This window comes from Puma concolor, chromosome D3 (genome assembly GCF_028749965.1).
Source record: "Puma concolor isolate L17-30 chromosome D3, mPumCon1.1.hap2, whole genome shotgun sequence".
In the NCBI taxonomy this organism is placed as follows: domain Eukaryota; kingdom Metazoa; phylum Chordata; class Mammalia; order Carnivora; family Felidae; genus Puma; species Puma concolor.
Window position 1 is genome coordinate 20812504 of NC_141678.1, and position 60948 is coordinate 20873451.

A 60948-nucleotide genomic window follows, 5' to 3' on the forward strand; every position below is an offset into this window, starting at 1 on the left:
GCATAGTTGACGGAGAGATGGCATTTTATTTTACAAGCAGCACATTCACCCAATGCATTTTCTAAGCTCCTGGATGCTTGTGGTTCTGGGCGGGAACAAACGCTGATCTCCCATGAAATCTCTGTTATGGAGGAAGGATCCTCATTAGGTTCGGCGGTTTCCTTGACTTTCTCATTTGGAGGCAAAAGCAACCCCCGGGGGCTGGGATAAGCTGCAGGTTACAGTCTGTCTTGAAATTATACGTATGGAATCTTTCCAAAGACATATTATGATATTGGGTGCTGTTACCTGGGTGAACTTCACTGTCCATTCTACACATCTTTCACTAGTGGGAACTTACTAGTAACATTAGTGTTTCTTAGTACTGATATAGATTTTTGTTTGTTTGTTTGTTTGTTTGAACTTTTTAGAGTCTCCATGCGTATCATGTGTAAGAAAAGGAAACAGTTATAGTGGGACGCCATTTTGAACCAGAATCCCCAGGGCTTACGTTCTGGTGATATTATCAAAGGCAACAGCAGGTTTAAGTGTCTCACTTCCCCCAGGCCTGGAGCTCTGTGTGAGCATTGAGACTTTTGTCCCGCACTGACCAGTAATAATCAGCCTCGTCTTCAGCCTGGAGTCCAGCGATGCTCAGAGAGGCCATGTTCCCTGACCTGGAGCCCAAGAATCTGGCTGGGACCCCCAAGGGTCTAGCAGTGCTGTTAGAGATGACAAGTTTGGGGGCGCCTCTGCCCGGGAACTTCTGGTGCCAAGATACACCTCCAGCCCCAACATTGCTGCTGCTTCCAGTGCAGGGGGTGGTGACAGTCTGACCCACAGGCTCGGACACTGCAGATGACTGAGTCAGCACACACTGGGCCCAGGACCCTGGATGTCAGGAGAGAGACATGGGGTGAGAGAGAGGGGTCAATGGACAGGGCCCATAGATGGTTCCATAGTCCTCTCATCTCCAGCCCTGATCCCAGCCTCCAGCTGCCTGTACAGTGAGCCAGCAGTGTGAGCAGGAGAGGAGCCCAGGCCATGGAGGAGACCCCTGCTCAGCAGAGTGTTGTGAATGTCCCATAGTTGGGTCTGGGCTCCCTGTGTCTCTCTTATTGTCTCCAGGAGCCCAAGAGGCAGGGTGGGGTGGGAGACACTACATACAAACCAGCCGCCTCCCCCTGACTGACCAGCCCCAGCCTGAACCCTGAATCCGACCCCTGCCTAGAAAGTTCATCGTGGGAGCTGGTGGAGATAGAGCATTGGGGCCTGGCCTGGGGCTCCCCAGGAGCCTGTTGGCACCCGGATGCTAAGCCCCGGTGAGAACCAGAGCCAGGTGGCTCCCAGATGGGACAGAGCACACAGCGCTCAGAGTAAACCACAGCGCCCCCTGCTGCCCGAGGCCCAGAGTTGCCCATATGTTTGGTCTTGTCCACTGAATACTTAAAAACAGCAATAGAAGTTATGTTTTATAGAAGTTTGAAAGTCACAGAAAAACCTAGTGTAAATTACAGAGTTCCCACACGCACCAACCCCCTCATCCACCTCTGTCTTTCCCATTGTCCCCCTCCAGCACCAAGTGCGGTCACTTGTTTTGACCCATGAGCCAACATCAGCAAGTCACTGTGACCCAAAGTCTATACCTTATGACAGCAAGGCTCACTTTTGGTGTGTACATTCGAGAAGTTTAAGACACGTCCAGTGATATATGTTCATTTTGGTCTCACACAGAGAACTCCCACTGCCCTAAAACTCTTCTGTGCTCCAGCTGTGCATCCCTTCCTACCTCCAACCCCTGGCACCACTTATACTTTTATTTTCAAATAGATCTGCCTTTTCTGACAATGTTATATTCCGGGAGTCGTACAGCGTGCGGCCATTTCAGGTTGGCTTCTTTCACGTAGCAACGTGCATCTAAATGTCCTCTCTGTCTTCTCATGGCTTCATGGCGCAGATCCTTCTAGTGTTGATCGATATTCCATTGTTTGCATGCACCACAGTTTAATTATTCATCACCTAGTGAAAGGCATCCCAGCTGGCTGCTTCCAGATTTGGGCAGTTAAGAGCAAAGCCACGGTAAACGTCCTTGTGTTTTTTTAAAAATTTTGTTCATACTGTTTTCAACTCCTTTTGGTAAATACCAAGGGCCATGTTGCCGGATGTTAATGTAAGGAGATACATACTTTTAAAAGAAAACTGCCAAACTCTTTTTTGAAAGTGACTGTACTATCCTGTGTTCCCTCCAGCACTGAAAGGGAGTTCCAGCTCCACATCCTGGCCAGCATGTGATGCCCTCTGTGTTGTTGAACTTGGCCATTCTAATACGTGTGCTATGCTATTTCATTGCTGTGTTATTTTACACTTTTCTAATGATATGTGATGTTGAACACCTCTTCTCAAGCTTATTTGCCATCTGTGTATTATCTTTATTCATATCCTTCACATTTTTAATTAGATTTTTTGTTTCTTTATTACTGAGAAAACTTCTCTTTTAAACACTTAGAGGGGTGCCTGGGTGGCTCAGTAGATTAAGTGTCTGACTTTGGCCCAGGTCATGATCTCGCAGTTTGTGAGTTCAAGCCCCTCATTGGGCTCTGGGATGACAGCTCAGAGCCTGGAGACTGCTTCAGATTCTTTGTCTCCCTCTCTGTCTGCCCAACCCCGCTTGCACTCTGTTTCTCTCAAAAATGAAATAAACATTTAAACAATTTTTAATAAAATAATTAATTAATTAATTAAAAAACTGGATATTTCCTCAAATCACCTTAAATTTGCAGTAGAAACAAATATGCGTAAAGAAGTCTGCCTCGGGGCTCCTGGACCCCTGGCTCAGTCAGTTATGCGTCAGACTCTTGATCCTGGCCCAGGTCATGATCTCAAGGTTCATGGATCAGCCGTGAGTTCTCCAGCTCTGAGCTGACAAGTGCTGAGCCTGCTTGGGATTCTCTCCCTCCTTCTTCCTCTGCCCCTACCCCGTTTGGGTGCACGTGTTCTCTCTCTCTCTCTCTCTCTCTCTCTCTCTCTCAATAAATAAACTTAAAAAAATAAAGAAGTCTCTGCCTCAATTTTCCTCATTATTTCAATCCTTTATTAGATGCTGATATGTGTCACAGGTATTTTGTGACTTCTCTGAAATAAAGCGAGACTTCTTCAAGCCAAGTGCTTACTCCACACATCCACACAGGTGGTGAGTATCGCTCTCCCTGCCCCTAAGGTCTCTCTCAACAACCCAGCCAGAACTTCACTGTTCATGGGATAGTCATTCTTCAGCCTACATCCCTGTATCAGATTTTCCTCATTCTTATAATTTTCCTGAGCTGCAGTCACTGAAATGGAGATTTTGTCCGCAGAGATGATGGGGCACCCTCTCAGGGTCACCAGCTGTTCAGGAGTGAGGAATGAATGGGTAATGGAACTGAGGAAGGACTTGCGCCGTGATACTGTTGCAACAAGCTCAGTCACTCCCGTGGTGAGTCTGGCGCTGCCATGCCCTTTGCGTCCCGGTGGGAGATCAGAGGGCAAACTCAGGGAGCCACGCATCAGTTAGTCATTGCAGGTAGGCTGCCTTTGGAAGAGTTAGTGAACTTGAGTGATCCCTTACCCAAGGACATAGGAGACTTGTTGGTTATTGACACAGCTACTGGGTGGGCACCATTGTATGACGACGGTGCACGCCTCCCACTGCTCAGGTCGTCCAGCTTCATAGAGTGAGTCCTGGGAACAGCTCCTCCTGGATGCTCTTTGACCACTTTCAGTGCCGGAAGCTTCCAAGACACCGTTCAGCGGTGTGAACGACAGGCCCAGCTGCTGAAGTGTATCTCTAGGACACAAACAATGCACATAATCCTGCTCCGCTACCCATTCTAGATTTGCTATGGATTCAGTGAACCCCCAGACTTCCTCAATCCCCATACCTGAAAAGCCTGAGCCCATTCACCTTGTCTTCTTGGAGCTGTTTTGTTGGATCCCATGGAGGTCAACCACATTGTATTGACACCGCAAAGACTGACCTAGGTAACAGCACCAGGCTTCCTGATGTAATTAGCACAAGTGACATGGAAGCTGAACATGAGCAGGTGTGGGTCATAGACAGGGAAAGCAGGAGATGGATCTGGTAAGGGGAATAGAGGACAGATTATTCTATCATGTCTTAATGAAGACACTTGGACTTTGAGCTGGTGATTTTCTAGTTGTGGCAAAATATGCATAAATGTAAGCTTCTAAACTTTAATCACTTTAGCTGTACAATTCAGTGGCTCTATGCACACTCACGATACTGTGCACCACCACCACTGTCCATTTCCAGTCCTTTCATAATTCCAAACAGGAACTGTGTACCCATGGAACACACCCCCTTTTCTCCTTATCCAGGAGTGAATAGATTCTACAAACTGGGAGTTACAGAAGAATCCAGGGTTCCAGGAGCTCATGAGGATGCAGGAAGCAGCAGAAAGAAGAGAGTAACTCCCCTTGTGGCCCTTGGAAATGTGGCCAGACCCAGGTAAGAGTTCCATTTGGTCTGTGCTTTTTATTCAGAATTACCATGTTGTTTGCTGCCCACCCTGGGCTAGAATGGCATTGTGTCTCTTGTCAGTGTGCCCAGTATCCCCATCTTTGTCTCCCAAAGTGTCTCAGGAACCGACAGTGAGAGCCCGAGAATCTTACTAGGGCGTTGGACATATGACCCATTGTTTCTTCTTGTCTGCAGCCCCTCCTCAATCCCTGTACTCTCCCCTCCAGAGACCCTGCAAGGGCCCTGCTTTCAGCCTAATTCCTCCCTGGAGGTCAAAGGGAATTGTACCAATTGATGATGGATTCTTTTTGTCCATATGCTCAGGACTCTGCGTCTATGTTAAAACATTGGAATATCCGAGAATTTTCATATCTCATATTGCTCATGTTGGATCGTGCACCATGGATTTTTTAGGATTAGAAATGAATTTGGGTCATGTGCTTTCTATTTAAAAGTTTTTGGAAGTTTTCTTGCATGTTTGTTAGCAGTCTCTCATGATGTTTTCTGCCTTGCTCTTATTTTGAGTAAAGATATTTTTTAAATTTAATTAATTAATTTAGAGTGAGCATACGAACATACAAGTAGGGGAGGGGCAGAGAGATACAGAGAGAGAGAGAGAGAGAGAGAGAGAGCAGGCTCCACACTGATAGACAGATGTCTTTCTCATGAACCATGAGATCATGACCTGAGCCAAAATCAAGAGTTGGACGCTTAACAGACTGAGCCACCCAGGTGTCCTGAATGAAAATATTTTATTACTGATTCAAAACTGTACGTTATATCTGATATATACATATTATATAGACACATCAATGTATTAACATAAAATATAATAAATATTATATATGCTCATCCATGCATATATACATACACACATATAGTTACATTTTTATTTTCACAACCAGATACAAAATGACTGACCATTTATGCTGAATGCCAGAAGGAAAAGTGGTAAAAATGTGTCCCACACATCCTTTCATTTGCTCCGAAAAACCTCCTTGGCCAGTGATTGATGAAGAGGGTGAAGGGCAGAAGGATCCAGGCCAGGGGGAGATTTCTCCAGAATTCAGCTGCTGAGACCTCACTTTTAGCCTCGAGATCCCTCTTCCCCAGTTTTTTACTATCCTCTTCCCTGAGGGTCTTCCTGCTCAGGATTCTTCATACAAACGTGTTTGTTCTGTGCAATGGTACATCTCTTCCTGTAATGTTTATCATATCAGATTTGGGTTGAGTCACTTCTTAAAAATATAGCTCAGAAACCCCATCTAACTGGTCAGGTTGTTGTCAAAACAAGTCTTATCTATGGGCACTTGTGCTAAATGAATGTGGAAATTGTAGGTAAGTGAGGTAATTCTCACACCAAGAATCAGAACATTCAAACAAACTTTTAATATCTTGTTTTTATTCTTGAGTTCCTAACAGGATCTCCTGGAGCTAACATTGGCCCGTATTCCCTGCTCACAGTCTAATTAATTTTACTTATGTGTAAATCTCATTCTGTAGAATGGAGTAGCCAGTGTTTTTAAAAAAGCAAAAAACACATAACAAATAAATGAAATGAAATGAAATGAAATAATAAAATATTATAAACTGTGAGCTGCACTTCAGCATCACTCAAACAAAATCAGAGGAAAACCAAAGAGAGAAAAGGAATATGACACCTGCCAGTACATCTCACTGCTCTTGCCTTCAGCTGATTATATCTGCATCAACCCTATTTCCATGCAAGGTCACATCCTGAAACATTTTATCATAGAAATAGGTGGAGACACAGTTTAAACCATAATAATTAATGTCCACAGTTTATTCACATTTTCTTGGTTTTTACCTAATGTCCATTTTCTGTTCTCAGATCCAGTTCAAAATTCCTTGCTACGTTTAGATGTGATGTCTCCATAAGCTTCTCTTTCTGTGACGCTTTCTCTGAATCTCCTTGTTTTGAAGTCTTTGTCCACACGTACTGAGAGGGGATTATTCCTATCATTCTTCAGGGCCAAGAATTTGTTCCTTGAACTATCTGCATGGGAATGTGTCTCTTCTCCCTCCATTCATTCATTTGTATAACCAGTTAACAATATGAATCATGGACAGATATTTTAGACTTTGAGTTTTAACCCGATGCCATTACACATAATTGGTTGCTCAAGTCTTTCCAGTTTCACCCAACGGGAGCCCTTTAAATTGCCTCATGAGCTCCTAGACAAACGTTGTCATTGTGTGTATGTGTGTGCACACATGGGTGTGTGTGGTGGGTTTGCGTTATATGCTTGTGTTTGTTTGGAAGGAGTCTTCAGTTTCTGACCCTACGAGGTGTTATGTGCTCACCCTGTGTAATTCCTGATTTGGGAATTAAGCATTTCTCCAAAGAAGCCTACATCTTTTCCCTGGAGAACAGTATTCGAAAGCAGTATGTGGGAAAATGCATCTCCTTTAGTTTTTGTTTGTCTGGGAAACTTTTTATCTCTCCTTCTACTTTGAATGACAGCCTTGCTGGATAAAAAATTCTTGGCTGCATATTTTTCTGATTCAGCACATTGAATATATCCTGACACTCCCATCTGGCCTGCCAAGTTTCTGTGGATAGGTCTGCTGCAAACCTGATCTGTCTTCCCTTGTAGGTTAAGGACATTTTTCCCTTGCTGCTTTCATAATTCTTTTCTTGTCTGTGTATTTTGTGAATTTGACTATGATATGTCTTATTGATGGTTGGTTTTTGTTGAATCCAATGGGAGTTCTCTGTGTTCCTGGATTTTGATGTCTGTGTCTTTCCTCAGGTTAGGAAAGTTTTCTGCTATGATTTGCCCACATAAACCTTCTACCCCCTTTTCTTTTTCTTCATCTTCTGGGGCCCCTATGATTTGGATGTTATTCCTTTTTAATGAGTCACTGAGTTTTCTAATTCTTATATCATGCTCTTTTTTTTAGTTTCCTTCTTTTTTTCCTGCTTCATTATTTTCCATAAGTTTGTCCTCTAAATCACTGATTCACTGCTCTGATTCATCCATCTTTGCCTCTGCAGCATCCATTCGAGATTGCATCTCAGTTATAGCATTTTTAATTTTGTCCTGACTAGCTTTTACTTATTTTATGTCCACAGAAAGGAATTCTATGCTTTTTTCAACCCCAGCTAGTATTCTTATTATTGTGATTCTAAATTTTGGTTCAGACATCTTGCTTGTAAATGTGCTGATTAAGTCCTTGGCTGTCATTTCTTTGTGTTCTTTCTTGGGGTGAATTCCTTTATTTTGTTATTCTGGAGACAGAAAAAGAACTAATAAAATAAATAATAAAAATTAAAAACAACACAAAAAATCAAATAACGAATGCTAGATCCTAGGTGTGTTTTGGTCTGGTTGTTGAAAGAAGCTTGATAGAATAGAGGAAGAAGGGAAAGAAAAGAAAAGAAAAATGCTGGAAGCCGAGCTATCCCAGCCTGAGTGGCAAGGCCTGGACTGTGGACGGATTGGTGACTGCAAAGCAGCCCACAGACAGGGAAGCTTGTTGTACTCCTGCTTTTAGGTAATTTGGCCTTAAGTACTTGGGGTATTGTCTGTGGGGAATTGCCCTCAGCAGACCCCCTGGGAAAAGAACCATTAGGGTAGAAAACAAGGTTCTGCAACATATTGTGTGACCTTACGTTTAGCCCTTCCCATCCCCTATGGAGACTCCTCTACTTACAGGAAGGATAGCCTCATGCATTTGCCAGCAGAGGCAGCCAACAAAGGAGAGACATATGGATTTGAAAGCCCCACTCCGGCAACTAAGGAGTATATCTCTGGGCACAGGTGACTTGAACCCCTAGGCCCACCTGGCCCCCCGGAGGCATTCCAGATGATGACTGAACCTAGTCAGTTTTGGTACAGAATGGTTCACTAATTCCTAGGTGCATTGTCTCTGTGAGAATGTGTGAGGCATGGGTTTCTAAGGCCCTATCGGCCCTTTCCTGGCACCTCAGACCAAGGCAAACACATTGTTCTTCTGGCCTCATGTGGGTAGGAGGTCATGTCCCTATAACTGTTCCACTTGAGGTGTTGAGAAATGGATGGCCTTTCATGAGAACAGCAAAGCAAATGCTTTATCGACTGTTGATAATTACAGATAAATGCAGATGCATAATGGATTAATGTAAGAAATTAATCAATAATCAAAGGGTATGTGGGAACATTACGAGAAAATCGCCATGTTATTTCTTAAAGGTTGATTACACATAGGGACATTTTCAAAATTAGGTAATGTTAGAAAAACATACATGACGTATGTTACAAGGAAACCACTAGCATATATAATGCCACGTTTGCTACAATAAATTGGCCAGTTCAACACACTGCTGTTGTCTGTGTCCATTTTTATTTTTTATTTTTATTTTAGTTTTTTATTTTTAATTTTTTATTTTAGTTTTGTTTTATTTTCACTGACGCCGTCCATCCATCGGGAACCCTGGATCTGCTGGAGCTGGACTCCAGCAGAAAAAAGTTGGAAAAAAGGGAAAATGTTCAAAAACTTTAAAAAAATGAATACCATAAAATAGAATGAAATGAAATGAAATGATGAAAGTAAAATAGAATTTAAAAATTTTACAGAACAGTAAAAAAAAAATACTAGAAAAGCTTAAAGAACAATCTTTTTTATTAAAATGGAAAATAAAAGCAAATTTTTTTCTCTTTCGGTATTCCATAATAAGAGAAAAGGAAATTAAATAGATGGCCCAGTGAACAGAATGAAATATGATTGACATTATATCCATTTTCCCCTAGAAGTGAAATATGAAGCACTTTATATTCCCTACACTATGCAGGCAGAGAGACTTGTTTTGATCCTCTAGAGCATGGTTAGTACAGTTGGATGGCGCTTGGTGTAACGATTCCATTCTCCACTAGATGGTGCTGCTTAGTTTACTGGGGTGGATCTTTGTGGCCCATGTGTGCATGTATGTGCATAGGTGAGAGAGGTGAAAATGGCGTCACCCAGCTACCCAGTCTCTGGTACCAGAACTCTGTGCTCTTGCCGACTGGCAATCAAGCCCCCTCCTTTGCCTCCAGCCTCTTTCCACTGCCCACTTCTACCCTGTCTGTGACCAAATTGTCAGCCTGCCAGGTGGCACCTCCCTCCTGAGTTTTATCCCAGATGGGGCTGTGTTTCCAAACCCCTCACTTCTGAGTGCCCTACGGCTGACCCACTCAGACCCTTTGGGGGACGGTCTCGCCAAGCAATGGCCGGGTGCCAGCCTGTCCCTGAAAAAGTTCATGCTATGGTGTAGCAGCAGTGTTTCAGGGATTATGGTGAATCACAACACTCATCTGGAGCCAGGCTTCGCTGCCTCTTAACATCCTTGTTCCAACACCGCCAAAGGTGGCTGTTCTTCGGGGTCTGCTGGGACCTTTGCCTGTGGGGAGGCCACACAGCCTCTACTAAATGTCTTCTCAGCAGGGAAACCACCTTCTGCCCACGTGGCCTAAAGACCACTTGGACTTTGCTGTCTGTTCCTGGGGATTCGTCTTTCCCACCAGAGCTCTGCCAGGTATAGAGCTATGAAGCTTCAGACTCTACATTTCCTGTTCGTATAGTATTAATGGTATCCGAACCCTTTCCTTTGTCCTTTCTCCCTTTTGTCTTAATTCCTTTATGGGTGTTTCCACTCTTTCCCTTTCTCTTCAGCTGCTTTTGGGGGGAATGCTTTTCCTGTACTCCCCCCCCCCCCTTCTCTGTCCTCTCTCCAGCAAGCAAAAACAGCTCCCTACCCTCGCGGCTTCTCTCTCCCCCAGTCCACCTCTCCATGCCACGTACCTGAGGAGTTCTGTGGTTCAAGTTGTGCAGATGTTGCGTTAATCCTCAGATCAATTTTCTAGGTGTGCAAGATGGCTTGGTGTCGATCTAGCTGCATTTCAGGGACGAGAAACACAAAAAACTTTCATGCTTCTCTGCCATCTTGGCCCCTCCTCACGATTTTTTTTTAAATACATACAGATTGCACATGTCTCAAAATGTATACTCAGAACCTTTACCTTCTTGGTAATACCATTGGGATCACTTTCATTATTTTTAACTTATGAAAAAGCATATTTCTTCTTTAAATTATTATGAAAATAATAAATAGGGGCGCCTGGGTGGCGCAGTCGGTTAAGCGTCCGACTTCAGCCAGGTCACGATCTCGCGGTCCGGGAGTTCGAGCCCCGCGTCGGGCTCTGGGCTGATGGCTCAGAGCCTGGAGCCTGTTTCCGATTCTGTGTCTCCCTCTCTCTCTGCCCCGCCCCCATTCATGCTCTGTCTCTCTCTGTCCCAAAAATAAATAAACGTTGAAAAAAAAAAAAGAAAATAATAAATAAAACTTTTATGTATTTCTAATGATTCTACTGAATCAGCAAAATATTTTTAAACATTTTTTTTTCAACGTTTATTTATTTTTGGGACAGAGAGAGACAGAGCATGAATGGGGGCGGGGCAGAGAGAGAGGGAGACACAGAATCGGAAACAGGCTCCAGGCTCTGAGCCATCAGCCCAGAGCCCGACGCGGGGCTCGAACTCCCGGACCGCGAGATCGTGACCTGGCTGAAGTCGGACGCTTAACCGACTGCGCCACCCAGGCGCCCCAGCAAAATATTTTTAAACTAAATACCCTGAGCTCACTATGTAATATATATTTCTTCTCTCAAATAAAAAAAATTGGGGGCCTGGGTGGCTCAGTAGTTTAAGTGGCTCACTCTAGATTTTGGCTTAGGTGATAATCTCATGGTTCGTGGGATTGAGCCCCGGGTTGGGCTCTGTGCTGACAGCTCAGAGAGTTCTTGGTATTCTCTCCCTTTCTTTTCTCTTTGACCCTCCATTGCTTTCTCTCTCTCTCTCACACACACACAAAATAAATAAATAAACTTAAAAAAGTAAAACCTATATCCTTCTGATTACACTTTACTTCTCCCTTTAGTTACATTCATTTTGTATTGATAAGAAGTTGAAGAGGAATATTACGTAGTATTGGTCACCAACATTCTTTGATAATTTTTACTTTTTATGTCAATGTTAGATACAAGGTAAAAAAATGAAATAAAACAATTTATTTTTTTAAACCTGCATCTAAGTTTTCAAGAAGTGACTTTTAGTATGTTTTTTTTTTGATATTTACAATTATGGAAAATTCTGGTGCTAAGGTAATACCCAGCAATGAAATTAGAAATACCCATCACAGCTCATAATTATGTGTTTACATAAACAATTAACAACAAAGAAGAAACTGCAAAATTCACACCTTCAGTAAAGCATGATGCAGATCATGTACCAAATTCATACAACCTAGAAGTGAAAACCTATTAATAAATCATTATAAATGGATGAATAACTCCATTATAAAAATGGATTACAGAATCCTGACAGACTGGTTCTCATGTTCACACCGTAAGTGATGAGGTTTAGTGGAACAAAGAGTCAGGACAAAAAAGTCTGTGGGAGACAGAAGGGGAAAACTAGCAGTGGCCTGAACCACCATCACAGGAGAAAGTCCCCTGAGGTGTGAAAATACAGGACAGCGCATAGGGACACCTGAGCCCTGCCAATTGGATGGGAATCCAGGGAGAGCAGGAGGGAGACAGGATGTTTCAGATGCAGTGCTGTGGGCAGATGGGGTGAGAAAGTTAAGAAGGGAGCCTGGAAACAATTCAGTGATGGGAAAAGAGGGGAAAGGATACATTTAGCATCTTCCAGACACAAAGGAATAGGAAAAAGGGAAAGAAGACATAGCCCATTTCTCACCATAAGCAAAAGTATATGAGATGAAAACAGGAAAAACGGACTAATTAATACATAATATTACTTTTCATAAGAGTAAAACAGTACTGGCTAAATTATTGAACCAAAATGGAGGATGCAGAAATATAAAAAATTAAAACTGACAATGGTGGTAATAGACATTGGAAAATACAAATTGAAAAAAAGGAAATTGTAATTACTTTATACACCACTATAGAAAAATAGTTCTATTTCAATAGGCTCTGTATTAAAGTTGGAGACATCTAGATAGTTTAGCATGGACTCTGTACAAGATGGACATGTCTATACATGAAGCATTCCCTATATTTACAGAGGTGGTGGTGATGTCCCCACACATTGCCCACACTCCTAATGCCAGTGAACGGAGAACTTGGAATGGCACCTGCTGTGTGATTCAGTACCTATGAAACGTGCACAATAGGAAGATCACTGCAGACAGGAAGGATTGGTGGCTGCAAAGGGTTGACTGCAGGGGTGGGGGGGCGAAGGGGGGGGGCAATGGCCTGAATGCTGGTGGATTATTTCTGCAGGTGATGGAAATGTTCTCAATTTGATCATGATGGTGGTGGCCAAACTCAGTAAATATACTACAGACTGCTGAATTATACAATTTAAATGATTGAACTTTATGGCATGTAAATTATCGTAATAAACTTGTTTTGTTTAGAAAATACAACATGAGAAGAAGCTTCTATCACTAACTCCTTAAAATTCCTCTGGGCTCAGAGTCAGACCCTTCAGGGTCTCCACGGTGTCCCTGTTTGTTTGTCACAGGAAGTCATGGGGGTGACCATGGGGAACAGGGGCAGGTTTTTGTCTCAGGTCCCCATGGGCCTGCAGCTCTGTGTCAGCTTTGATGCTTTTGTCCCACGTTGAGCAGTAATAATCAGCCTCGTCCTCAGGCTGCAGGCCTGAGATAATCAAAGAGGCTGTGTTCCCAGAGTCAGAGCCAGAGAACCGAGCTGGGATCCCTGAGGGTCTAGTACTTCCGAGCATCACAGCTTTGGGGACACCGTGAGAAATCTGTTGGTACCAGCCCACATAATATGACCCAACATTGTTGCTGTTTCCAGTGCAGGTGAGGGTGACCTTCTGTCCCACAGACCCTGACATGGAGGCTTCCTGTGTCAGCGTAGGCTGTGCCCAGGATCCTGCAACAGAGCATGGACACACACACAGGTGAATCTCATGGTATTGCCCACAGCGTGTTCTCAAAAAAAGGGGGCAAGAAGAAGACCAGTGATAGCCCATAATCACTCCCCCTGCTTTCCACAGCCAGTCACCTGAGCAGAGAGCAAGGACAGTGAGGAGGAAAGGGGTCCAGGCCATGGTGGAGATGCCCCAGGCTGTGGTTCTGAGCCCACAAGTGACAGACCTGCACAAAGCCTCTCTTATCCTCTCCCCTCTTGGGAAAGCAGCGAAGAAGCCTTCATGCAAATCACTCTTTCCGCTGGGGTCTCTAGGGCTGAATTTGGTGACAGCTGAGTGTCGGGTGGGACTAGGTAGCCTCCCCAGGGCCCCAGTGAGCACAGAGCACAGGGCACATGGCAGGGTTCCAGGCCTGGGTGCTCAGTTGAGATCCTTCCCCCACATAGACCCTCAAGGGCAGGCCCACAGTGCCCCCTGCTGTCTCAGTCTCCAGACTCACCTATGACTGGGAGGGACATCTGGGAGCTGAGCAGAGAAGGAATCTCTGGACTTCAGACAGCCTGTCACTCTGTCCACCCACCTCTACACAAGTTATAAAATATGATATGGTTACATAAATGTATATATACTGCAACAACTCTCAACACAGAACTGGATTTCCTATTCCTACAAATGATTAATGCTTCCCTTTGAACTTCACATAACACATCTGATCATTGTCTTTCATAGTGAGTCAGATAAAAATCCAACATGTGTCCATCACCTTCACAATTTTTTTGCTCCTTGCAGCACTATCTGGAGCTTGCTGATAATACTTAGTTGGTGCTCAGCAAACAATTTTGAATTAAAAAATACATCAGCAAAGAAAACAAGAAAAAAATACAAATATCTCCGTTTTTACTTTATGGCTAAAACATGTATCTCTTCTTTCCTTTGGGCCATCATCATCATCCATCTAAATTCTTAACCACAGACACAGGTGTCATCTTAGACACATCCTTATACCTCACACACAACCTCCAGGTAATTCCTAAATCCAGTGTTTTCCACAACAAAAATAACCTTAATATGTCCATGCTACCCAAAACAATCTATAGATTCAAGGTAATTCCTATGAAAATTCCTATGACATTTTTCACAGAAATAGCAAAACAAACAAACAAACAAACAAAAAAAAAAAACCAACCCCAAAACCCTGAATTTTATAGAGCTAGAAAAGACCTCAAACTGCCGAAGCAATCTTGAGAAAGAAGAACTAAGGTGGAGGCAACATACCTCTTCCTTTAAATATACAACAAAGCTATAATAATGCAAGCAGTATGGTAGTGACCTAGAAAGGCACACATAGAGAGATGCCACAGAATAAAAAGACCAGAAAGTAATGCAAGTTCCCCTTGATTACCAGGGAGCAAGTGAGCTGAAAACAGGGCCTTTGTGACGTCTCCGGAAGACAGCTGACATGGAGTTTGGTGGGGATTCAGATAAGAATATGCATGACTCATACAGAAGATGACCCAAATTCTCAGGTTCTCACTGAAGTGTCTTGACACACTTTGGGAGAAAAAGCTGGAAGTGCTGGACCCCCTGTAATGGGACACATTGATACCCATGCTATGGAGGGCAGCATGCATCCACATGGTTAATCTGGGGTAAGAAGCACAGCCCAAAGAATGCTTTGACATGAGTCAGGCACACCTGCCAAGAGCCCCCAAGGGAGGTGCCTTCTTCTCTCTGCTGCTTCTTGCATTGGCATGGGCTTCTGGAGCCCTGGCTCCTCTGTCATATCCAGGTTACCCATTCCCCTGCTGAGTGCTGGGAATAATGAAAAAGTTCTGGAAACGGAAAGTCGTGATGGTTACAAAACACTCACTGTGCAGATGCTTAGTGCCTCTGAACTGTACTTTAAAGTGTGACTAAAATAGTAAATTTTGTTGTTTATTTCATAATGATAAATTATGAGTTGAAAATAAAATATATTTAAGAAGCTGTCCTCATGCAAATATCCTCCCCACGCTTATATGTTACCCTATTCTAACTCATCATCATCAGTAAAATTTTACAGTAATTTTTAAAACTATTTTCTCCTGTAGATTCTACATATAAATGAGATCATGCAGCATTTGCCTTTTTTGTAGGACTTATTTCTCTTAGGGTAACATCTTCCTTTGTGCACAGATGGGGGAGATCTTTCTCACGATGCCCCACAGCCTTTCTACTGCATGGATCACCGATGAGAACCGATGCAGCAGGAAAGGAGCTCACAATCAGGGTCTGTGAGCTCAGGAAACCAGCCACAAGGTGCCCCCAGGGCGTGATGGTGGCAGCTGGGTGAAACTCACATCTGTGGGATCCACTTCACCCACCTTCCCGAGAACAGGCTCAGCATTTTGTAGCAGTGGTTGAGCCTCCTCCTTACCCTCACAAGCCCCACTGGGAGGTTTGCTAACCTGACACCCAAAGCTCCTCCCAGGGCTAAGCACCATCGCCTGATATCACAACTGAAGGGCAGGTAGCTAGCCTCGGTGCCAGGCCAGCCCTGTGCCTGGGATTCCTCCTCTTCTTAGTCCTTACTCAGCACCAATCTTAGTACTTTGTGCTTGGCACACAGAGCTACTCAGCCAGCCCTGAGCACAGGAGCCTAGAGGGAAGGGAGGGTCTCTGCTCTGACTCCTGGAGGAACAGAATCCATTCTGTGGAGGACTGTCCAAAGGTCCGCAGACTCTGACCGAGAAAACTAAGGAAAGTTGACTTGCCTTTGTAAAGAGAAAAAAAGCCAGTTCAACAGGTTCTGATTTTTACACTTGGATCACCAAAGTCTTTGCATCATCATGGTTTTTTTGTTGTTGTTGCTTGTATTTTGTTGTTGTTGTTGTTGTTGTTTTCCTGAGACTACAAAGAGGTTGAATAGGAAAGTGGGAAGAAGGACATTGTGATCTAGAAGCTATTTCCAAGTACAGTCAGTGTGCCTTCCAGTTATTTTTTTAAGTTTATTTATTTATCTGGAGAGAGAGAGCAGGAGCATGAGTGGGGGAGGGGCAGAGAGAGGGAGAGAGAGAATCCCAAACAGGCTAAATGCTGTCAGTGCAGAGCTTGACTTGGGACTCAATCTCACTAACCAGGAGTCATGATGTGAGCTGAGATCAAGAGTCAGACACTAAATCGGCTGAGCCACCCAGGCGCCCCTCCAGTTATTTTAAACGGGAAGAGAGTCAGAGACCAGGGGTCTGAGCAGGCTGAGGTATTTGTCCCACTTTCCCATGTGTCTGTGTCACTGTGACCAGCACCACTGTGCCAGTTTGCACGGTAATAGTCAGCCTCGTCCTCAGGCTGCAGCCCAGAGGTGAGCAGAAGCCCTGTGCTGGCCAAGGCATCATCAGATCCAGAGAAGCGGCTGGCGATCCTGGAGCCCTGGTGTTTATCTGAGTCTGAGTAGAACCTTCAGCAGATACCGGGGAGGGCTTCCTGGCTTCTGCTGGTACCAGTATATGCTATAACCACCAACACTGATGTCACTGCTCAGGTGCATTTGATTCTGGCTGTTCTAGGAGATGCATTGAGGGGGAGTGGCTGGGTCAGCATAGGGAGGGACCGGGAACCTGTAAACAGAAACACTCATAAGTGATGGGACTAAAACTGGAAAAAGTGGGAAAAAAATTTCTTAAAATGCTGAGCATGGGAAGAGTCATTTGGGGCTACCTTGTGTCCCTGAGGCCAGTCCCTACCTGTGCAGTGAGACAGGAGCATGAAGAGGAGAGGAGTCCAGGCCATGGTGACAACAGCCTCTGGTCCCCACAGTGGGGTGAGCTGCCCCTGGCCTCCGTTTCTCCTCCACCCTCTGCAACGGGAGGGCTGTCCATGCAAATGTGGTCCATCCAGTGACTGCCCAGCCCCTCGCTGAGCCCTGGTGCTGGAGCTCAGCTCACATCACACACGGGGGAGGATGAGGGTTGGCTTCACCCCTGGGGATAACACTAGGAGGAAGCACCTGCTGAGACAACCCACATGTCCCTGCTCAGGGGATTCTGTCAGGCCTGAGAGGACACAGCAGCTGAGTCCCTATCAGGGGCACAGGGCTCAGTCCCCAGGCCCAGGCTCCTTTGAGTTCAAGATCATCACTGAGCCTCTGTGTAGAGATCACAGGGCAGTCCCACAATGCCCCCTGCTAGCTGAAGAGCACACACCTCACCGTGTCCCACAGCCCTGAGAGCCCAGCTGGTTTCCTAAGCTCACCAGGTCTCTGTCTATTCACACATCAGTGATCTGAATCATGGATAATGTGATCTCATAGCACGTCTATGGTTACTGCAGTGATTTTCACTCTCAGAATGAATCCTTCTAACGTGAGATGCAAACATTTACCACAATTAAGTGGTAAATTGTTGGCATCTGGCAGAAAATACTGTAGACATCATACCACTGTATTGGTATACAATTTAGAATATGCCCATCTTGTGAATGTTTTACAACTTCTGTGGATTATATCAATGAATTCCGACTACTGTCCAATAAATTGAGTTTTATTTTAATCTATTTTGTAGCTAATTTTATTGGCTTACTAATTTACAAAGTGAAGGAAAAACAATGAATTTATCTTTGGTGAAGGCCAACAGATCAGTTTTTTATTATGATTTTTGCTGATCTTGGGATCTTGTCTAAACCTTAGGATCCTGAAGATTTTCTCCATTTTTTAATGTTTATAGCTTTATATTTTGCTGTTATGTCTATAATCCATTTATTGAATTTTATTTTTTTATTTTTTCTTTTTTATTTTCAAGTTTCTTTATTTACTTTGAGAGAGAGAGAGAGTGCGCGCGCTCCAGAGGGGGAGGGGGAGAGAGAGAGGGACAGAGGGAATCCCAAGCAGGCTCTGTGCTGTCAGTGCGGGGTCTGAGGTGGGGCTCCATCCCACAAACCATAAGGACATGACCTGAACTGAAAGAAGAATTGGAAGTTTAACCGACTGAGCCACCCAGGGGTCCCTAGTGATTTTGTTTTATACAGAGAGAGTTTTAGGTAAGATTAATTCCCTTCTATGGATATCCAATTGTTCTGTGGCCATTTATCCAAAATGCCATCCTTTCTCCTCTGGAAGTCTTCTGCAATTTTGTCAAAAATACTTATCCATACTTTTCTGAGTTTGTTTCTGGGTTTTCTGTTCTGTTCCATTGGCCAATGTATCTACCCTCCATCCATAGCAATCTGTATTGTTGTGATAGGAATTGACTTACACTTTTATAGAATTTGGGAAGAATTTTCATCTTTAGTAGGTTTCATCTTCTAATCCTTGAACACAACATATCTCTCCACTGTTTTAGATCCACTTTGAGTACACTTCCCAGGATTGTCCAGATTTCAGCACCAATGGCCTGTACATATTTTTTTAAATATGCACCCAAATGCATCATCATTGAGTGGTTTTAAGTGTTCTTTTAAATTACTTGTCACGTTCTTATTGCTAGTGTATGCACATCTAAATGATCTTTCTATGTGGCTCTTGTATTCTTCAACATTCCCAAAATTCTTTATTACTCTTTAAATGTATATATTTATGATCATATTTGTAGCTTCCTAGGCATTTTTCCTTAGGTCATTCTCTCACCTGATAATGGGACAATTGTCTCTGGTCCTTCTTAGTCTGCATGTCTCTCACTATTTTTCTTGTCTTATGGTTCTTTCAGGCACATCCAGTCCTATGTCGAGCAGCAGTGTTGAGATTGGACATGATGGCCTTGGTCCCTACCCTGGGGAAAGCTTTTAGTGCTTCACGTCCATGTGTGTTAGCTGCAGGTGTGTTACAGCTTTCTTTATCATGAAACTGTACTCCCCTATTTTTCATTCTCTGAGAACTTTTATCATTTGCATTCATTTATTCATTTATTCTTGTCCATTATAATGAATTGTGCAAAATGTTTTTCTGTAATGGTTGGTAAGATCAGGGTTTCTCTCCTTTAGCCTGTTAATATAGGAGATATATATATATATGTGTGTGTGTATATATATATATGTATATATATGTATATATATGTATATATATATATATATGTAGATATATATGTAGATATATATATGATTGAATACTGTTTCTAGTTTTTTCTTTGGAATTTTTGTGTCTCTATTTGTGAAAGATACTCCCTTTTTTGTTTGTTTTCTGCCTGGGAGCTATTGACACCAACTACTGACAGAAAATTTTGGGAAGAATCCTTACCTTAGCCAAATTCAGCATATTAATCCACAAGCAAGGAATATCTATTCATTTATTCAACTTTTCTCTAATTTCTCTGAAATGTTTTGTAATTTTCCATATACAAGATTTCCATTTTTTCTAAAATATATCCTTAAGAATTTCATAATTATGTCATTATAAATGGCATAGATTTTACTTACTAATTTTTTTCTTTGAGAGAGAGAGAGGGCACAAGTGAGTGAGAGGCGAGGCTGCAGCTCAGGGACCTTGAGATCACGACCTGAGCTGAAGTCTCATGCTTAACCAACTGAGCCACCCAGGTGCCCCAGATTTTATTTTTATATGTTGATAGTTTACTGCCTCTATATAGACCACCATTTGTTTCCACATGCTGTTTTCGTAACCCGAAGCCCAGATTTGAAGCAATCAGACCAAAAACTATCTATGATCCACCCCTAGATCCAGAGTTGGAGTCAACAACTTTTGTCCTGTAACATCTCCACAGAGTAATTTTTACCTTTCAGCAATGTAGTTTGCCTTTGAAAACATGAACAAGGTAAGAATAGGTTATCAATCTAAAAAATTAACTGAAGGAAGGGATATGACACTGTTAAATCATCTCATTTCAGGACAACAAAGAGTCTGTTGAAAATCTGATAACAGAAATCACTCCTGAACCACCCAAGGGGTGATGTCACCAGGCCCCGAGAATGGAGGGAGATTCTGTCTCACTTTCCTATGGATCTAAAGCACTGCGTAAGCATTAGCACTATCTTGGCATATATGACCATAATAGTCACCTTGGTTTTACTTTGTCCTCATTCTAGAGTCCAGGCATATTGGAATAACTTAATTGATCAAAGCATCTTTGGATTCAGAAAATGACAGGGGACCCAGGATCCCTGATGTACATAGGATCCTGAGTGGAATCTCAGGAGAAACTAGGGAGGGATCTCTGGCTTCTGCTTGTGCCAGTATGTTTTTTTTTTTTTTTTTTTTTTTTTTTTAATTCTTTTATTTTTCGCCAACAATGGTGTCACTTCTCAGGGTCAGATGAGTCCGGCAGATTCTTCCAGGGACACCCAGAAGAGGGTGGCTGAGTCAGCACAGGCTGTGGTGGGAATCTGCAAACACAGACCTTCATGGTAATGGGGTAGGGATGGAGGTAAAGCTGCCTGATGGGTGTGATCCAAAGCGGTTGACCTAGCCTCGGAGTTGCCCCAGACGTCTGAGTTTAGTTCTTACATATGCAGCAAGAGGGGAGCACAAGAAGGAGAAGAGTCCACACCATGATGGACACAGCCTTGCAAAGACTCCGAGGCTGGAGCTGGGCTGACCCAGGCATCTGTGATGCCTTTCATTGGTCTCTGAGAGGAGGAGCTGTTCCTCCAAGATTGTTTCCCTTGCTGGTGAACTCTGCTTCACTCTGAGAACCAGCTCAGGTATGGACTCAGGTTTTAAACAAAGGGGACTGATGGGTGAGTCTCACAGTGTGTCCCCTGAGAGTGACTAAGGAGGAAGCAGCTGCTGGGACCTTCCACAAACCTGTGAGCAGAAGACTCTGCCAAGCCTAGAGGAGGGACAGCCGTTGAGTCCCCGTCACCAGACACAGGCACAGATAACACAGCCATGGGGTATTTGGGTGATTTGGGAGAATTACACAGAAGTCACCACCAGTGCAGGCATGAGGGAAAGACCGACAGTGTCCCGTGCTGCCCACTGGCCAAATATCACTCTCTCAGTGGATGTAATGTGTTGAGGACACTGGACTGACAACATGATCACTGTCTGTTCTCAGATACCCACGGGCAACCGCACCTGATCTGTCCCCAGGTAACTGATATTAATAAACACCCTTTTCCATTATGGGAACTCCTAGAATTCCAGGAGGAAGATATGTGGAAATATAACCCTGTGCAGGGTGAGTGGGAACACAGGGAGGTGGGAAGGGGTAAGCCTGGGGGCAAATGCTTGAGCCTCTTCTTCAGCACAGCCACATGAGGGACCTCTCGTGACTTGGTCTGATGCAGGCTGCATGTCCTGCTGCAGGGCAAAGAAAGAGACAAATTCCTGGAAGGAGAGCAGGGTTCTTAGCAGCAGTAACAGAAGGTACAGATACATTAGCCACAGACACTGATGACAGGAAGACAAATGCTATGGGGCGACCACTGCATGGAGATGTCTGGACTGTGAGGGTGTTCACGGACACATAGTAAGAAAGACATTTTCATTTTGAAGAGATTTGAAACTGTTTACAACGGTTTTATTGAACTACAAGTGACTTAGAATCAACTACACATACTTAAACTTTTCAACTTGATACATTTTAAGAGGAGTATGAAGCCATCACCACAGTCAAGTTGACGATGTGGGGCCAAGGGCAGGCTGTCCCAAGATGGGCATCTTTGGCATGAAAATTATTTTCAGTTAAAAGCGTTCACAATCCAATCAATCCAAAGTAAAAGCTCTTTATTCCTCCCTCTACTGCCTGCTTGAATCAAGAACAGAGCTGTTAACAGAGATTTCTCTGTACCTAAGAAACATATCTGCATAACAGTGCAATCTTTCTTTTCCATACTTCTCTTCACACCTTCCTGCTGACGGTCTCATTCCCATTTGTGTCCCCAGACCCCTATCCCTGTCCTTTCCTCAGGATGTCCGAGAAGCTTTCTGTTGTATGACTGTCTTTGAAATTTCAAGTGTATGTGGATTCCCCATCAGTATGAAACTAAATTTGATTAATGCCCTATTAATCTTTCCCATGTTGATTTGATTTTTAGTCCCTAGGAACTTCTTCCTCCATGACGGATGTCAGAGAGGGCAGGACATGTGAACTTGATTAAATCTGATGCAGCAGCTGACATCCTGGGACATGTGACATACAGTCAGCAAAGGTGATTTCTTACCATGTGAGCCCCACACAATCTGTGTCTGTGGAGTCCAATGGAGCAAGAGTAGTAGGAGGACATTTTTCTCTCTACATTTCAATTAGCGGAAGAAAATATTGTGGCGTTAGTTCCTTGGGCTCAGCAAATCTTAGTAAAAATACAACAAAGCAAATTTTAGTTATTGATCCATTTCTTCCCAGAGATGATCTTTGTTTTCCTTTGTGTCTTTAGTGTCCTATGCCCTAAAAAGAAATTACTATGGGACAGACAGCAAACATAGGCCCTAGAAGATTTCTGCTGGAGTCAGTCCCACAGATTGGTGAGTCCACGGTTCTCCTCAGACTGGGGTCAGTTTGGATAAAATCTGATGTGGGTTACAGACTGTTGCTAAGGGACATCTTGGAAGCCAAAGTGCAAAATTAGTGGCGCAGGTCAAGCACTTAAAAGCTGTTAAAATGTTCACTTCCAAAAACTCAGTTCATGGGCTGAGTTGTTCAGGGAACACGTTAGACTGATACTAGGTCATTCACCAACCTCAAGAAGACTTCCATGCAATGAAGTAACCATGAAGCCCCACAGAGTCCCCAGCCCCATGGTCTATCTCTCCTAGATATTAGTGTGGCTACAAGAGGCTTAGCCAGAAAAAAAAATGGATAAGCATTTTCTTTCTTATCATTCTACATTTTAATAGCTTGGATTTTGACCAGTGAGACCATTCTCTCTGGTCTCTACCCTCTGGAATGTACTTACCAGGGTGGAAGTTGGTGGCCATAGAAACAGAGTAGGAACCCAAGTCTGTCTGTCTGTCTGTCTCTCTCTCTCTGTCTGCCTGCCTGCCAGTAACTGATGGACAAATCCTATGTAGTTCCACTCATATGAATATTCTAAGTAGGGAAACTCTTACTAAAAGCATAGAACAGTGGTTGCCCGGGACTGAGAGAGCAGAAATGGAAAACTGCTGCTCAGTGAGTAGAAAGTTTCAGTTATGCAGGATAAATAGGCTCCAGAGATGTGTGATACAACATAGGATCTCTAGTTAACAATATGGTATTCTGTACTTTAGAATGTGTTAAGGAAATAGATCAGGTCATGTGTTCTTGCAACAACAAAAAGACATATATACATATTTTGAGGGGATGGATAAGTGTAGTATGTAGATTGTGTTGATAGTATCACAGGTGACCCATATGTCCAAACTCATCAAGATGTATATATTCAGTGGCGCCTGGTGGCTCAGTTGGTTAAGCAACCAACCTCAGCTCAGATCATGATCTTGCAGTTCTTGAGTTCAAGCCCTATATTGGGCCCTGAACTGTCAGTGGAAAGACTGCTTGGTATTCTCTCTCTCTCTGTCTCTCTCTCTCTCTCTCTCAAAATAAATAAATAAACTTAAAAGAAAAGATGTAAAGGGGCACGTGGGTGACAGTCAATTGAACAAAGACTCTTGGTTTTCGTTCAGGTCATGATCTCATGGTTCGTGGGATCAAGGCCGATGTCTAGCTTTGTGCTTGGTTGGCATTCTCTCTCTCTCTCTCTCTCTCACTCTCTCTGTCCCTCTCAACATAAACATAAACATAAGCAAAGAAACATTAAAAAATATGTATGTATTCAATACGCAGTATTTTTGTATACACTATTCTACAACAAAGCTAAAAGTAAAACGACTAAGAGAAAAACCATTAACTTTCTATGTTTCTGCTTTTCTCCAACACTTTAAATTCATGCTGCTACTTATACGTTCCCCGACTATTGTCCTCAATGTTCTTGCAATCTTTTTTTCTGAAAACTTCTATTTGGACTCGTTTTTGAATTCTCTACAAAAGTGTACTTCTCTTTGCATAAAATCTTTTCATGTTTAAATTGATGTCTTCAAATCTTATATGATTTATGATATTAATTAGTCAGTGACTCCCAATATGCAGATTTTGAACTCCAGTGGTAAAGTCATTTAAACCAACCTGGGCCTCAGGTTGCAGTTACTGAGCACTCTGTAACAAAACAAAACAAAACAAACATATTTTTGACCTAAGTACTCAGAATGGTACATACAAAACAAACATAATATGACAAAACAGCACATCCAAACACTATATTGGTGCATATGCAGATTTTAAAGTTTTTTTCTTGCTAATTCCATTCAGCTACCTTTACAGCTATCTCAAGTAAACAGTTTCATATGGGTATCTTTTCAGACTTTCCCCTCATTCTTAAATAAATATATATTTGATCAAATGCATGCCATCTCTACACAAGTGTGCTTAAGTGATATTATGTATATATGTATATATATATATATATATATATACACACACACACATATATATGTATGCATACACATATATACATATATATGTGTATATGTGTATATATATTTTCTGTCTTCTTCTACATTTACCAAGTATACAATGAGGACATCTTTCAAAGTCCACAATACACCTACCTCACTCATTTGAATAGATTCTCAGTGTCGCAATGGACTTCAATGGATAGAAATACATGGTGAGTCTTTTTTTTTCTTTTACAACTTTGCTAAGTGACAATCCTCTATGTGTTTATTTCCAACACGCAGAAGTTTCTGTGGATGAGGTTCCTAGAAGTGGGGATCTGAGGTGTGGTTTGGAAAGAATCTAGATGGGGGAGTGTCCTGGGTGAGGGAAGATATAGTGGGTGATGATGCCCAAGGTCACAAGACAGCAGAGCCTGTGGGAGGAATATACAAGTCTGTGATATCTGACCATGGAGAAGGAAGGAAGAAAGTTGGTTGGAGAGCATGCAGGCTTGAGGGAGAACAGAGACCATGAGAGTTTTGGAGGAAATGTTACATGGGGAAATCAGGAGGAGGGAATGAATCAAAATATAATCATTAGTGAGATCATCCAGGAGAGGTAACCAGCAAGGCCTCTGGGGATGAGGGATGGAGAAGTAATGATGACATATGGAGTCTTTATTGGATGATGATGTGAATGCAGTCATTTGGTTTCATAACTTCTATAGAATTGATTCAATTTCCTCTTTTTCACAAACTTGGAGTATATAAGGAATTATGTGTAGATAAAAATGGTTCAGGTCAATATTTGGCAATAGAAGGTGGGGGCCATCCATGAATGCTTGTAGCGAATCAACAAATGGGGTGGGTGGGGATATCAGGAGGGGAGTGGACTCACTGGTGGAGGACATGTGGAATTAGAAGAACCGGGGAAACCACATTCAATAAGGAGGAAGTGGAAGAAAATCAAACCTACCTGAGAACGTGAGGGAGCCCGCTATCATCTGACATTTTAATACTTTGGCTGTTATCACAACTGATTTATTTCTACTTCTACTTGAAATCAAGGTGACAAGGCAGGAGTCAGGATGAGGGGATAATCATGACGTGGAAGAAATGGCATTTTCTCTCCCCTTTACCCTGCTGGTTCCTTCACTTCCTTATTTATACTCCCTGTTCCTCCTCACTTACAGACATAAAATCATGGGTCAGCATTATCATCATCACAGTCCATTCCATACACCCCTCTAGGGTTAGTCCCACTCACTTCACTAATCACCCGCCTCCGTGGAATCCACCATGCTCCTTCTTCCCCAGTTGAATCCCCCAGCTGACTGTGGCTGCAGGTGCACGTGGCCATGCTGCCTGCTCCCGCTGTGAATTTAGGAGACTTACTCTAGGGCGTCCCTACTTCAGACACTGTGTGATAATTCATCTCTCACGTCTCTCTCTATAATCCATTCTTACGTTTTTCTCTGTCTGCAATGTATGGTCAGACGTTCCTCAGTTCCCTTGAAGTTAGAAAGTATCTTCCATCCCGACTCCCAACTGGAAAATAGAAGCTAGAAGATAAGTTGCATGGGATCACCTACTAACTGTTAACAATGCTTATCTTTTGTTTTCTTGTTGATGACACAAATAAGATGTTCACAACTTTTTTCAAGTATGCTTTCACATTCTTCAGGGAATTTTACATTGTCCTTTAATATGCAGATTGCACACAATCTCAGGATATTTGCTCCTAGTGTAACAGCACTCCCACCGGTCTTAAGGATGAACTTGCTTCAAATTTATACACTCCTTGTTTGCTGACCTAAGTCCCTCGGTCTTTAGCAGAATTAACCTAATTTCCTTGAAATTTGCATACCACTGGCCTTGAGTAATGAAGGAACGAACTTTTCCAGAGGAGAAGACCTGACCACATTTGAAACAGCTGCAAATGATGCCAGCAAGTCTGTTCAGGGTCATGTCCGTATAGGATTAGCCGATGGCACACTTGTTTCTCCTACACGGAGCCCACACCATTTCCTGCACCTTCCTCTATAAAACTATAGGGCTTCTCCTGGATGGGGAAGAAGGTCTCTGAGACATTTGTTCGCCATCTTCCCAGGTTGCTGGCTTCCTGAGTAAAGCACACATTCCTTTCCAACCATCCCTTGTCTCTCAAGTATTGACTTTCCAGCGGCACTAGCAGAATCTGAGTTAGGAACCAGTTCTCTGTCTGATAATATTAGCATTTTTACTTTGTTGGTAGTATTTAAGAACAATTTTCATTATGTTTAGCATATTAAAAGGTATCATTGTTATTTAAATTATTGTTGAAATAATAGAAACTTCATTTTACCTATTTCTCATGACTTTAATGAGTGCAATATTTTTAAACTAAATACCCTGAGGCATCTGCAAGCAGAAAATTAGGGGTCCCCAGGGAAGAAACAATATAAAGAGGAGACAGCTTTCCTGACCCAAGAGCACTCATTTGAGGCCCCAGCTATTTTCTGTGGTCTGTGCCCTGCAGGTTCTACTTGCCCAGCACCCATACCGAGCACTTTCCTGGGAGGAAAAGAAAACAGAAATGCAACAAGGTCAGGAGTTCAGGGTTTGAGGAGAACAAAGGGGATGCCAACCTACCAGTCTCCACCAGGCCAGGAAATAGCCTGAGTGCTTCAGAGACAATGACCCAGAGGAAAAGTCCCAGCACAGGAACAAAAGTAAACTTTGACCTAAAGCACATGCTTGAGTTGTTTTTGCAGGATTGAAACCTTGCCCCACAGGTTAATGAGGCTAAAACAGTCACCAGCGGGACCCCCACTGACACCCCTTCTTTCTCACAGGAATGTTCGCGTATTTCAGAGGCAAACAGCAGGAAGAGCCTGGGAGCCTAGACCAGTTTTATCTCCTGCAACAGCTCCACCAGTGCAGATGGACCAGGGAGTGTCCTCCAGGGACCTCTGCCTCTTTATAACGTTAAGTCTCTGCCCTAGGAGGAGGACAAGCTTCACTAACGTACCACAGGGTGCAAACACAAGTTTATGTTCGCAGTACCTCTGCACAACCTTATGCACACCCTTACATGGGATGACAAAAGTCACCTTACTGAGCATTCATTCTAACCCTAAATGAAAGAAAGGAACCCACTCACCCCAACTCAGGGAGTCACAGCTTTGGAAGTTATCCCCCCTGATTTCCTTATTTGCCACAGATCAAATTTACTTTGTGTGACAGCATCTGGTGGAGCCTCTCCCTGTGACTCATCAAGGAAGGAACTCGCAATAGTTCCCAGACACCTCTACATGATATATTTCATTCTTAAGTACAAAAGCTGACTCTTTCTCCCTATTGTTTACCTGTGGTTTTAGCTATATTTATTGAATGTATTAATAAGAAACGGTGGAGAAATATTAAGTAAAAATTGTGATAGCAATTATCTTTCATCACTTCTGCCTTTTATAGCAATGTTAGATCCAAGTAAAAAATAAAACACAGCAGGGGTACCTGGGTGGCTCAGTCGGTTGAGCAGCCGACTTTGGCTCGGGTCATGATCTCATGGTCTGTGAGTTCGAGCCCCGCGTCAGGCTCTGTGCTGGCAGCTCAGAGCCTGGAGCCTGCTTCTGTTTCTGTGTCTCCCTCTCTCTCTGCCCTTCCCCCATTCACGCTCTGTCTCTCTCTGCCTTTCAAAAATGAATAAATGTTAAAAAAATTTTTTTAAAAATTAAACACAGTAATTACTTTAGAAAGTATCTATTTTTAAAGGAAATCATGATTTATTATGATTTTTTTTACATAAATGAGTTTTTCAAAAAGAATTCTGGGTAGCTGAAGTGATATCCACCCAAAAAAACCAAAATACCCATTAAAGCTCTTAAAAACACCAACACAATTAAGACGACAGGAAACTACACAAGACTTACATCCTGTTAACATAAGACAGGTTATGTACCAACTTCTCACAACCTGTTAGTGAAAATAAATGAATGAATAAATGCGGCACTAATGACTGAATCCTGGCAGCCTCACTCCCATGCTCACACCACAAGACATGAGCTTAGTGGAAAGAGAAGTCAGTTCCAGAAAAGGCTGTGGGAGACGGAAGGGGAGAGCTAGCAGCAGGCATGAACCACCGCCAGAGGAAGAAAGTCCCTTGAGTGTGAAGACACAGGACAGCCTGTGTGGAGACCCGAGCCCTGACCACACAACTGGCATCCAGGACGAGCAGGAGGGAGACAGGATGTCTCAGATGCAGAACTGTGAGCAGATGGGGTAAGAAAGTTGGGAGGGGAGCTCTGTGAATATCTCAGTGGAGGTAAAATTGGGGGAAGGAGGCATTTAGCATCTTCCAGACACAAGGGAGTAGAAAAAAAGGGAAAGGAGACTCAGTCCACCTCCCCACCACAAGTAAAGCAAAAACATATGAGACAAAAACTAGAAAAATTAATTAACACATAATATTCTTTTTCATAACCCAATAGAACAACCGGCTAAAATATTGAGCAAAACGTTTGTGTGCACAAATGTGCAAAATAAAAAGTGACAAGAGAATAATAGACATCGGAGAATAAATTTTTTTTAAAAAATCGAAATTTTTAATAATTCCTAATTATCTTATAGGCCACTATGGAAAAATAAACAATGATCATTTTGACAGCCTGTGCATTAAAATTGGAGCCATACAGAAGCTAGCATGGCCTTCGCACAAGGGTGACAAGCAAGTAAGTGAAGCCTTCCGTGTATTTCCAGATGGTGGTGGTGATGCTCCTACAACGATGCCAGTGAATGGAGCGCTTACAATGGTACATGTTCTGTGATTCAGCACCCGGGGAATGTGCTCAGTAGGGAAATCACTACAGACAGGAAGGAATTATTGGCTCCAAAGGGCTGAGTGCAGGGGGACAATGGCCCCGCTGCTGGTGGGTCAGGGTTTTCTCTAAAGGTGATGGAAATGTTGTCAATTTAATCATGATGGTGGTGGCCAAAGCCTCTACGTATACCTACAATTATTGAATATTTATACCTTTTAAATTTTCCACAGGCCCTGGGTCATGGGAAGTTGGGCTCTATTCCCTCACCTGCGTGTGCTCTTGTGACATCTGTGATCATCTTGTGTCTTTACACAATAGCATCATCTGTGTGTCACTCCTTCCTCCTCAAGGACAGGTCTCACCACAGAGGTGTCTCCCCTACAGGAGCCTTCACAGAAGCTTCTCAATAAAAGAGACTCAGAGGCAAGGTCTGTGAGTTCAGGGGTTTTGGTCTCACTTCCTCGTTATCTGTGACACTGTGAGTAAAGGTAGCTGCTCCCACTGCCATGATCTGTAGCACAGTAATAGTCAGCCTCGTCCTCAGGCTGCGGCCCAGCGATGAGCAGAAGCCCCGCATTGGCCGAGGCATCTTTGGACCCGGAGAAGCGGCTGGGGACCCCAGGGCCCTGGTGCTTATTTGAATCTGAGTAGTAGTACAGGAGATACCGGGGAGGGCTCCCTGGCTTCTGCTGGAACCAATTTATGTAGTAGCCCCCAACATTGAAGCCACTGCTCAGGGTGCGGGTGAGTCTGGCTGTTGTTCCCGGAGATGCAGACAGGGAGGGCGGCTGGGTCAGCACAGGCTGGGACAGGGAACCTGCAAAGAAACAGGGAGAAATTTCTCAAGATTCCGACTTCAGGAGGAGTGATTTTGAGGGTTGCCCAGTTTCCGTGAGGCCTTTCCCCACCTGCACAATGGGAGAGGAGCATGAGGAGGACAGGAGTCCAGGCCTTGGTGATACAGATCCTGGTCCCCACAGCTGGCAGGGCTGCCCGAGGCCTCCTTTTCTCCTCCACTCTCTGCCAGAGGAGGGCCGTCCATGCAAATGAGGCACATCTGGTGACTGCCCAGCCCCTCCCTCGGCCCTGATGCCAGAACCGGCCAGACACCACACACTGAGGAGGATGGAGGTTGGCTTCACCCCTGGGGAGATCCCTGGGAGGAAGCACCTGCTGAAACAACACACAGGTCCCTCCTCAGGGGACTCTGCCAGGCCAGAGAGGACACAACTGCTGAGTCCCCACCAGGAGCACAGGGCTCAGTCCCCGGGTCAGGTGCCCTTGACTGAATGGTCCTCGCTAAGCAGCTTTGTAGGAAGCACAAGACAGTCCCACAGCACCCCTCCTGGTCACAGGGTAGAGCACTCACTGTGTCTCAAAGCCCCGAGAGCCCAGCTGGTTTCTGCAGCTCACCAGGTCCCTGTCTTTGCACACATCCATCGTCCAATCCTTAGCACATGTTCCCCCTGCTATCTGAAAGTACATCACCCCTAAGAACCTTAGCCACAAACGGCAGAAGGCATAGAAGCCATTAACATTAATTTATATGGACAATTGGTTGCATGTTTCCAGACTCAAAAAGCAACCTTCCTAGGCTTCTCTAATACCTATGGACACATCTTGTTCTCAGATGCACAAAATGTATGGAGAGTAAGAGCACATAACGTACACAGTTCAAAGCTCTGGTGCCCTGGTGCTGAGATGCTGTGTGTGCAGTTCTCAGGAGAGGAGCTAGATGGCACCCCTGATGCTGCTTGATTGTGCCCTGTCTCTGTAGAGGCTTCCTGCAAAACAAAGGCTGGATGCTATTTTGGTTCTTCTTCCTTTGTAAAACTGAAAACCTTCCTCAGATTTCTTTTAGCAGCAAAGACAGGTACTAATGTAAATGTGTCCTAGAAGGTAAGTGGCTTAAACAGTACTTTACCTGTACCATGATTCTGATCCTTGTGTTTAATTATTGTAACTTCTCCCTCCAGGAGAAGCCCTGGTCCATGGGATGTGCAAATATGTGCATATATAATTAATTACAGGATGTTCTAGACAAAGCTGAATGACCCAGGTGTGCATCAGGTCAGGTGTCACAGAAGAGGGGACAATTGAGCTGCTTGGAAGAAATTGTAGAGGTTGTTCCCAGGAAAGGAATAGAAAGAGAATTTTGTAGGAATACACTCACCTAGTGGCATATTCCAAAGAGGATAATTCAGCCAACATCTCAAAAAATTGAATTGAATGTGTTGCTAATAATTACATTTGATGTATTGATCAGTAGATAAATACATACATACATACATACATACATACATACATACATACAATAGCTTTGGTTAGCTTCACATTTACCAGTGGAGAGTGTCCCATACTTTTTAATCTTAGGAGTTGACTTTATATTCCCCAAATTTGTAGGTTCTGCATATCTGTGTCCTGTATCTCTTGTCAGGAGTTTGTTTTGGTGTCATAACATTTCCTTATATTAAAAGAAAATTCCCTACCTGTATTTTATTACACATTGTCTTAGTTTAATAGAGGTTAAATGTGAGACTTTAATGTTTTTCAGATGTGTTCAATGTCTGAGCATTTGCTTCCATAAACCCTCACTTTCTCATTGCACCATGGATCCACCTCAACTTGCACTGTGCAAATGATTCCCACACTTCTCGACTCAAAGCCCTTTTTAGTAAATTTCTGTGACCAGAAACACCCACATCCTTAAGACAGTTTGTCTCAAGGCAGTCAGAGGGATCTTCCTCGTCGAAGTCAAACAGGTCCTTCAGTGCTGTTGGCATAAAACCCAAAGTCTTTCCTACCCAAGGTGTTCATTATGGTCTGGCTCCCCCACTTCTCCACTCCCTGAACAGCCACACCCCTTGATCTCTACCTCCAACTTCCCTTCTTTCCTATTACTTAAAATCCTGAATTCCCATCTCCTCCAAGGTCTCCAAGCTGCCTCTTCCTCAGCTTGTTGGGAGGAGATGCGAGATAACCTGACATCATGGATGAAACACATATTTTGGCAACTCTGAGTAGAACTTTATAGCAGGATATGCATACATCATCCCTCATAAGAAAAAAGCTAGAGATGGAAAGATAGATAGATGATAGATAGATAGATAGATAGATAAGTAGATTATAGATATAGATATAGATATAGATATAGATATAGATATAGATATAGATAAATATAGATCATGGCCCTGTTCAAGTTGAAAAACAATAAACAAAAGTGTAAAGAATAGCCTGCATCCGTGTCCAACCACAAGGTCTCACTTTGCTGACTTTGTCCCTCATCCTCCTCCCTTCCTGAACATAAAACAAATCCAAACACTCCATCATCAGTATGGCTTTCACTGATGTATGAACTTTGAGAGATTTAGCACGTTACCTTCATGTTCAGTGTTCCAGAGTTCTTGTACATTAAAGCAATGGGTTCCAACTACTCTCACATTACATGTATCTGTGTTGTCATTTCCTACATCTCAGGAGAAAGAAAGGGATGACTGTGTTCTCTACATGAGCTCACAGAAGGGAAAATCAAAACAGGGCATGAAGATGCTCTAACCATGATGGGATGTGACTTCACAGAGTGGAGAAACCATCTGGTGACGTTGTGGACCAGGGGTTAGAGGGTGGACACGGCAGGGCAAGACCTAAGAAACTATGTGGTCCAGGGAGAGCAACTGAGACAGGAGAACAGGAGGTGGAGACACAGGAGGCTGTGCTCACAGGAGACGCTCAGGATTGTGAGGCAGAAGGAACTCGGGGAGAGAAGCAGGAAGAGGATAGTGTGAACTGGGGGCTCCTGCTCTGACGGACCCGTCAGATGGTGCTTCCTTTGCCTGCAGGCAAGCATTAGATAAGGAGATGGTTCTCTATTAAGAAACTAGTTGAAGATCTGGGAAACAAGTAGAAATAGTGAATTTCAGGCTCGTAAAGGGTGGACCCTGACCTTGGTGGCAGCAAGCAGTGACTATGCCTGAGGCTGGTGTCCAGGCGTGGTGAGCAGTCTCCATCCAGGCGTGGATGTGTAAGAGGGACAGGAGCCTGGGACAGAACCCAAGGTACCATACCCCTGTACAGAATGGGTGAGAGGATCCCCCATGAGTCCCTAAGTCCAGGCTGGCTCTGGTACCCAGTCCCTTCATCATTCGTGTGGCATGTGTGTATTAATGATGTCCTACCTTCTGGTGAGCCGGGGGCAGGTTTGTCTTTCCCAGGTTGATGCCCAGGGAGGGCCGGTGACAGTGAAAATATGATCGGTGGTGATGTTTGCAGACCTGTAGACTCAAGGGTGAGTTCGGGACAGGTCATGAGAGTCCGTGAGCGTGGAGCATCCAAGATCAGACTGAAATGCCTGGGACAGTGGGCATCATGAAGTGGGGCTGAAGAACCAGAACCTCTCACCCCACCTGCACATCTCCAGGACCTCCAACCACAGGGAGGCAGACCTACAGGATCTTTCTCAACCCCCTCAGCTCCCAGGGGAAGGGGCACTTCATTCTGGTCACTGCTCCCCACCCCCACTTCCTCTTCTCTTTCTCTGCCCGGGACCTCAGTCTGTAGCCCCAAGTGTGCTGTGTAGTTTCCAGGTCTTGTAAGTAATAAACCCGTATTTTTCAAAGATTCCTGATGGCTGTAGCTGAAGAATACCTCGTAGGCATAATACGAACCACAAGGGTGGGTCTGGCCACCACTTTGGTTACGGACAAACTAAGACCCCCATAAAACATTAGCATCCATTCCTGAAGAGAGAACACTGCCTCCCACCATCTGCAACCTTTGACTGTTCAATTCCAGTGCACAGCCCAGACACATCACGATTATTGACCACTCAGCCCATGGGATACAACTCCCTCAACTGGAGTATGGGCCTTACATGTGGTTTCTTTTGTCTCTGAACATACAGGCTCCCCTCCTTTTCAAAGTCCCTCAGGTCAGCACCCTTTCGCCCCGCCCCTTCAGCGAAGCAGGTTCATGCCCTTGTAGCAGTAGATTGGATGATGTCACACTGTGCACCCTATTAGAGACCCCAGACTTCCTAGATGACTTTACATGCATGCCCTAAGGTGCTGTTATTGTGCTGCAGAGTATAGTGATCTGTGACAACACAGCAGTACGGTGTGGCTGCCATCACGGTGTCCCGTACGAGAGTGTCACCACCATAAATGCAATGCCGTGCTTCACACATTCACCCTCCTGCTCCTTCCTCCGCCTCCTGTGATCACTGACCTTCAAACACTCTAGAGTCGTGCCTTTTCTAAAATGTAATCCAATTACAATTGTGTTATGCAGCACTTTAAATGTTCTCCTTTCTGGAGAAATATGTATTTACAATTGGTGTATGTTACTGTGACGTCAGAGGTCATTTGTTTTAAAGCTGGCTAAGTTCCCAGTGTACAATGTACAGCCTACTGGAGGACATCTGTGTCACGTCAAGTCTTGGAGATTATGTAAAAAGCTGGTATAAACATCCGTGTGCAGAGTTTTCATTGCTTTTACATGTGATGGTTATGAAGAAAGCTTCTACAGACATTCACATTCAGGATTTGCTCTGGGCAGATTGTTTTTATTTCACCTTTTCAATTTGCAGTTCGGCATGTTTCCTGTATTCCCCGCAAATATCAGCATATAAGCGAAACTGGTCATCTGGTTAAAGCTAAGCAAAATGATACCAGATGCCGAGAGAGTTGACATGCCCATCTAGTAGAGCAGGGACAGTGCTGAGGCCCCATCGAGAGGCTCAGAACGGAGAAGATGTTTCACTCATTGAAAGATCAGAAGACAACAAATGAATATAAACTAGCATGGAAGTAAATTTTCATAGTTCATGAGGACAAGGACTTTCTGCTACCATAGCGACCATCTGTCTATGAATGAACTAATCTGAGTGACCTTGAGGACAGAAGGGAGAGGAGGAGCCTCACTCCTATGGGGTGCAACTGGATGGACCAGGGCGCAGGGCATCAGCCAAAGAATAAGCAGAACTTACAGACTAAGCTGAGCACGCAGCTGCTGGGTTATTCACGCTCTTCACAAATGAGTAACTAGGTTTTTGTGTCACTTCCCCACAGGTCTGGGGCACTGTGTGAGCACTGAGACTGCTGTCCCACGCTGAGCAGTAATAATCAGCCTCGTCCTCAGCCTGCAGCCCAGTGATGGTCAAGGAGCCTGTGTTGCCAGACTTGGAGCCAGAAAATCGATCTGGGACCCCCGAGGGTCGATTGCTATTACCATAGATGAGGAGTTTGGGAGCTGTTCCTGAGAGTTGTTGGTACCAGCTCACATAATTACCACGCCCGATGTTGGAGCTGCTTCCAGTGCAGGAGATGGTGACCCTCTGGCCCAGGGCCCCAGACACTGAGGGCGGCTGAGTCAGCACAGACTGAGCCCAGGACCCTGGAAGTGGGAGAGACACAGAGAGGGTGATGATATGGTCTAGAGACAAGAGGAAGAAGCAGGGCCCATTTTGTCCTCCCAGGAAAGTGTGTCCCTTTCCCCTGTCCCCACATTCAGTCACCTGTGCAGTGAGCGAGGAGGGTGAGGAGGAGAAAGGACCAGGCCATGGTGGAGGTCAGCACCGATCCTGCCTTCTGTGGCCCCACAGCTGAGCAGAGCCTCCCCTAATCTCTCCCTTCCCCTCTTCATCCTCTGAGAGAGGGAGGGCCCTTCCATGCAAATGAGACTCCCAGCTCTCTGACCCCTCACTGGCCCTGGGTCAAAGGCCTCTGACCGATGATGTCAGGAGGGGTGGGGATGGGAGGGGCTGTGTAGAATCAGGGTGTGGGGAGGTCCCAGTTTTGAGCCCTGAGCAGAGGGCACAGTCAGTGCCAGTTCTGCAGTCACAGCTCTGATCATCCTTTACCCCTCAGAAACAGGACCGGTGCGCCCCCTGGTGTCAAGACCCAGACCCATCATAGTGTGCATGGTGAGGAGAGGACACAGAAATAGCTCATGCCTCCCCATTGCTCTGATTCCTGTCCCCTGCATTGGGGCCAGACCAAGTGTCCCCTTAATATGGCCTCCCATCATCTCAGGGGAGACTATCCTCTACTCAGACTCCTCAGGCTGAATGTGTCTAGGGCTCCCTGGCTGTTCATGGGGCTTTATACAAACTCCTCTTAGATCAGGATCATGTCCAGATCAGTGACTAGTCCCCACGGATACATGTCCCCATTGTGCATTGTGTTAGGTGTTTCCTGTGGTGTGATTGTTCCCCCCTTTACAGACGTCTCATTACCCTGAGGTTCCCACAACACCGAGGAGACTGGTAGCAATTCTCTGCATTGTGTGAGCAGAAGCCCTCGTGTGTAACCCTAGAGGGGTTACACACTGAACATCTTTGTCATCTGTCACTACTTCCACCTGTCTGACATAACAGTTCTCCACACACTATGGGCAATGGTTCCTCCTAGGATTCCTTTTCCAGCACACAGACACAAGTCTGCAGGATCCCTGCCAGGAGAGGTTGTGTGTGGCATTGGCCTTAGGGCACAAGGGGAAAATATGTGGGAAGATCCAGGTGGGAACGTGACAGCTGCAGATGCTCTGACAGGGATCCAGTGACACAGTTTATGTATTTGTCACCACTTAGCCAACTTGGCACCTAAAAACGGATGAGTGTTCTTTTACATGAAATTCGTCTCAATAGGATTGATTAAAACTCAAAGATAACGCCCTCGTGAATCACTAGTACATTGTTCACAGATCTGTGCTTTTCGCAAGGAGAATATGGATGGAAATTATGGTTTAAAAATTCGGTGGAAAAACAAAGGAGAAGGAATGACCCCTGTTCTCGTTTAATAGAGTTCCACAGTTTGTGAACTCATTTGATGTTTTTCTCTTGAGTTTGTTTTTTTTAATCATTGATTTGGCCCTGCAGGTAGGAAAGACTGACGTGGTGCCCAGTAAAACCCCAAGAGGGGCCTGTTCCTATGAGCTTCAGAGCCATTTCAGTGATGGGATTATCAAACACAGAGCTTCAAGGGACGAGCCGTTGGGGTCAGATTTGTCTCTTGGGTGGGCACAGCTGTAGCCCCTCTACCTTGTGTCTAGCATGTTCAGGGCAGAGCATTTATTCATGCAACCGCCCATGACTAGAGGAATGAGTCCCTATTATCCAAGTTCACCTGGACCCAGAAGTTTCTGTCAAAGGTCCCACACCTGAATAGTGGAGAGGCGGAGACAAGGGGGCCTCTGTCCCTGACATCACAGGCCCTGAGGCCCTGGGTTTGGGAAGAAGACATTTCAGCAGAGGTCAGCCTGTTTGTAGGTATCACTGGGGTGACGGAGGGAGCAACAGCCCAGCTCTGAGAACCAGGTGAGGCTGTGACTCACATCCCGATGAGCCTTGAGCTCTATGGGAGCAGAACTCAGGCTGCTGCTCCCAGAATCAATGTACTGATCAGCCTCAAGCACTGACTGGAGCCCAGAGATGGTTGGGGACTGAGCTGTTGATGGGGACAGACACTTGCCCTGGGATTCCTGAGCAACAGCCTCGTCCCAGGACATCAGGTGTCCAGAACATGTCCTGGCTGCCCTGGTGACAGGGCCCCAGTCACCCTCAATGTCCCTGTTGTTTTCTAGTGATGGAGAATCTGACACTAAGAATGGCTGGGTAAGCAGAGTTTGACCCTGACTTCTGGAGGGACAGAGACACCTGGAAACTACAGAATCCAGGACACTATACCCTCAGAGAAAGGAGAAGGTTGTGTGTGTGGTTTTGTGTGTGTGTGTGTGTGTGTGTGTGTGTGTGTCTGGGTGTGTGACCTAAAATGAAACCAGGTGGCCTTACATCCCTCTTATTCCTTCTCCACATCCTGAGAGATATTTGCCCTTCTCCAGAGTTATAGACCTTGCATTTAAAGGCAGATATCTCAAATACCAGTTACCTGGGGGAGGAATTATTTAGTCAGTGAGGATTCATTGGAGAGCAGACCTGTTAACACTTCCCTGGATCAGAAGTCTTGTTGAGTGACAGCAGGAAGGAGAATATGAGGGGTTTCATGCAGCTCTATTATCTGGTCATTCTCCTCCCTAGAGATGGGTCCCAGGAATGGGAAACTGCAGCAAGATCATTCCCAGCTTTCTCTGAAATCCTAACTTGGAGACAGAAGTCAGACCTGAAGAGCCAGAGGGACTGAAGCCTGAGGGACAAAGGAGCAGAGGGGGGAAGAGGTGGGAGGGTGTGGGGGCTGTTGTCGTGGAGAGTCTGCAGAATGTGGTCCAAGTTCATGTCTGGCTTGTTCAGAGAGAGGAGACTGTGTCTATGACCAGGCTTATTGTCACTCTATCAGCCATGGATGCATCCGTACTGACACAAGGTCACAGTCTATGGAATAAGGTGGTGGAACTAATGTGTGGATGAATGTTGGCTGGGGAGCACGTTCAGGTGCAGGCACAGTATTTACTCCTGTGCATCTTCTCCAGACCTCGTGGGGTCGTGCGGTTGGGCTCTGTTACCTCATCTGTCAGTGTCTTCCTGGGATGCCCAATTTCCTCTCACTTTACATTCAAACACGAGTGTCCCTCTTTTGCCTTTTCAAGGACAGATGTTTCTGCAGATGATCCCTCTTACATGTGTCTCTACATGAGCTTCTCACTGAAAAGAGATTCAGAAACAAGGTCTGGGGGACCAAGAGTTCTTGTCTCACTTCCTCGTTATCTGAGACACTGTGAGTAACGGTGGCTGCTCCCACTGCCATGACATAGAGCACAGTAAGAGTCAGCCTCGTCCTCAGGCTGCAGCCCACAGGTGAGCAGAATCCCTGCATTGGCTGAAGCATCTTTGGATCCAGATAAGCAGCTGGGAAATGCAGATCTGAACTCCTTGATTCTGAGTAATAACACAAGACTTACCAGGGCTCCTTGGTTTCTAATGAAACCAGCTTATGCCATAGCTACCAACTCTGAAGCCAGTGCCCAAGGTGCAGGTGAGCCTGGTTATTGTTCTCACAGATGCCGAGAGAGAGAGAGTGGGTGGGTCAGCACTGCCTGGGACAAGGGTAAAGTTTCCCACTGTCTGAGACTGAGAGACTGATGCAGGCTGGAGGGCTACCCTGCATCCCCAAAGCCTGTTCCTACCTGTGCACTTAGAGGAGAGCACTAGAAGGATTGGAGTCCAGGCCATGATGACACAGACCCTGGTCTCCACACTGGGCTGGGGCTCCCCAGGCCTCCTTTTCTCCTCCACTCTCTGCCACAGAAAGGGCTATCCATGTAAATGGGGCCCATCCAGGGACTGCTAAGCCTGTCCATGAACCCTGGTGCTGGAGCTCAGCTCACTTCACACACTAAAGAGGATGGAGGTTGCCTTCAACCCTGGGGAGACAAAGCGTATTCAGTGACAATATACAGTCTCTGACAATAAATTATGTTAAAAATAAATACATAAGACAGACATTACTGAAACTGTAAAAAAAAGACATTCTATAAGTGTATGAGGATAATTTAACCAAATGATGTAATTGGGTACCTTTAATAAAGAAATGTATTCTTTGGAAAGCCAAACCAAAGCAAACCATATACAGTCTCTGCTCAGGGGACTCAGTCAGACCGGAGGGAACTCAACTGCTGAGTCCCCATCAGGGAGCACTGGGCCCAGTCCCAGCTCTGTATCTTCTTTGGGGGAATGGGCCTCACTGAGCTACTGTGTTAGGGACCACTGGGGGTTGTATGTAAGCGATCAATCACGGGAAACTACCCCCAAAACCAAAAGCACACTGTATACACTGCATGCTAGCTAACTTGACAATAAATTTTAAAAAATTAAAAAAAAATTCTCCAATAAAGAAATAAATAGCAAAAAAAAAAAAAAAAGAAAAGAAAAGAAAAGAAAAGAAAAGAAAAGAAAAGAAAAGAAAAGAAATACAAAAATAAATGCTGTACATTCAGAGAATGCAATTGCTAAACTCCAGGTTTGGTAAACAAACACTGCTTTTTGGTGAAATCTTTACCATGGAGGAGAGGCTCATCATAAGGTCTATCTATTTAGTTGGCTTTCTTATTTGGAGGCAAAAGCACACCCCAGGGGCTGGGATAAGTGCAGGTCACCCTCTGTCTTGAAAATATACGTGTCAATGTAAAGTTTCATAAAACATAGTATGATCGTGTGTGCCGTCATCTGGATGGGTTTCATGTTCTGCTCTACCCATGTTTTGCAAGCTGAAAATATAGTAGTGATGTTAACATTTATTAGTATTAATATACATTTTGTTTAACTTTTTAGAGGCTCCATGGGTACTGTGTGTAAGAAAAGGCAAGAGTTACAGATTTCATGCCAGAAACCCCAGGGAATATGTTCTATTGCTATTTTGCTAGTAAAGGTACTAATCATCTCAATAATTGTTTCACATCTTGGAACCTAAGGCCTCAGGGTTTCATCCACCTCCTCATGTGTCTCTGTCACTGTGATAAACACCACTGTCCTACACTTGACAGTGAGTTCCACAGAAGCTTCCCAACAAAGAGGACCAGGGACAAGGAGCCAGGGGTTTTGTCTCACTTCCTCGTTATCTGTGACACCGTAAGTAACGGTAGCCACTCACACCGATGTGATCTGTACCACAGAAATTCTCAGCCTCGTCTTCAGGCTGCAGCCCAGAGATGAGCAAAATTGCTGTGTTAGTGGAGGCATCTTTGGATCCAGAGACACGACTGGGGACCCCAGGTCCCAGCTGCTTTTCTAAGTCTAAGTATTACAGGAAACACCAGAGATGGCTCCCTGCCTTCTGCTGGTACCAGTACATGTTTTGACCACCAACACTGAAGCCACTGCTCAGGGTGCAAGTGAGTCTGGCTGTTGTTCCCAGAGATGCAGACAGGGAGGTCGGCTGGGTCAGCACAGTCTGGGACAGGGAACCTGCAAACACAGACACAGCAGAATGAAGAGAAGGGACAGGGTGCATGTCATTGGGGAGCTGAGCCAGAGGGATTTGACTCAGGCTATGGACCCACCCTGTGGACTGAGGCCTATCTTTATCTGTGCAGTGACAGATGAACAGGAGAAAGACAGGGGTCCAGACCATGGTGACACAGCCCCTACTTTAGCCACAGTGCTAGGGCTGGGCTGCCCATAGTCTCTCCTGTCCTCTCCCCGCAGGCCTCACCAAGGAGGGGCTGCTCATGCAAATATGACCCCCCTCTGCCTCTCCCTCCTGTGCACTCACAGGTCTGTGGCCCTTGGACAAGGAGACTTCCTGATGCACTAGTTTCCCCCTGGGTGGGCCTGGAGGAAGCAGCTGCTGGCATCACACTCAGGCCCAGGTTCAGGGACTGGTCCAGGCCTAGACAGGACACACTTGCCCTGTCCCCACTGGGAGGAGGGGCCCAGCCCCAGGGCTTCCTGTCATCGGAGGGCTGCCAGCTCGAAGCCCCTTTCCTGCAGAAACCCCCAGACACGATGTCACATCACCTCCTGCTGGTCTCTGGGAGAAGCTCTCCTTCTTGCCCAATCTTCCCCTTCACCTGCTTCCCTGATGCCTGAGTTTCCACCATGTGTGTGCAGCGCTCCAGAGAAGGACAGAGGTCCTCCTGTGCTGTCCCTGATCACATTTCCTCCGTGGATGGGAGGAATGTCTACCAGGAGGAACACGTGCAGTCCTGACCCAGTGGAGCCTGTGAACTTCTGTGAAGCTAAGGATAAGACACAGGGAACAGAGAGCAGGGGGGATCTGTCCACATGGCAGGGCTCAGAGGAGGCAGGCTGACTCTGGGAGCTGAATGTGAACTGGGCTCGCTGAGGGGACACACACCTTCACCGAGGAGGACACACAGTGTCAGAATGCTGGGCCCTTCCAGAGCCAGGCAGACAGGGCACAGCAAACTCTGATGAGGCTGCTGCATGTGTGGAGACTGAAATAAACCTCTGGGTCTAGTAGGGAACACTGCTGGGCCATCCTGTGACCTCGTCTCCATATTTCTGGTACTTTTAATTCCAGCTGTGCCTCTGCAATGCTGCTCATTAGAGACCTACCTCCACAGCAAGTCCTAGGACTGAACTTGGAGTAAGAAGACCTGGAAGGAGTCACTGGGGGCCAACTGGAGAAAGATGAGAAGAGAAAGATGAGAAAGATGTCCCCAGGTGGGACACAGTGAGGTGACTGACTGGACCCCGGGCTGTGGGAGATGGAGGGATGTTCCAGAGTGTCAGGTCAGGAGGGAGGGTGATGCCCACAGATACGGGGATGCCCTGACTGACACAGGTGAAGTGAGATGGGAACCAGGTGGGAGGCAGGGTGATGGGGTCTGTTGTCCCCGTGTCCCATGGCAACCATGGTGTGACATGTGGAGAGTTGTGGAAACATCACAACCAGGCATGAGGGATGCCTTTCCTCCCCCATAGGAAGGATGGGGGTGTTACAGTAACTGCTTGACTGGCAGCTTAGTCTGCATCATTCATTCATTCGTTCGTTCACTCATTCATTCCTTAAATACACATTTAAGTATTGTCCACACATGTCAGATCAGCGCTCATCACAGTGTGAAAGAAAATCTGATTTTTATTCATTTGAGAGTCGCTGGTACGTTGTCTGTTTCATATAATTTGCATGGTTACTGTTTGCCTTTCTCATTATCTGAGTTTGGCAGTCCAACTTATATCACACAAAGGTTCCTACTCAATCAGTTAGTGCTTCTTTATCAAAACTTTCTTTGATATACTGGGGGAAAGTATGCAATTGTATATGCATCAAATTTGAAGATAAGGAGTATCTATAACTTAAGACAAAAGGAAGAATCAAAAAGAGTAATTGACACATCTGAAAAATACAAAATCAGCTTCCATTAGTCACCATGTAATATAGAAATAAATGACCAATATCATATTGCTTAGAAATAGCAACTGAAATCATAGCAGTTTGAAAACTAATGAACTGATTATATATTCATCCTAATAAATGGCGGAGTCACAGTAATCAGCCAGGATCCCTGACCGTGAAGGGAGCCCTGAGTCAACCCAAGAAACTCTCAGATAGGTTCAAGGCACCACGGGTGAGAAGAATCCTTTCCTGCTGGGAAGGCCTGGAGTCAGTAGAGCAAAGAAGGATTTAAAAACTGGATGTGGGAGAAGAACCCAGGGCCCTGGAGTCCCTCACGAAGTTGGAAGGGACAGAAAGATCCAGCTAACCCCTAGTGGCTTTTAACATGAGTCAGGATTACAAATAAATGCTACAACACATCAGTAATTAAGGGTTTTTAAGGGAACAAAGGGAATACAAAGGTTAACAATCTCCACCAGGCCAGGAAAGTGCTTCACCACATCAGAGAACACAGCAGAGGGCAAACTCCCAGCGCTGTGTCAGAGGAAGCACGGCCCTGCATTCCTTTCCCCAGGTCAGGAGCCCAAACCTCCTCCAGTTTATACTGGCTCTGGGAGCAGGCCCCTGGCCCCTTCCCCTCGCGGGACGCTTACTTCTGCTTCCTTATAACGTCAGTCTCCACACGAGGAGGAGCGCAAGCTGCACGGACATAACCTAGGATGCAGGCACGGTCCTGTTTTCGAAGTGTGCCCGTGCGACCCGATAGCCACCTTTCGCAGGCTGACAAAGTCCCCTTTCTGAATATCGATCCGGATGACTGAATAAAAGGAACCCGCTCACTCCTGCTCTGAGACTCAAGGCTTTGCAAGTTATTCCTCGTGATCTCATTATTTTGCTGCAAATCCAGTTTCCTCTGTGAGACCACACACCTGGCAGAGTCTCTAAATTTCACTCTGGGTGGAAAGAACTCACCTTAGTTCCGAGACAGCAACTTCATTTTCCTCTCCCTCTCTCTCTAAGTTCTATTACTTAAATATATAAATTATAATATACGATATATAAATTGCAACATGGAACATACATATAATGTGTATATGTAATCTATAGTGTTTTATATCATACAAGATACCTATATTTAATAGTTATATAATACAGTTACACATGTAATAATTCAATATAACATATTACACATATTTAAAATGTGTGTTTATATATTGCTTATATATTATACATACTTTTGTAATATGTAATATTTATTTATAATAAATATCATATATATATATATATATATATATATATATTTCTTTTTGCCCCTATCAAGAACCCAGATGCCCTGGATGACAAAGTAGCACAGTCTGACAGAGACCCTTGAAGGAAAGCTAGAAGCTATAAGGTGACAGAAAGAATGCGGGTGATGACTACCATGCAGAGATGACGGGAACAAAGGAGTGCAAATGCCCCACCACCGCCACCCTCCACCACCCCAGCATCTTTTCTCTTCAGCCCTAAAGGGATCTCCTTGTCTGTGAGGCAGGAGGTGAGGAGAGGACTCAGGACAGGACAGAGAAGTCCCATCCTCCCCTCCCCAAGGGTCTTTTACCCTAGGCACAGGTAGCATGGCAGGTGATTTGTTCATTGTGCGAACTTCTCCAGGTGTGGGATTGTCTGTCCCTACCTGAACACCACCTGGGCATTGACTCCATGGGGTTGGAGGATGAAACATGGAGCGAGGGAGTGAGTCAGAGCTGAGGGCTCATGTGGCTCCAGGGGCACAGGGCTGCAGAGTCACACTGCCGTGGGGACACTGCCTGATGAGTGTGCGAGAATTATTAGAGTAGTTCCCTAGTCTGTCAGCTCTAGAAGCTTGTCCTCACAGGACTGGTCCCACAGTGCCACCTGCTGGGCTTAGACACCAAATCGTCCAGTCGTTCTGAAACTTCATAGCACTCTTGGAATGATGTCCAGACTTTTGCAATTGGATCTAGAATGACTTCATTCCCAAATGCAGTAGGATGAAGAGATGCCCTCTGTGTATTTTAGGAATGGTTGCAATTTTTCTGGGTCACCGATGACCTCCGTGTGGTTAAATACATGGTGTATTGATTGCACAGTGCTAACGCTACCAGGTATTACCTGACATTGGAGTTTGCCCTTCCAGGTGCCTGGGGTCAAAACCAGTCTAGTGTCATCTTAAACTTAATGAAAGCCTTAAAGTTCTCAGAGTGCCAAGATGGTTCAAACTCATAATAGTTCTCTTGGACTTGTCCTCTAGTTTAACCTTTGTTGCGGTGGGGGGTTTAGATTCTCCTGATAGATCCCTTCAGCCCACACTGCAAGGACTTTTGATGCCTGTCTTTGCCATGAGGACAGGATGCTGTCAGGGAAATGTGTCTTTTGCTCCTTATTTTTCAGCATTCACGTTTTCCCTTGAAATTTAGCCTGGCAAGTGCTTATATATTTGACACTCTGATATACTTCATATATCAGTTTTGTAATTAAAAATTTTTTAAATATTTATTTATTTTTGAGGGGGGGGGGAGAGGCAGAGAGAGAGAGAGACTCAGAATCCAAAGCAGCTTCAGGCTCTGAGCTGTCAACACAGAGCCCAATGTGGGGCTTGAACTCACAGACTGCTAGATCATGACCTAAGTTGCAGTCAGACGCTTAACCGACTGAGTCACCCAGGCACCCCCATTCTGTAATTTTCATCAGTATGAGGATAGGTATACACAGAACATTACTATAAATGGAGGCCTCCTCCCTTCTGAGGGGTTTTTCTATCTCTCCTGGACCGCAAACACTCATGACCTATTACTCTATGTGTAATTCATGGGGGTTGGGTCTAAGGTCTGGGTCCGCAGAACAGATGTATACCCAACATCTTCCCAAAAAAGGAACCAGAAGGAGTGAGCAGTAGATATTGAGGGATTAAACTGGGGGCAGCAAGCTCATGGCAAGATGGCACTGAATATCGAGATGGATTTGGACCTTGTTGGTTACACCTTCACGTATTAAGTCACCAATCCACGGTCACAGTGTTCTCTCACGTATTTAATCTTTTTAATATTTTCAGCAATCTTTCGCAGATTTCAGTTTGCAAGTCTCTTGCTACTTGTTTATTTTGCCTCCTAAAATGATTATTATTCTTTTTGATGCTATCCTACATGGAATTGGTTTTAAATGTCCTTTGGGGCTTCTTGTAGGCATAGAGAAAACCACCCGAGTGTTTTAGGGAATTACTATGTGAACTCCTGTAGGAGATCTTAGACAGACCCAGGTTTGGGGTGATGATAGAGTCTGCTCCCCATTTTGGAGCAGTAGGAACAATAATGAAGCAGGAGGGACTATGAGAGGGGAGCTCTGTGTGCCTGACCATGAAATAAGCGATCTCACAGGGCAGACTCTGAACATAGGACGTCTTTAAGAACTAAGTGAATCCTGTGCTGCCTCCGTTTCTTATAGGGAAACAGAAAATCACAAAGATTTTTTTTTCATTTGGGAAATAATAACTCATTTATATATTTCAGAACTTATATAGTTATTTGTGAAACATATATTTCATAAGCACCAGCTAATCTCTGACTGGTACAATGAGGGAGTAACACGAAGGGTCAGGAAGGAGCCATCTCTGTGTTCCTGCCCCAGTGGTTCCGTCAGGACTGAGAGGAGAGCTCTGCTTCCAGAACTCTGATTCTTCAGGGTTTGGCCCCTGGGAGAGGACACCAGACCTCCCAGCACCCAGCGCCTCTCTGCTGGCTGACCAGTTCTCACTCCTTCCTCCAGCCTCCAGCATCTCTCCACACCTCCTCTCTGAACCCTTATTCCTCTTCTCTTAGATCAACATCATCTAAAAGAAGCCCTCTAGCTTTGACACCCACCTTGGACTGTTGGATTATTTCAAGGTGGAGACAAAAAACGTATTCCACTCCAATTATTCATCTTTTCTTTTATATTTACACAGGGATTGTGCAGTTAGTAACCTATAAGTGTCTGATTATAAATTATTCCCTGGTAATTATACTTTTATTTTATCGATTCATTGCTACATTACTGAGGCATTTTTAAATACCCTTTAACAAGTTATAGAAATCATAAGTATTTGTCCTCTATAGTAAAAGACCAGTAACCATAAAGTGCATATTTTCAAATACAAGATAGTATTTGACATGTGTGTTAATGTCAAGTGTACATAGGTATCAATAGCATATGAAACATACACGGACAAACGTTCAAGGATGTTCACCAGAGGGTAATTTATGTTTAGGGTTCATGGGGACCATCTATATGAATCCGTAGGGAAGGAGGTTGCCAAAAACCATCAGTCCTTCCTAGGATGTGTGGGCCTGTCCCACCTCTGGGAATGACAGGTGATGAGAGTGAGGGGAAATGAGTCAATCATGAGATGGGAAGGAGCTCAAAGATTTGGTGGATGCCCTGGAGAGGAGAGAAGGTGAAGCAAGGAAGTGAAGGGGGGGATTAGGAGAATATCTAAAGCAGAGAGAAAGGACCCCCTCTGCCTGGTTCATTGCAGTTTCCCCACACAGAGCCCCTGCCCCTCCACAGAGGAGTGTCTGAGGAACCTGCAGAATGTGGCAGAATGAATGTCTGAGGGCATAAGGAAGATGGACAGGCACAGAGAACCTGTAGGAAGATTGATCCAGTCACAGCTCAGGCCACTCTCAGGTCAGAGATGCCCCTGTGAGCTGAACAAGCTGTCATCGGTCACTCACCTGTGTCTCCCATTTTGGGAGATTTCCACCTCCTGACTCCTCTTGGGACAACCTACAGCCTCTCTTCCCATCGGAAGAGTCCCGCCCTCACCTGCCCTCCCTGACATTTGGTCTCCTGGGCAGGGACCGTAATTGTGCTGACTTTGCAGCTCCTGCTGCTCTGGATTCCAGAGTAGGAGCAGATGGCAGTTCTGGAATCCTGCATGGGGTGGGGCTGTGGGGGGTGGGGAAACCACGTTCTGCAAGTGAGGGCAGGAACTTCTCTCTGAGCTGCACTTGGGTAGCAAGTAGTGTTCTCATATGCATTGTATTTTGCAAATTAACATGGAGCCATACAGGAAATATGACAGTACAGCCTCCTGAGGGCCACCATGGGGACTGAGGACAGGATTTCTCTCCTTCTTTGCCTTCATTCTTGGGAATGGAGTCATTCATTCAGATATGGGGCATGTCTGGCCCCTGCATCACTCTGGGCTGATGATGGTTCTAGTCAAGGGAAAGGAAGAGATGATCTGGGTTTCCTATGGGCTGAAGGAAGATCAGCACGCGGTTTTCCCATGGGATTAGAGGGGTCACAGTGCAGGAGAATCATACTTGGGGAAGGGTCGTTGCTCCCAGTCCTATTGAAGCAGGCTCAGGCTCTTCCCATGTGTGAGAGAGGTGGGCATCAGTCTCTGCTCTCTTGTCAGGCCACAGCGCCCCCTGGTGTCCACAGAGTCATAACGTGTATTTGAATCTAATTAGTACTTCAAAATCAAGTTTTTAAATGCAGAACAACCCACTTACTAACTTTTGCATGGAAGTGAATAATACACAAATATGCAAGTGGGAAATTGCATGTGCACAAAAATAAAAAGTGGAAAAATCATACTGTCAACCTCTTTTAATAATAAATTAAAAACATAATTTAAGAAGAAGTAAAAATGGTTCCATTAAAAAAAATGAATAAACAGACCAGTTTCCTTAGAAAAAAAGACAATATTATTATGAACTATTCCATAAAAAGGCATAAGACGTGGTTAACTTCACAAAATGTATATATTCTTATAGAAAGAAATACACACACTTGATATATAAAATACAGAAAAAGGGGGGTGCCTGGGTGGCTCACTTTGTTGAGTGTCTGACTTTGGCTGAAGTCATGATCTCAAGGCTTGGCTCTTGAGTTTGAGCCCCACATCCCGCTCTAACCTGACAGGTCAGAGCCTGGAGCCTGCTTCAGACTCTGTCTCCCTCTATCTTTGCCCCTCTCGTGCTCACGCTCTGTCTCCCCCTCTGTCATAAAGTAAAATTAAAAATTTTTTTAAAGTACAGAAAAAGGAGAATTGTAGAATATTATGAAATATTGATGCAAATATTCTAAATAAGATATCAATAGTGAGAATCCATTATCAGACTAAAATAGTCATATAAAGTGACTATATGTGATTTATTGCAAATATAGAGTGGGATTCCATATTAATAAATCTTCTAAGATAAGGCATCATATTAGTAAATAAACAGATGAAAATCCCATGATCTCAGTAGACCTTGAAAGATTCTTTGAAAAACTGAAAGCAAAGTCCTAATAAAAACCACATAAAATGGAAACAGATAGAAGCATTTATATTGTGATAGCACATTCCCTCCTACACATATAGAACTCACTCCCACAACCAGGGAATTAAATAATGGGGTGGTGGAGGGGAGGACATTTCTGCAAGGTGAACAGGCTAATGTGACCTAAACACCATTATCATTCAACATCCTTCTGCAAGTAAGTATTAACAATGCAAGTGAATAACAAAAATCACTGGTTGGATCTCAGCACTGATGGGAATGGACAGGGACTCATTTCAAAAGACCCACATGTACGAATCAGCCATAGATACTCTGGATTTTGTGACCCTGTTTCTGCCCTAACGTGACATGGTCACTGTCCTCAGGGTGGCCTGTTTCTGGCGCCCAGGAATTTGTGCTCAGTTTGAGAAAATTAGAAAATATGTTGCTCTCCAGGACAGGCTTCAAGGAGAAATTTAAGAGAATGTGGAAAGATTTGTAGACAAATTCTTTGAGGCAGGTGACAAACCTCAGTTGATATCAAACAAACAGCTGATGGGGCCAAAATGTCAGGGCTACACAGGAAGTCCCATTTCTGTGGGGACAGCAGGTTTTTGCCTCACTTCCCCATGAGCCTGGAACATTGTGTAATCACTGACAGTTAAGTGAATGGTCTGGCAGTAATAATCTGCCTCGTCCTCAGCCTGGAGCCCAGTGATGGTCAAGGAGCCTGTGCTGCCAGACTTGGAGCCAGAAAATCGATCTGGGATCCCCGAGTGTCGATTGCTATTGCCATAGATGAGGAGTTTAGGGGCCTCTCCTGGGAGCTGTTGGTACCAGTTCACACCATAAATACCGATGCTGTTGGTGCTTCCACTGCAAGAGATGGTGACCGTCTGGCCCAGGGCCCCAGACACGGATGGCGGCTGAGTCAGCATAGACTGGGCCCAGGACCCTGGAAGGAGGAGAGACAAAGAGAGGGTGAAGCTGGGGTCTGGAGACAAGAGGAGAAATTAAGGCACAAGTGTCCTCCCAGGAATGCTTCCCCTGTCCCCACATCTAGTCACCTGTGCAGTGAGCAAGGAGGGTGAGGAGGAGAGGGGACCAGGCCATGGTGGAGATCATCACCGATCCAGCCTTCTGTGGCCCCACAGCTGAACAGAGCCTCCCCTAATCTGCTCCTTCCCCTTTTCATCCTCTGACAGAGGGAGGGCCCATCTATGCAAATGAGATCCCCAGCTCATAGACACTTCACCGCCTTGGGTCAGGTCCCTCTGTGTAAGGATGTTAGGGTGGTGGTTGGGGAGGGGCTCTGATAGGCTAGGGGGTTGGGCAGGCAGAGGGCACAGGCAGCGTCAGGTGGCAACTCCCAGCTCTGATCATCCCTGACTCCTCAGAAAAAGGCGACATGCGCCTCCTGATGTCCAGGCCTGGACACAGCATATATGACATGGCGACCAGAGCCCATCAGAGAGGGTTCTTGCCTCCTCACTGCTTTGCCCACTGTCCCCTTCCTTCTGGCCAGGCCGGATGTCCCCTATGTGACCTCCCATCACCTCAGGGTGCACTTTGCTCTACTCAGGCTCCACGTAGTGAGTCCGTCCACGGTTCCCTTGGCTGTTGATGGGGCAGGACTGAGGTGGTGACTCTGGCACAACCACACAGATGAGGATCAGGGCCAGAGCAGCGACGGGTCCACATTGACGCATGGCCAGTTCTGTGCAGGAGGCTGATTTCTTCCCTCTTCCCTGGTTCCTCTCTGGGCTCAGAGTTCTCTTTCCCAGAAGCTCCCTCAGCACTGAGGAGACAGGGAGTCCTTTTCTCCAGGTTGTGGGTAGACGCCCTCGTGTGCCTTCCTAGGGGGGTTACACACTGACCATCTTCGTCACCTGTCACTATTTCCACCTCCGTGAAACAACAGTTCTCCACACACTGTGCTTAGTGCTTCCCTCCTACGATCTGTCCCCCCAGCACACAGACCCAAGACTGCAGGAGCCCGAGTGTGGCCCTGACCTCAGAGCACGAAAGGCAAACCTGCAGGAAGCTCCAGGAGGGAAGGAGTGACAGCTGCGGGTGTTCTGACGGGGACCTTGTCGCAGACTTTATGTGTCTGTCACCACTTGGACAACTGCTACCTCAAAATGAATGTGGGTGATTTTACACAGAATTCAGCCCCATAAGAATGATTTAAATCGACTGACATTGTCATTGTGAAGATGTAGGTACAATCACCAGTGTATTTTCACAGATTCGTGCTTATTGCTGAGACAATATGGACTGAAATAGTAGTTGAAAAAATAGATGGCAAAATGATGGAAAGTAAGTGTCATCTAGTTCTTGGTTGTATAAGGGTGTTTCTAAATTATTTGATGTATCGTCATCATCACCATCACCATCATCATCATCATCAACATGCATTTTATATAGTTGGTCTTGTCCTGCAAGTAGGAGGAGGGCCCAACATGGTGTCCAGGGGAACACCACGAGGAGCCTGTTTGTCTGAACTACAGAGCCGTCTCCGTGATGGAATGACTAAACACAACTTCCAAGATGGACTGAGGAGGGGTCAGACTCATCTCTGAGGTGTGCACAGGTCTGGATTCTCTTCTTTGTGTCCAGTATGTTCAGCATAAATCGTCCATTCATCCACCCATGACTAGAGGAATGAATTTCTATTCCCCAAGGCCAACTTGACCCAGAAGTTTCTGTCAAAGATCCCACATGTGAATCTAGGTGAGGTGGAGATAAGGGACGCTGTGTCCCTGAGGTCACAGGCCCTGCGGCCCTCCACTGGAACAGATTTTCCAAAAGAGGTCCATCCTGGCTGAGGGGTTACCGGAATGTCTGGGGGAGTGATGACACTGGTGAATGTTTGCTGGGCAGCAGGTTCATTTGAGACACAGTTTTCATTCCTGTTCATCTTCTCCAGACCCCATGGGGACGTGCGGTTGTGTTCTGATACGTCCTCATCCATCAGCGTCTTCCTAGGACGTCCTGGGCTGTGTCACTTTACAGGCATAGCATGTGTGTTTGTCCTTCTTTTGTTCAAGGAGAGATCTTTCCATAGAAGGGTCCCCACTGTAGGTCTCCAGGTAAGTTTATCAATGAAATGCGGCTCAGACACAAGGTCTGTAGACCAATTGGATTTTGTCCAATTTTCCTCATTATCTGAGACACTGTGCGTAAGCATAGCTGCTCCCACTGCCATGATATGTAGCACAGTAATAGTCAGCCTCGTCCTCAACCTGGAGCCCAGAGATGGGCAAAAGCCCTGCATTGGCCAAGGCATCTTTGGATCCAGAGAAGCGGCTGGGGACCCCAGAGCCCTGGTGCTTATTTAAATGTGAGTAGAACCTGCGCAGATAGGGAGGGAGGGCTCCCCACTTTCTGCTGGTACCAGTATATGTGGTAGCTGCCAACACTGAAGCCACTGGTCAGGGTGAGGGCGGGTGAGTCTGGCAGGTGTTTCAGGAAATGCAGACAGGAACGGTGGCTGGGTCACCACAGGCTGGGACAAGGAACCTGCAAACACAGATGCATCAGAATGAAGAGAACAGACAAGCAGCTGTTGCTTAGGGACCTGGGCCAGAGGGATTTGACTCAGGCTGGAGGCCCGCCCACCTTGGGGGACTGGGTCCTGTCCCTACCTGTGCAGTGACAAAGGAACACAAGGAGGACAGGGGTCCAGACCATGGTGACACAGCCCCTCCTTAGACCACATTGCTGGGGCTGGGCTGCCCCGGGTCTCTCTTATCCCCTGTCCACCGGCCTCACGGAGGAGGGGCTGCTCATGCAAAGAGACCCCCAGACCTGGTCTCACAGCACCCCCTGCTGCTCTCTGGGCAAACGACTCATTTTTTCCCATTGATTCCAAAGCTCTCCTTCACCTGCTTCCCCCATGCCTGTTTCCACCACGTGAGAAAAACCCTCCAGGGAGGATGGAGGTGCAGTCCTGGCGCACTTGCCCTGATCGGGGTTCTTCCTTGTGTGGGGCTGTAGCGGGAGGGACAGGCACAGTCCTGACCGGACAGCCTATGATTCCCTGTGCAGCTGATGACAAGACAAAGGGAACAGAGAGCAGAGGGGATCTGCCCCCGCAGGGGGCTCAGATGAGGCAGGCTGACTCTGGGTGATGAGTGTGAACAGGAACTTGCTGAGTGGTCACAAACCTTCACAGAGGAGGACACACAGATTGTGAAAATCTGGGCCCTTCCAGAGCCAGGCAGATAGGACACAGTAAACTCTGCGGAGGCTGCAGCAGGTGTGGGGACAGTGCAGGGCAGCGAGTCCAGCAGGACCACTGCGAAGCCATCCTGTGACTTCCTCACCATGTGCTGGGAGATTTTTAATCATGGCTGCGCCTCTGGTCAGTACTGCTCATGAGAGATTTAGCTCCAAGTTTAGGACAGAATTTGACACAGGGAGGACTACAAGGGGACATTGGGGGTCAGCTGGAGGAGGATGACAGCAAAGGAAACAAGGAAGGGAGAAATGGTACTTGTCCCCAGGTGGGACACAGGGAGTGGACCTATTGGGCCCCAGGCTTCGGGGGAAGGAGGGATGGTCCAGAGTGTCAGGTGAAGGGAGGGTGATGCCCACAGAGACAGGCATGCCTTGATTGACACAGGTGACATCGGGTGAGAGAGCAGGTGGAGGGCAGGTGATGGGTCTGTTGTCACTTGTCATATGACGTCCATGGTGTGACATGTGACGAGGTGTGGAAACATCACAGACAACCAGGGATGAGGGACACCTTTCCTTCCCTGTAGGAAGGATGCGGGCATTATATTAACTCCCTGCTTGAGGACTTAGTCTGCATCATCCATCCATCCATCCATTCATTCCTTCATTCACTCACTTACTCATTTTTTAATGTGTTTTATTTTAGAGACAGAGAGCACATGGGAGTGGGGGAGAGGGGCTGAGGGAGGAGAGAATCGTAAGCAGGCTCCATGCTCAGTGAAAACCCAACATGGGGCTCAATCCCACAACCCTGGGATCAGGACCTGAGCCAAAATCAAGAGTCAGATGCTGAACCAACTGAGCCACCCACGCGTCCTATTCCTTCACTCCATAAACAGATTTACATGGAATGTCCACATGTGTCAGGCAGTGGGAATATAATGGGGTCAAGGACAGGGCCCAGTCACTGGAGCAGAAGGAACCGGGGAAACAAACATGCTGGAGATGGTCCAAAGGGGACAGAGAGTTTGAGGACTGTTTTATGTTCCGAGAAATGCCGAATGTTAAGAGGTGCGAATCTCCCAAAAAGTATTCCCTCCCAGCATGCAGCTGGGGGCAGAGGTAGTTGTCTCTGTGCCTGCAGGGACCTGCAGGAGACTCAGGCTCTAATGTCCTCAGACACCTTAGCTGTGACTTAATTGCGGTCCAGATGGAAGAGGATGCAGAGGGAGGAGGGCACGGCCCCTGTCCTGGGGATGGCACACAGCAAATGGCGATGGCGGTGGCCCTGGAGGTGCAGACTTCGGTGACCCCCACCCCAGGAGACCCTGCAGGGAGGACACCAGGTGACTGACAGACCCACTGCCCCTGGGCAGCTCCAGGCAAGCATGAGCTCAGAGGTTTCTGAGCCAGGCCTTACCTGGGGGAAGCAGACTTCTCTAATGTCCCCAGGCCCCACGACCTTCGTCATCCCTGCTGACATGCTCAGACCTCTGGTCCCAGACACCCCCTACCTGCTCCTTCCTCCCTTGTCTCCTTTCGTGATTTAGACTTAGGCGTGCGGGTTCTTCTTCCCACTCCAGCTCCTTCCCTGGTGATCCGACACCAGCATCCCTGCCTGACAATCATGTTCTTGTCTAATCCTTCCCATCACCTGATTGTCGCAGGGCCAAGCTCAGGTCTCTGAGGCTTGTTCCTGTGTGACCAGTGAGAGGGCAGCATGAGGAGGACAGCAGACCAGGTGATGGGGACACTGCTGTCCTGAGATCCAAGCTGGGGCTGGGTGACCAGGTCTCTTTTGTCTTCTCCAGTGGCCTGAAAGGGGAGCACTGCTCACATGAACTTTTTCCTGTTAGACAATCTGCTCCATCCTGAGCATGAGCTGAAGTCCGAGCTTAGTTCTTAGATAGACTCGAGTCTGAGGGAGAGTCTCAGAGTTTGTCCCATGAGAGGTGCCAAGGAAAAAGAAGCTGCTGGGATCTTCCACAGACCTGAGAGCAGGACGCTCTGCCCAGCCAGAGGGGACACAGCTGCTGAGACCCCACTGGCCTGCATGGACACCAACGCCCCAACCCTGGCAAATTTGGGGGATTACACAACAGATGGACCCCACTGTCCTGACCCGAGGGAGGCCCACATCACCTCCTATGCCCACTGGTCAAACTGCTGCTCTGGGTAGAAATGATGTTGGGGTCAGTTCAGACAGACTGCTCACTGTTAGTCCTCAAACACCCATGCACTTGGGGTGACCCAAGTTCCTGACATACATTGATTGCTTTCTCAGATATAAAATCCTTCCCAAATGAGTAAGTAATTTTTTATTCTACCATAGTGTGAATATTAGGTTTTGAGAAGTTTTTACTTTGCACCATTAAAAAGGCATATCCTGTCACAGAAAATTAAATTATGCTCCAAAGCTGAAGAGGTGAAAAGTGTGGGTAACTCAGACAACAGTAACACACGAACTCTCCCACCTGTTTCTCTCCTTCATGATCTTCATTGCACACAGACTAGATGCATCTGGCATGTGCTGTGGATCCAGCTCCTGTCTTTTCAGATGAAGAAATATTCAATATTAATTTGGTCTCTGTAATCAAATTAATAAATGAGACCATGGCTGTTAATGCTATTTGAATAAGAAGTATGTCACAGGGAGCAATGAGGTCTCAGGGACTCACTGGTGGTTCATACATTTGGGAGGTGGACGCCCTCTCCATCACTACAGGCAGAGAAGAAAGAAGGAAGCACAATCTTGTAGCGTGACACTGGGAAATGGACTCACCCTGACACAAGGGGGATGGGGGCACGTGGTCATGAACCACTGGACACAAGTATGGAACCAGGGAGCCTCCTTTCCTTGGTGGTGTTGACTACTCCCCCCACCATAATTTTCTCCCCTGCCTCTAAGGGCTGAGCCAGTCTGAGCCCATGAGGAGGTTCTGGTTGTAATATCCCATAGATTTAGATCCTTGTGGGATGCCACTATCCATATACAGCATACAGTGACAGTCAGCCTCATCTTCAGGCTAGGCCCCTGAGATGTGAGGGTGGCTTTGTTCCTAGAGATGGACCTGGAGAAGCCATCATGGGCCCCAAGTGGGTGGGTGGTTGTCTGGTAGAGACTGATCCAGAGCGAAAGGCACAGGTAAGTGTGGCCATCCGTCCTGGAGACCCAGCTAGTGAAAGCTCCTGGGTCACCACAGTCTGAGACTCCACCCTCAAAACCGTCAGGAGAAACCAGTATATTTATGAGAGACAAAAGTCATTTGAGTTTGAAATCTTTAAGGGCAGAATCACTTTTCTTGGGGCTCCTGGCTGGTTCAGTTGGTTAAGCGTCCGACTTTAGCTCAGGTCACACTCTCACGGTTCATGAGTTTGAGCCCCACATCAGGCTCTGCGCTGACAGCTCAGAGCCTGGAACCTGCTTCAGATTCTGTGTCTCCCTCTCTCTGCCCCTCCCTTGTTCATGCTCTCTGTCTCTCTCTCAATAAATAAATAAACATTAAAAATTTCTTTAAAAAATGAATGACTTCTCTTACATCCTGGAGTGATTCCTAGGAAGTAAACCCTTCTTTAATGACCCTGTGTTTTTCCTGCAATGCACCCCACATTACTGTGGCGACAGAGGGGAGATGACGGTATAGGTTCGTGAACTGATTAGTGGAAAGGGGAGGAGGGATAAGGGGAAGAGTGAAATTTGGGAAAAGAAACGACCCTGGGCCTGGAGATGTAACATGATATTAATGAATAGAGAAAGAACACTCAGGTGGGACACTGACAAAGAGAGTTCCAAGTGTGGGAAAACCAGGAGACTTCATTTGTGACTCTTAATAGTAAGCTTTGTGTCTTTCAGACGCAGAGTCACAGTGGCATTGGAATCAGGCAGACAGTGATCTGACTCCCTGTGAACAGGACCCTGTGAGGTGGAAACACTCAGCAATGACACAGAGGTGACTGAGGGAGCCTGAGAGCAGGAGCAGCCCCATATGGACTGTGTGGACAAAAGAGTGCTTCCTATACTGGCCCCTGAGTCTGTTCCTCACCCGACAGAGTGAGAGCAAAAGAAAAGGTCTCAGGTGCATGGTGGTCTAGAAATGGTCACCATTAAGGTTTCTGGAAAACTTTGTACCTTCTAACAACCTCTGGGAATAGGAGGCCATCAGAATAGGAATATGTTTTCTGCTTTCTACTTCTCATGGGACTGTTTGCATTGCATTGCATACTCATGCCACTGAGGGTGTGTTGGGCTGGAGTTGATCTGATGCAGGGGCATCCGAATGGTCTGGGGGCTGAGCTGTAGTTTTATGAGACATAAAGACCCTGGCCTATGTCTCCTGTGCAGATTGTCCATAGTCCATGCTCCGACCTGAATAACACGGAGGATGGAGGGAAGATGATACAGGTGGCTGGGACTTCTTTGGTGAAGCTTCCATCATTTTCTTCTACCTGGACCCCAAATGACCCAACTACACGGCTAGTCAGTGAGTCCAGGTCCCACCAGACAGTCACTGTGTTACCCAAAGCAATAGGTGTCCCTTTCCCGGTTGCCATGATGGTGTCAGGGCAGAGGGTGGGGTGGTTTGATCCAGTCATCCTAAAAGCTGGGCTTTCTTACCAGTGGGTCCGTAAGGGCCAGTCTCTGTCATCCAGATGTTATGGTGTGTGGACATTACCTGGGACTGCAGACACATTTTCCCCATGTGGGAAGTCAGTGTGAGACACAGTACATCTGGCTTATGTGTCCTCTTTCTTCCCCAAGACGGTGTCAGCTCTGTGAGCATGGGGACCGTCCCTGTCATTTCTGTACTGTGATGAGCCCCGAGCCCACATAGGTCATGTAGTGAGGGTTCTCTCAATGCCACGCATGTAGAGCATGTGGACGGTTGACTATCCTCAGACAGACACAGCTATGCTCTGTGTCGCTGGTTCTGTCCTGGTGCTTTGATATGGACTGAACTGGGTCCCCATAGATTCCTATATGGAAACCCACATTGTGACTTCATAGACTTTATAGAAGTGGTGGACACAGCATGGGTGAACACACGTGGAAATGCCACGTGAGGACCCAGGATGAATGTAACCACTTGCAAGACAAGGAGAGAGACCTCAGGGGACATAAAACCTGCCACCACCTTGAACTTGGACATTTAGCCTCAAAAACTGTGAGAAAATAAGTATCTTTTGATTTGTTCACCCAGTGAGTGGTATGATGTTATGGCAGCCCCAGCAGGCAGGCACAATCCTCAAGAATCTGTCCCCAGGGCAACCGGCCCCAGCATCCAGGAATTTCTGCTCAGTATGCATAAAACAGAAAATGTGCTCCTACAGGGACAAGTTTTGGTGTCTCAATTGAGAGGACAAGGACACATACTCCAGAGAAAGTTCACTGGTTTGGGTTTCAGACCTCCGTTTTAGGGAAGCAGCTGTGTTGGCAAAAGGGGGGGGGGGGCTGCACAAGGAAAGCGCATCAGTGTGGGGACAGCAGGTTTTTGTCTCACTTCCCCACGGGCCTGGAGCACTGTGTCAGTACGTTGAATAATGTCAGCAGACAGGCAGTAATAATCAGCCTCGTCCTCGGCCTTGAGCCCAGTGATGGTCAAGGAGCCTGTGGTGCCAGACTTGGAGCCAGAGAATCGATCAGAGACCCCTGAGGGTCGATTGCTATTACGATAGATGAGGAGTTTGGGAGCTGTTCCTGAGAGTTGTTGGTACCAGTTCACATAATTGCTACCGATGTTGGAACTGCTTCCAGTGCAGGAGATGGTGACCCTCTGGCCCAAGGAGCCTGACACCGAGGATGGCTGAGTCAGTACAGACTGGGCCCAGGACCCTGGAAAATGAAGAGATACAGACAGGGTAAAGCCGGGGTCTGGACACAAGAGGGTGGAAGCAGGGCCCACGTGTCTTCCCAGAACCCCTTCCCCTGTCCCCACACCCAATCACCTGTGCAGTGAGCGAGGAGGGTGAGAAGGACCGGAGACCAAGCCATGGTGGAGACCATCACTGATCCTGTCTTCTGTGCCCCACAGCTGAGCAGACCTCCCTTAATCTGCCCCTTTTCATCCACTGAGAGAGGGCGGGCCTTTCCATGCAAATGATACCCCAGCTCTCTGACCCCTCACTGAATGCGAGTCAGGTGCCTCCGCCCGTGGATGTCAAGGGGTGGGCAGAGGAATGGCTGTGTGGGGCCAGGCTGTGCAAAGTCACAGTTATGAGTCTCGAGCAGAAGGCACAGGCAGTGCAGGTGGCAGGTCTCAGGTCTCATCACCCCTGAACCCTTAGAAATGGGCCCTGTGAGCCCCCTTGTTCCAGACTCAGAAACATCATTGTGCAAAATGGTAACCAGAGCCCATAAAAGGAGCTCCTGTCCCCCGTTGCTTTGTCCACTGCCCTTTTCCTAGGGCCAGGCCAGGTATCCTCCTGGGTAACCTCCCATATCCTCAAACCAGAGTTTCTGCTCTTCTCAGACTCCTCTGGAAAAGCCAGGCCATGTTTCCCTGTATATTTCATGGGTCAGGACTGAGGTGGTATTTCTACAAAAATGCCACTTAGATCAGAATCATGTCCGGAGCTGTGACGAGTACCAAAGGACACGTGGCCCCTTCTGTGTAAGATTCTGTGTTCTTTCCTATTATGTGCTTCCTCCCCGGTTTCCAGATCTCTCCTGCTCTGAGGTTCCCACAGCCTGAACAGAAGCTCTCCTTCTGTCCTCAGTGCAGTGGGAAGGAACAACTGTGTGTATTCCTAGGGGCACTGTCCACTAAAAATCTTTGCCATCTGTCACTATGTCTGCTTATTTGAGACAACAGTTCTCCACACACTGTGGTTAGTGATTCCCTCCCAGGATCTGTCCCCCCAGCACACAGACACAAGTCTGCAGGGGTCCTGTGTGTGGCACTGAACCCAGAGCCCAAGGACAAACCTGCAGGAAGTTCCAAGAGGGAAGGAGTGACCGCAGCAGGTGCTCTGACAGGGTTCCAGTGACACGGTTTATGTGTTAGTCACCACTTAGCCAAGTGTGCACTTTAGAAATGGACAGAAAACATGAACAGACACTTCTCTAACGAAGACATCCAGATGGCCGACAGGCACATGGACCATGCTTAAAATCACTCCTCACCAGGGAAATACAAAGCAAAACCACACTGAGATACCACCTCATGCCAGTCAGAGTGGCTAAAATGAACCAATCAGGAGACTATAGATGCTG

At 45.9% G+C, this 60948-nt stretch overlaps 1 non-coding gene, 1 pseudogene and 2 gene segments (V, D, J or C); 1 reads left to right on the top strand and 3 right to left on the bottom strand.

Moving 5' to 3' along the window:
- Window positions 1-29369: 29369 nt before the first annotated feature.
- LOC147575383 (U6 spliceosomal RNA) lies at window positions 29370-29473 on the top strand. The gene has a single exon (XR_015242778.1). It is a non-coding gene; the product is annotated as a U6 spliceosomal RNA (small nuclear RNA).
- A 530-nt stretch (window positions 29474-30003) lies between these two features.
- Window positions 30004-53264, bottom strand: LOC112870431 (putative non-functional immunoglobulin lambda variable 5-48 pseudogene; annotated as a pseudogene). Its single transcript, XR_015242755.1, has 2 exons — window positions 53204-53264; window positions 30004-30356 (listed from the first exon to the last, which is right to left on the bottom strand). The product of XR_015242755.1 is annotated as a putative non-functional immunoglobulin lambda variable 5-48 pseudogene (transcript).
- On the bottom strand, window positions 48886-50737 carry LOC112870223 (immunoglobulin lambda variable 1-40-like). The segment is given in 2 exon segments: window positions 48886-50511; window positions 50624-50737. Coding segments are annotated over 2 exon segments (438 nt in total).
- A 175-nt stretch (window positions 53265-53439) lies between the features above and the next one.
- Window positions 53440-59739, bottom strand: LOC147575384 (immunoglobulin lambda variable 1-40-like). The segment is given in 3 exon segments: window positions 53440-53549; window positions 59269-59568; window positions 59682-59739. Coding segments are annotated over 3 exon segments (468 nt in total).
- Window positions 59740-60948: the final 1209 nt, after the last annotated feature.